We start from the raw sequence: 70,602 nt of genomic DNA, 5'->3' as shown, positions 1-70,602 counted from the left end.
AGAGATCCGGGTAGGGTTACGATTGCACCTAGGGTTAAGGTTATGTTGACGGCTAGGGTTAGAGATCCGGTTAGGGTCACGATTGGACTTAGGGTTAGGGTTATGTTGAGGGTTAGGCTTAGAGATCCGGTTAGGGTTACGATTGGACCTAGGGTTAGGGTTATGTTGAGGGCTAGGGTTAGAGATCCGGTTAGGGTTACGATTGGTCCTAGGGTTAGGGTTATGTTGAGGGCTAGGGTTAGAGAGACGGTTAGGTTTACGATTGGACCTAGGGTTAGGGTTATGTTGAGAGCAGGGTTAGAGATCCGGTTACGGTCACAATTGGACCTAGGGTTAGGATTATGTTGAGGGCTAGGGTTAGAGATCCGGTTAGGGTTACCATTGGACCTAGGGTTAGGGTTATGTTGAGGGCTAGGGTTAGAGATCCGGTTAGGGTTACGATTGGACCTAGGGTTAGGGTTATGTTGAGGGCTAGGGTTAGAGATCCGGTTAGGGTTACGATTGGACCTAGGGTTAGGGTTATGTTGAGGGCTAGGGTTAGAGAGACGGTTAGGGTTCCGATTGGACCTAGGGTTAGGGTTATGTTGAGGGCTAGGGTTAGAGAGACGGTTAGGGTCACGATTGGACCTAGGGTTAGGGTTATGTTGAGGGCTAGGGTTAGAGATCCGGTTAGGGTCACGATTGGACCTAGGTTAGGGTTATGTTGAGGGTTGGGTTAGAGATCCCGTTAGGGTTACAATTGGACCTAGGGTTAGGGTTATGTTGAGGGCTAAGGTTAGAGATCCGGTTACGGTTACGATTGCACCTAGGGTTATGGTTATGTTGAGGGCTAGGGTTAGAGATCCGGTTAGGGTTAAGATTGGACCTAGGGTTAGGGTTATGTTGAGGGCTAGGGTTAGAGATTCGGGTAGGGTTACGATTGGACCTAGGGTTAGGGTTATGTTGAGGGCTTGGGTTAGAGATCCGGGTAGGGTTACGATTGGACCTAGGGTTAGGGTTATGTTGAGGGCTAGGGTTAGAGATCCCGTTAGGGTTACGAATGGACCTAGGGTTAGGGTTATGTTGAGGGCTAGGGTTAGAGATCCGGTTAGGGTTACGATGGGACCTAGTGTTAGGGTTATGTTGAGGGCGAGGGTTAGAGATCCGGTTAGGGTCACGATTAGACCTAGGGTTAGGGTTATGTTGAGGGCTAGGGTTAGAGAGACGGTTAGGGATACGATTGGACCTAGGGTTAGGGTTTTGTTGAGGGCTAGGGTTAGAGATCCGGTTAGGGTTACGATTGGACCTAGGTTTAGGGGTATGTTGAGGGCTAGGGTTAGAGATCCGGTTAGAGTTACGATTGGTCCTAGGGTTAGGGTTATGTTGTGGGCTAGGGTTAGAGATCCGGGTAGGGTTACGATTGGACCTAGGGTTAGGGTTATGTTGAGGGGTAGGCTTAGAGATCCGGTTACAGTTACGATTGGACCTAGGGTTAGGGTTATGTTGAGGGCTACGGTTAGAGATCCAGTTAGGGTCACGATTGGACCTAGGGTTAGGGTTATGTTGTGGGCTAGGGTTAGAGATACGGTTAGGGTCACGATGGACCTAGGGTTAGGGTTATGTTGAGTTCTAGGGTTAGAGATCCGGTTAGGGTCACGATTGCACCTTGGGTTAGGGTTATGTTGAGGGCTAGGGTTAGAGATCCGGTTAGGGTTACGATTGCACCTAGGGTTAGGGTTATGTTGAGAACTAGGTTTAGAGATTCGGTTAGGGTTACGATTGGACCTAGGGTTAGGGTTATGTTGAGGGCTAGGGTTAGAGATCCGGTTAGGGTTACGATTGGACCTAGGGTTAGGGTTATGTTGAGGGCTAGGGTTAGAGAGACGGTTACGGTTCCGATTGGACCTAAGGTTAAGGTTATGTTGAGGGCTAGGGTTAGAGAGACGGTTAGGGTCACGATTGGACCTTGGGTTAGGGTTATGTTGAGGGCTAAGGTTAGAGATCCGGTTACGGTTACGATTGGACCTAGGGTTAGGGTTTTGTTGAGGGCTAGGGTTAGAGATCCCTTTAGGGTTACGATTGGACCTAGGTTTAGGGGTATGTTGAGGGCTAGGGTTAGAGATCCGGTTAGGGTTACGATTGGACCTAGGGTTAGGGTTATGTTGAGGGCTAGTGTTGAGAGACGGTTAGGGTTCAGATTGGACCTAGGGTTAGGGTTATTTTGAGGGCTAGGGTTAGAGAGACGGTTAGGGTCACGATTGGACCTGCGGTTAGGGTTATGTTGAGGGCTAGGGTTAGAGATCCGGTTAGGGTCACGATTGGACCTAGGCTTAGGGTTATGTTGAGGGCTAGGGTTAGAGAGACGTTTAGGGTTACGATTGACCTAGGGTTAGGGTTATGTTGAGGGCTAGGTTTAGAGATCCGGTTAGGGTTACGATTGGACCTAGGGTTACGGTTATGTTGAGGGCTAGGGTTAGAGATACGGTTAGGGTTACGATTGGACCTAGGGTTAGGGTTATGTTGAGGGCTAGGGTTAGAGAGACGGTTAGGGTTCCGATTGGACCTAGGTTTAGGGTTATGTTGAGGGCTAGGGTTAGAGATCCGGGTAGGGTTACGATTGAACCTAGGGTTAGGGTTATGTTGAGGGCTAGGGTTAGAGATCCGGTTACGGTTACAATTGCACCTAGGGTTAGTGTTATATTGAGGGCTAGGGTGAGAGATCCGGTTACGGTTACGATTGCACCTAGGGTTAGGGTTATGTTGAGGGCTAGGGTTAGAGATCCGGTTAGAGTTACGATTGGTCCTAGGGTTAGGGTTATGTTGTGGGCTAGGGTTAGAGATCCGGGTAGGGTTACGATTGGACCTAGGGTTAGGGTTATGTTGAGGGCTAGGCTTAGAGATCCGGTTACAGTTACGATTGGACCTAGGGTTAGGGTTATGTTGAGGGCTACGGTTAGAGATCCAGTTAGGGTCACGATTGGACCTAGGGTTAGGGTTATGTTGAGGGCTAGGGTTAGAGATACGGTTAGGGTCACGATTGGACCTAGGGTTAGGGTTATGTTGAGTTCTAGGATTAGAGATCCGGTTAGGGTCACGAGTGGACCTAGGGTTAGGGTTATGTTGAGGGCTAGGGTTAGAGATCCGGTTAGGGTTACGATTGGACCTAGGGTTAGGGTTATGTTGAGGGCTAGGGTTAGAGAGAGGGTTAGGGTTCCGATTGGACCTAAGGTTAAGGTTATGTTGAGGGCTAGGGTTAGAGAGACGGTTAGGGTCACGATTGGACCTTGGGTTAGGGTTATGTTGAGGGCTAAGGTTAGAGATCCGGTTACGGTTACGATTGCACCTAGGGTTATGGTTATGTTGAGGGCTAGGGTTAGAGATCCGGTTAGGGTTAAGATTGGACCTAGGGTTAGGGTTATGTTGAGGGCTAGGGTTAGAGATCCGGGTAGGGTTACGATTGCACCTAGGGTTAGGGTTATGTTGAGGGCTAGGGTTAGAGATCCGGTTAGGGTCACGATTGGACCTAGGTTAGGGTTATGTTGAGGGTTGGGTTAGAGATCCCGTTAGGGTTACAATTGGACCTAGGGTTAGGGTTATGTTGAGGGCTAAGGTTAGAGATCCGGTTACGGTTACGATTGCACCTAGGGTTATGGTTATGTTGAGGGCTAGGGTTAGAGATCCGGTTAGGGTTAAGATTGGACCTAGGGTTAGGGTTATGTTGAGGGCTAGGGTTAGAGATTCGGGTAGGGTTACGATTGGACCTAGGGTTAGGGTTATGTTGAGGGCTTGGGTTAGAGATCCGGGTAGGGTTACGATTGGACCTAGGGTTAGGGTTATGTTGAGGGCTAGGGTTAGAGATCCCGTTAGGGTTACGAATGGACCTAGGGTTAGGGTTATGTTGAGGGCTAGGGTTAGAGATCCGGTTAGGGTTACGATGGGACCTAGTGTTAGGGTTATGTTGAGGGCGAGGGTTAGAGATCCGGTTAGGGTCACGATTAGACCTAGGGTTAGGGTTATGTTGAGGGCTAGGGTTAGAGAGACGGTTAGGGATACGATTGGACCTAGGGTTAGGGTTTTGTTGAGGGCTAGGGTTAGAGATGCGGTTAGGGTTACGATTGGACCTAGGTTTAGGGGTATGTTGAGGGCTAGGGTTAGAGATCCGGTTAGAGTTACGATTGGTCCTAGGGTTAGGGTTATGTTGTGGGCTAGGGTTAGAGATCCGGGTAGGGTTACGATTGGACCTAGGGTTAGGGTTATGTTGAGGGGTAGGCTTAGAGATCCGGTTACAGTTACGATTGGACCTAGGGTTAGGGTTATGTTGAGGGCTACGGTTAGAGATCCAGTTAGGGTCACGATTGGACCTAGGGTTAGGGTTATGTTGAGGGCTAGGGTTAGAGATACGGTTAGGGTCACGATGGACCTAGGGTTAGGGTTATATTGAGTTCTAGGGTTAGAGATCCGGTTAGGGTCACGATTGCACCTTGGGTTAGGGTTATGTTGAGGGCTAGGGTTAGAGATACGGTTAGGGTCACGATGGACCTAGGGTTAGGGTTATATTGAGTTCTAGGGTTAGAGATCCGGTTAGGGTCACGATTGCACCTTGGGTTAGGGTTATGTTGAGAACTAGGTTTAGAGATTCGGTTAGGGTTACGATTGGACCTAGGGTTAGGGTTATGTTGAGGGCTAGGGTTAGAGATCCGGTTAGGGTTACGATTGGACCTAGGGTTAGGGTTATGTTGAGGGCTAGGGTTAGAGAGACGGTTACGGTTCCGATTGGACCTAAGGTTAAGGTTATGTTGAGGGCTAGGGTTAGAGAGACGGTTAGGGTCACGATTGGACCTTGGGTTAGGGTTATGTTGAGGGCTAAGGTTAGAGATCCGGTTACGGTTACGATTGGACCTAGGGTTAGGGTTTTGTTGAGGGCTAGGGTTAGAGATCCGTTTAGGGTTACGATTGGACCTAGGTTTAGGGGTATGTTGAGGGCTAGGGTTAGAGATCCGGTTAGGGTTACGATTGGACCTAGGGTTAGGGTTATGTTGAGGGCTAGTGTTGAGAGACGGTTAGGGTTCAGATTGGACCTAGGGTTAGGGTTATTTTGAGGGCTAGGGTTAGAGAGACGGTTAGGGTCACGATTGGACCTGCGGTTAGGGTTATGTTGAGGGCTAGGGTTAGAGATCCGGTTAGGGTCACGATTGGACCTAGGCTTAGGGTTATGTTGAGGGCTAGGGTTAGAGAGACGTTTAGGGTTACGATTGACCTAGGGTTAGGGTTATGTTGAGGGCTAGGTTTAGAGATCCGGTTAGGGTTACGATTGGACCTAGGGTTACGGTTATGTTGAGGGCTAGGGTTAGAGATACGGTTAGGGTTACGATTGGACCTAGGGTTAGGGTTATGTTGAGGGCTAGGGTTAGAGAGACGGTTAGGGTTCCGATTGGACCTAGGTTTAGGGTTATGTTGAGGGCTAGGGTTAGAGATCCGGGTAGGGTTACGATTGAACCTAGGGTTAGGGTTATGTTGAGGGCTAGGGTTAGAGATCCGGTTACGGTTACAATTGCACCTAGGGTTAGTGTTATATTGAGGGCTAGGGTGAGAGATCCGGTTACGGTTACGATTGCACCTAGGGTTAGGGTTATGTTGAGGGCTAGGGTTAGAGATCCGGTTAGAGTTACGATTGGTCCTAGGGTTAGGGTTATGTTGTGGGCTAGGGTTAGAGATCCGGGTAGGGTTACGATTGGACCTAGGGTTAGGGTTATGTTGAGGGCTAGGCTTAGAGATCCGGTTACAGTTACGATTGGACCTAGGGTTAGGGTTATGTTGAGGGCTACGGTTAGAGATCCAGTTAGGGTCACGATTGGACCTAGGGTTAGGGTTATGTTGAGGGCTAGGGTTAGAGATACGGTTAGGGTCACGATTGGACCTAGGGTTAGGGTTATGTTGAGTTCTAGGATTAGAGATCCGGTTAGGGTCACGAGTGGACCTAGGGTTAGGGTTATGTTGAGGGCTAGGGTTAGAGATCCGGTTAGGGTTACGATTGGACCTAGGGTTAGGGTTATGTTGAGGGCTAGGGTTAGAGAGAGGGTTAGGGTTCCGATTGGACCTAAGGTTAAGGTTATGTTGAGGGCTATGGTTAGAGAGACGGTTAGGGTCACGATTGGACCTTGGGTTAGGGTTATGTTGAGGGCTAAGGTTAGAGATCCGGTTACGGTTACGATTGCACCTAGGGTTATGGTTATGTTGAGGGCTAGGGTTAGAGATCCGGTTAGGGTTAAGATTGGACCTAGGGTTAGGGTTATGTTGAGGGCTAGGGTTAGAGATCCGGGTAGGGTTACGATTGGACCTAGGGTTAGGGTTATGTTGAGGGCTAGGGTTAGAGATCCGGGTGTTGTTACGATTGGACCTAGGGTTAGGGTTATGTTGAGGGCTAGGGTTAGAGATCCCGTTAGGGTTACGAATGGACCTAGGGTTAGGGTTATGTAGAGGGCTAGGGTTAGAGATCCGGTTAGGGTTACGATTGGACCTAGGGTTAGTGTTATGTTGAGGGCGAGGGTTAGAGATCCGGTTAGGGTCACGATTGGACCTAGGGTTAGGGTTATGTTGAGGGCTAGGTTTAGAGAGACGGTTAGGGATACGATTGGACCTAGGGTTAGGGTTTTGTTGAGGGTTAGGGTTAGAGATCCGGTTAGGGTTACGATTGGACCTAGGTTTAGGGGTATGTTGAGGGCTAGGGTTAGAAATCCGATTAGGGTTACGATTGGACCTAGGGTTAGGGTTATGTTGAGGGCTAGTGTTGAGAGACGGTTAGGGTCACGATTGGACCTACGGTTAGGGTTATGTTGAGGGCTAGGGTTAGAGATCCGGTTAGGGTCACGATTGGACCTAGGGTTAGGGTTATGTTGAGGGCTAGGGTTAGAGAGACGTTTAGGGTTACGATTGGACCTAGGGTTAGGGTTATGTTGAGGGCTAGGTTTAGAGATCCGGTTAGGGTTACGATTGGACCTAGGGTTAGGGTTATGTTGAAGGCTAGGGTTAGAGATCCGGTTAGGGTTACGATTGGACCTAGCGTTAGGGTTATGTTGAGGGCAGGGTTAGAGATCCGGTTAGGGTTAGGATTGGACCTAGGGTTAGGGTTATGTTGAGGGCTAGGGTTAGAGATCCGGTTAGGGTTACGATTGGACCTAGGGTTAGGGTTATGTTGAGGGCTAGGGTTAGAGATACGGTTAGGGTCACGATTGGACCTAGGGTTAGGGTGATGTTGAGGGCTAGGGTTAGAGATCCGGTTAGGGTCACGATTGCACCTTGGGTTAGGGTTATGTTGAGGGCTAGGGTTAGAGATCCGGTTAGGGTTACGATTGCACCTAGGGTTAGGGTTATGTTGAGAACTAGGTTTAGAGATCCGGTTAGGGTTAAGATTGGACCTAGGGTTAGGGTTATGTTGAGGGCTAGGGTTAGAGATCCGGGTAGGGTTACGATTGGACCTAGGGTTAGGGTTATGTTGAGGGCAGGGAAGGAGATCCGGTTAGGGTCACGATTGGACCTAGGGTTAGTGTTATGTTGAGGGCTAGGGTTAGAGATCCGGTTAGGGTTACGATTGGACCTAGGGTTAGGGTTATGTTGAGGGTTAGGGTTAGAGAGACGGTTAGCGTTCCGATTGGACCTAGGGTTAGGGTTATGTTGAGGGCTAGGGTTAGAGATCCGGTTAGGGTTACGATTGGACCTAGGGTTAGGGTTATGTTGAGGGCTAGGGTTAGAGATCCGTTTAGCGTTCCGATTGGACCTAGGGTTAGTGTTATGTTGAGGGCTAGGGTTAGAGATCCGGTTACGATTACGATTGCACCTAGGGTTAGGGTTATGTTGAGGGCTAGGGTTAGAGATCCTGTTAGAGTTACGATTGGACCTAGGGTTAGGGTTATGTTGAGGGCTAGGGTTAGAGAGACGGTTAGGGTTCCGATTGGACCTAGGGTTCGGGTTATGTTGAGGGCTAGGGTTAGAGATCCGGGTAGGGTTACGATTGAACCTAGGGTTAGGGTTATGTTGAGGGCTAGGGTTAGAGATCCGGTTACGGTTACAATTGGACCTAGGGTTAGTGTTATATTGAGGGCTAGGGTGAGAGATCCGGTTACAGTTACGATTGGTCCTAGGGTTAGGGTTATGTTGTGGGCTAGGGTTAGAGATCCGGGTAGGGTTACGATTGGACCTAGGGTTAGGGTTATGTTGAGGGCTAGGCTTAGAGATCCGGTTACAGTTACGATTGGACCTAGGGTTAGGGTTATGTTGAGGGCTACGGTTAGAGATCCAGTTAGGGTCACGATTGGACCTAGGGTTAGGGTTATGTTGAGGGCTAGGGTTAGAGATACGGTTAGGGTCACGATTGGACCTAGGGTTAGGGTTATGTTGACGGCTAGGGTTAGAGATACGGTTAGGGTCACGATTGGACCTAGGGTTAGGGTGATGTTGAGGGCTAGGGTTAGAGATCCGGTTAGGGTCACGATTGCACCTTGGGTTAGGGTTATGTTGAGGGCTAGGGTTAGAGATCCGGTTAGGGTTACGATTGCACCTAGGGTTAGGGTTATGTTGAGAACTAGGTTTAGAGATTCGGTTAGGGTTATGATTGGACCTAGAGTTAGGGTTATGTTGAGGGCTAGGGTTAGAGATCCGGTTAGGGTTACGATTGGACCTAGGGTTAGGGTTATGTTGAGGGCTAGGGTTAGAGAGACGGTTAGGGTTACGATTGGACCTAGGGTTAGGGTTATGTTGAGGGCTAAGGTTAGAGATCCGGTTACGGTTACGATTGCACCTAGGGTTATGGTTATGTTGAGGGCTAGGGTTAGAGATCCGGTTAGGGTTAAGATTGGACCTAGGGTTAGGGTTATGTTGAGGGCTAGGGTTAGAGATCCGGGTAGGGTTACGATTGGACCTAGGGTTAGGGTTATGTTGAGGGCTAGGGTTAGAGAGACGGTTAGGGATACGATTGGACCTAGGGTTAGGGTTTTGTTGAGGGCTAGGGTTAGAGATGCGGTTAGGGTTACGATTGGACCTAGGTTTAGGGGTATGTTGAGGGCTAGGGTTAGAGATCCGGTTAGAGTTACGATTGGTCCTAGGGTTAGGGTTATGTTGTGGGCTAGGGTTAGAGATCCGGGTAGGGTTACGATTGGACCTAGGGTTAGGGTTATGTTGAGGGGTAGGCTTAGAGATCCGGTTACAGTTACGATTGGACCTAGGGTTAGGGTTATGTTGAGGGCTACGGTTAGAGATCCAGTTAGGGTCACGATTGGACCTAGGGTTAGGGTTATGTTGAGGGCTAGGGTTAGAGATACGGTTAGGGTCACGATGGACCTAGGGTTAGGGTTATATTGAGTTCTAGGGTTAGAGATCCGGTTAGGGTCACGATTGCACCTTGGGTTAGGGTTATGTTGAGGGCTAGGGTTAGAGATACGGTTAGGGTCACGATGGACCTAGGGTTAGGGTTATATTGAGTTCTAGGGTTAGAGATCCGGTTAGGGTCACGATTGCACCTTGGGTTAGGGTTATGTTGAGAACTAGGTTTAGAGATTCGGTTAGGGTTACGATTGGACCTAGGGTTAGGGTTATGTTGAGGGCTAGGGTTAGAGATCCGGTTAGGGTTACGATTGGACCTAGGGTTAGGGTTATGTTGAGGGCTAGGGTTAGAGAGACGGTTACGGTTCCGATTGGACCTAAGGTTAAGGTTATGTTGAGGGCTAGGGTTAGAGAGACGGTTAGGGTCACGATTGGACCTTGGGTTAGGGTTATGTTGAGGGCTAAGGTTAGAGATCCGGTTACGGTTACGATTGGACCTAGGGTTAGGGTTTTGTTGAGGGCTAGGGTTAGAGATCCGTTTAGGGTTACGATTGGACCTAGGTTTAGGGGTATGTTGAGGGCTAGGGTTAGAGATCCGGTTAGGGTTACGATTGGACCTAGGGTTAGGGTTATGTTGAGGGCTAGTGTTGAGAGACGGTTAGGGTTCAGATTGGACCTAGGGTTAGGGTTATTTTGAGGGCTAGGGTTAGAGAGACGGTTAGGGTCACGATTGGACCTGCGGTTAGGGTTATGTTGAGGGCTAGGGTTAGAGATCCGGTTAGGGTCACGATTGGACCTAGGCTTAGGGTTATGTTGAGGGCTAGGGTTAGAGAGACGTTTAGGGTTACGATTGACCTAGGGTTAGGGTTATGTTGAGGGCTAGGTTTAGAGATCCGGTTAGGGTTACGATTGGACCTAGGGTTACGGTTATGTTGAGGGCTAGGGTTAGAGATACGGTTAGGGTTACGATTGGACCTAGGGTTAGGGTTATGTTGAGGGCTAGGGTTAGAGAGACGGTTAGGGTTCCGATTGGACCTAGGTTTAGGGTTATGTTGAGGGCTAGGGTTAGAGATCCGGGTAGGGTTACGATTGAACCTAGGGTTAGGGTTATGTTGAGGGCTAGGGTTAGAGATCCGGTTACGGTTACAATTGCACCTAGGGTTAGTGTTATATTGAGGGCTAGGGTGAGAGATCCGGTTACGGTTACGATTGCACCTAGGGTTAGGGTTATGTTGAGGGCTAGGGTTAGAGATCCGGTTAGAGTTACGATTGGTCCTAGGGTTAGGGTTATGTTGTGGGCTAGGGTTAGAGATCCGGGTAGGGTTACGATTGGACCTAGGGTTAGGGTTATGTTGAGGGCTAGGCTTAGAGATCCGGTTACAGTTACGATTGGACCTAGGGTTAGGGTTATGTTGAGGGCTACGGTTAGAGATCCAGTTAGGGTCACGATTGGACCTAGGGTTAGGGTTATGTTGAGGGCTAGGGTTAGAGATACGGTTAGGGTCACGATTGGACCTAGGGTTAGGGTTATGTTGAGTTCTAGGATTAGAGATCCGGTTAGGGTCACGAGTGGACCTAGGGTTAGGGTTATGTTGAGGGCTAGGGTTAGAGATCCGGTTAGGGTTACGATTGGACCTAGGGTTAGGGTTATGTTGAGGGCTAGGGTTAGAGAGAGGGTTAGGGTTCCGATTGGACCTAAGGTTAAGGTTATGTTGAGGGCTATGGTTAGAGAGACGGTTAGGGTCACGATTGGACCTTGGGTTAGGGTTATGTTGAGGGCTAAGGTTAGAGATCCGGTTACGGTTACGATTGCACCTAGGGTTATGGTTATGTTGAGGGCTAGGGTTAGAGATCCGGTTAGGGTTAAGATTGGACCTAGGGTTAGGGTTATGTTGAGGGCTAGGGTTAGAGATCCGGGTAGGGTTACGATTGGACCTAGGGTTAGGGTTATGTTGAGGGCTAGGGTTAGAGATCCGGGTGTTGTTACGATTGGACCTAGGGTTAGGGTTATGTTGAGGGCTAGGGTTAGAGATCCCGTTAGGGTTACGAATGGACCTAGGGTTAGGGTTATGTAGAGGGCTAGGGTTAGAGATCCGGTTAGGGTTACGATTGGACCTAGGGTTAGTGTTATGTTGAGGGCGAGGGTTAGAGATCCGGTTAGGGTCACGATTGGACCTAGGGTTAGGGTTATGTTGAGGGCTAGGTTTAGAGAGACGGTTAGGGATACGATTGGACCTAGGGTTAGGGTTTTGTTGAGGGTTAGGGTTAGAGATCCGGTTAGGGTTACGATTGGACCTAGGTTTAGGGGTATGTTGAGGGCTAGGGTTAGAAATCCGATTAGGGTTACGATTGGACCTAGGGTTAGGGTTATGTTGAGGGCTAGTGTTGAGAGACGGTTAGGGTCACGATTGGACCTACGGTTAGGGTTATGTTGAGGGCTAGGGTTAGAGATCCGGTTAGGGTCACGATTGGACCTAGGGTTAGGGTTATGTTGAGGGCTAGGGTTAGAGAGACGTTTAGGGTTACGATTGGACCTAGGGTTAGGGTTATGTTGAGGGCTAGGTTTAGAGATCCGGTTAGGGTTACGATTGGACCTAGGGTTAGGGTTATGTTGAAGGCTAGGGTTAGAGATCCGGTTAGGGTTACGATTGGACCTAGCGTTAGGGTTATGTTGAGGGCAGGGTTAGAGATCCGGTTAGGGTTAGGATTGGACCTAGGGTTAGGGTTATGTTGAGGGCTAGGGTTAGAGATCCGGTTAGGGTTACGATTGGACCTAGGGTTAGGGTTATGTTGAGGGCTAGGGTTAGAGATACGGTTAGGGTCACGATTGGACCTAGGGTTAGGGTGATGTTGAGGGCTAGGGTTAGAGATCCGGTTAGGGTCACGATTGCACCTTGGGTTAGGGTTATGTTGAGGGCTAGGGTTAGAGATCCGGTTAGGGTTACGATTGCACCTAGGGTTAGGGTTATGTTGAGAACTAGGTTTAGAGATCCGGTTAGGGTTAAGATTGGACCTAGGGTTAGGGTTATGTTGAGGGCTAGGGTTAGAGATCCGGGTAGGGTTACGATTGGACCTAGGGTTAGGGTTATGTTGAGGGCAGGGAAGGAGATCCGGTTAGGGTCACGATTGGACCTAGGGTTAGTGTTATGTTGAGGGCTAGGGTTAGAGATCCGGTTAGGGTTACGATTGGACCTAGGGTTAGGGTTATGTTGAGGGTTAGGGTTAGAGAGACGGTTAGCGTTCCGATTGGACCTAGGGTTAGGGTTATGTTGAGGGCTAGGGTTAGAGATCCGGTTAGGGTTACGATTGGACCTAGGGTTAGGGTTATGTTGAGGGCTAGGGTTAGAGATCCGTTTAGCGTTCCGATTGGACCTAGGGTTAGTGTTATGTTGAGGGCTAGGGTTAGAGATCCGGTTACGATTACGATTGCACCTAGGGTTAGGGTTATGTTGAGGGCTAGGGTTAGAGATCCTGTTAGAGTTACGATTGGACCTAGGGTTAGGGTTATGTTGAGGGCTAGGGTTAGAGAGACGGTTAGGGTTCCGATTGGACCTAGGGTTCGGGTTATGTTGAGGGCTAGGGTTAGAGATCCGGGTAGGGTTACGATTGAACCTAGGGTTAGGGTTATGTTGAGGGCTAGGGTTAGAGATCCGGTTACGGTTACAATTGGACCTAGGGTTAGTGTTATATTGAGGGCTAGGGTGAGAGATCCGGTTACAGTTACGATTGGTCCTAGGGTTAGGGTTATGTTGTGGGCTAGGGTTAGAGATCCGGGTAGGGTTACGATTGGACCTAGGGTTAGGGTTATGTTGAGGGCTAGGCTTAGAGATCCGGTTACAGTTACGATTGGACCTAGGGTTAGGGTTATGTTGAGGGCTACGGTTAGAGATCCAGTTAGGGTCACGATTGGACCTAGGGTTAGGGTTATGTTGAGGGCTAGGGTTAGAGATACGGTTAGGGTCACGATTGGACCTAGGGTTAGGGTTATGTTGACGGCTAGGGTTAGAGATACGGTTAGGGTCACGATTGGACCTAGGGTTAGGGTGATGTTGAGGGCTAGGGTTAGAGATCCGGTTAGGGTCACGATTGCACCTTGGGTTAGGGTTATGTTGAGGGCTAGGGTTAGAGATCCGGTTAGGGTTACGATTGCACCTAGGGTTAGGGTTATGTTGAGAACTAGGTTTAGAGATTCGGTTAGGGTTATGATTGGACCTAGAGTTAGGGTTATGTTGAGGGCTAGGGTTAGAGATCCGGTTAGGGTTACGATTGGACCTAGGGTTAGGGTTATGTTGAGGGCTAGGGTTAGAGAGACGGTTAGGGTTACGATTGGACCTAGGGTTAGGGTTATGTTGAGGGCTAAGGTTAGAGATCCGGTTACGGTTACGATTGCACCTAGGGTTATGGTTATGTTGAGGGCTAGGGTTAGAGATCCGGTTAGGGTTAAGATTGGACCTAGGGTTAGGGTTATGTTGAGGGCTAGGGTTAGAGATCCGGGTAGGGTTACGATTGGACCTAGGGTTAGGGTTATGTTGAGGGCTAGGGTTAGAGATCCGGGTAGGGTTACGATTGGACCTAGGGTTAGGGTTATGTTGAGGGCTAGGGTTAGAGATCCCGTTAGGGTTACGAATGGACCTAGGGTTAGGGTTATGTAGAGGGCTAGGGTTAGAGATCCGGTTAGGGTTACGATTGGACCTAGGGTTAAGGTTATGTTGAGGGCGAGGGTTAGAGATCCGGTTAGGGTCACGATAGGACCTAGGGTTAGGGTTATGTTGAGGGCTAGGTTTAGAGAGACGGTTAGGGATACGATTGGACCTAGGGTTAGGGTTTTGTTGAGGGCTAGGGTTAGAGATCCGGTTAGGGTTACGATTGGACCTAGGTTTAGGGGTATGTTGAGGGCTAGGGTTAGAGATCCGATTAGGGTTACGATTGGACCTAGGGTTAGGGTTATGTTGAGGGCTAGTGTTGAGAGACGGTTAGAGTTCAGATTGGACCTAGGGTTAGGGTTATGTTGAGGGCTAGGGTTAGAGAGACGGTTAGGGTCACGATTGGACCTACGGTTAGGGTTATGTTGAGGGCTAGGGTTAGAGAGACGGTTAGGGTCACGATTGGACCTACGGTTAGGGTTATGTTGAGGGCAGGGAAGGAGATCCGGTTAGGGTCACGATTGGACCTAGGGTTAGTGTTATGTTGAGGGCTAGGGTCAGAGATCCGGTTAGGGTTACGATTGGACCTAGGGTTAGGGTTATGTTGAGGGCTAGGGTTAGAGAGACGGTTAGCGTTCCGATTGGACCTAGGGTTAGGGTTATGTTGAGGGCTAGGGTTAGAGATCCGGTTAGGGTTACGATTGGACCTAGGGTTAGGGTTATGTTGAGGGTAGGGTTAGAGATCCGGGTAGGGTTACGATTGGACCTAGGGTTAGGGTTATGTTGAGGGCTAGGGTTAGAGATCCGGTTACAGTTACGCCTGTACCTAGGGTTACGGTTATGTTGAGGGCTAGGGTTAGAGATCCAGTTAGGGTCACGATTGGACCTAGGGTTAGGGTTATGTTGAGGGCTAGGGTTAGAGATACGGTTAGGGTCACGATTGGACCAAGGGGTAGGGTTATGTTGAGGGCTAGGGTTAGAGATACGGTTAGGGTCACGATTGGACCTAGGGTTAGGGTTATGTTGAGGGCTAGGGTTAGAGATCCGGTTAGGGTTACGATTGGACCTAGGGTTAGGGTTATGTTGAGGGCTAGGGTTAGAGATCCGGTTAGGGTTACGATTGGACCTAGGGTTAGGGTTATGTTGAGGGCTAAGGTTAGAGATCCGGTTACGGTTACGATTGCACCTAGGGTTATGGTTATGTTGAGGGCTAGGGTTAGAGATCCGGTTAGGGTTAAGATTGGACCTAGGGTTAGGGTTATGTTGAGGGCTAGGGTTAGAGATCCGGGTAGGGTTACGATTGGACCTAGGGTTAGGGTTATGTTGAGGGCTAGGGTTAGAGATCCGGGTAGGGTTACGATTGGACCTAGGGTTAGGGTTATGTTTAGGGCTAGGGTTAGAGATCCCTTAGGGTTACGAATGGACCTAGGGTTAGGGTTATGTAGAGGGCTAGGGTTAGAGATCCGGTTAGGGTTACGATTGGACCTAGGGTTAAGGTTATGTTGAGGGCGAGGGTTAGAGATCCGGTTAGGGTCACGATTGGACCTAGTGTTAGGGTTATGTTGAGGGCTAGGTTTAGAGAGACGGTTAGGGATACGATTGGACCTAGGGTTAGGGTTTTGTTGAGGGCTAGGGTTAGAGATCCGGTTAGGGTTACGATTGGACCTAGGTTTAGGGGTATGTTGAGGGCTAGGGTTAGAGATCCCATTAGGGTTACGATTGGACCTAGGGTTAGGGTTATGTTGAGGGCTAGTGTTGAGAGACGGTTAGAGTTCAGATTGGACCTAGGGTTAGGGTTATGTTGAGGGCTAGGGTTAGAGAGACGGTTAGGGTCACGATTGGACCTACGGTTAGGGTTATGTTGAGGGCTAGGGTTAGAGATCCGGTTAGGGTCACGATTGGACCTAGGGTTAGGGTTATGTTGAGGGCTAGGGTTAGAGATCCGGTTAGGGTTAGGATTGGACCTAGGGTTAGGGTTATGTTGAGGGCTAGGGTTAGATATCCGGTTAGGGTTAGGATTGGACCTAGGGTTAGGGTTATGTTGAGGGCAGGGAAGGAGATCCGGTTAGGGTCACGATTGGACCTACGGTTAGTGTTATGTTGAGGGCTAGGGTTAGAGATCCGGTTAGGGTTACGATTGGACCTAGGGTTAGGGTTATGTTGAGGGCTAGGGTTAGAGAGACGGTTAGCGTTCCGATTGGTCCTAGGGTTAGGGTTATGTTGAGGGCTAGGGTTAGAGATCCGGTTAGGGTTACGATTGGACCTAGGGTTAGGGTTATGTTGAGGGCTAGGGTTAGAGATCCTGTTAGAGTTACGATTGGACCTAGGGTTAGGGTTATGTTGAGGGTAGGGTTAGAGATCCGGGTAGGGTTACGATTGGACCTAGGGTTAGGGTTATGTTGAGGGCTAGGGTTAGAGATCCGGTTAGGGTTACGATTGGACCTAGGGTTAGTGTTATGTTGAGGGCTAGGGTTAGAGATCCGGTTAGGGTTACGATTGGACCTAGGGTTAGGGTTATGTTGAGGGTTAGGGTTAGAGAGACGGTTAGCGTTCCGATTGGACCTAGGGTTAGGGTTATGTTGAGGGCTAGGGTTAGAGATCCGGTTAGGGTTACGATTGGACCTAGGGTTAGGGTTATGTTGAGGGCTAGGGTTAGAGATCCGTTTAGCGTTCCGATTGGACCTAGGGTTAGTGTTATGTTGAGGGCTAGGGTTAGAGATCCGGTTACGATTACGATTGCACCTAGGGTTAGGGTTATGTTGAGGGCTAGGGTTAGAGATCCTGTTAGAGTTACGATTGGACCTAGGGTTAGGGTTATGTTGAGGGCTAGGGTTAGAGAGACGGTTAGGGTTCCGATTGGACCTAGGGTTCGGGTTATGTTGAGGGCTAGGGTTAGAGATCCGGGTAGGGTTACGATTGAACCTAGGGTTAGGGTTATGTTGAGGGCTAGGGTTAGAGATCCGGTTACGGTTACAATTGGACCTAGGGTTAGTGTTATATTGAGGGCTAGGGTGAGAGATCCGGTTACAGTTACGATTGGTCCTAGGGTTAGGGTTATGTTGTGGGCTAGGGTTAGAGATCCGGGTAGGGTTACGATTGGACCTAGGGTTAGGGTTATGTTGAGGGCTAGGCTTAGAGATCCGGTTACAGTTACGATTGGACCTAGGGTTAGGGTTATGTTGAGGGCTACGGTTAGAGATCCAGTTAGGGTCACGATTGGACCTAGGGTTAGGGTTATGTTGAGGGCTAGGGTTAGAGATACGGTTAGGGTCACGATTGGACCTAGGGTTAGGGTTATGTTGACGGCTAGGGTTAGAGATACGGTTAGGGTCACGATTGGACCTAGGGTTAGGGTGATGTTGAGGGCTAGGGTTAGAGATCCGGTTAGGGTCACGATTGCACCTTGGGTTAGGGTTATGTTGAGGGCTAGGGTTAGAGATCCGGTTAGGGTTACGATTGCACCTAGGGTTAGGGTTATGTTGAGAACTAGGTTTAGAGATTCGGTTAGGGTTATGATTGGACCTAGAGTTAGGGTTATGTTGAGGGCTAGGGTTAGAGATCCGGTTAGGGTTACGATTGGACCTAGGGTTAGGGTTATGTTGAGGGCTAGGGTTAGAGAGACGGTTAGGGTTACGATTGGACCTAGGGTTAGGGTTATGTTGAGGGCTAAGGTTAGAGATCCGGTTACGGTTACGATTGCACCTAGGGTTATGGTTATGTTGAGGGCTAGGGTTAGAGATCCGGTTAGGGTTAAGATTGGACCTAGGGTTAGGGTTATGTTGAGGGCTAGGGTTAGAGATCCGGGTAGGGTTACGATTGGACCTAGGGTTAGGGTTATGTTGAGGGCTAGGGTTAGAGATCCGGGTAGGGTTACGATTGGACCTAGGGTTAGGGTTATGTTGAGGGCTAGGGTTAGAGATCCCGTTAGGGTTACGAATGGACCTAGGGTTAGGGTTATGTAGAGGGCTAGGGTTAGAGATCCGGTTAGGGTTACGATTGGACCTAGGGTTAAGGTTATGTTGAGGGCGAGGGTTAGAGATCCGGTTAGGGTCACGATAGGACCTAGGGTTAGGGTTATGTTGAGGGCTAGGTTTAGAGAGACGGTTAGGGATACGATTGGACCTAGGGTTAGGGTTTTGTTGAGGGCTAGGGTTAGAGATCCGGTTAGGGTTACGATTGGACCTAGGTTTAGGGGTATGTTGAGGGCTAGGGTTAGAGATCCGATTAGGGTTACGATTGGACCTAGGGTTAGGGTTATGTTGAGGGCTAGTGTTGAGAGACGGTTAGAGTTCAGATTGGACCTAGGGTTAGGGTTATGTTGAGGGCTAGGGTTAGAGAGACGGTTAGGGTCACGATTGGACCTACGGTTAGGGTTATGTTGAGGGCTAGGGTTAGAGAGACGGTTAGGGTCACGATTGGACCTACGGTTAGGGTTATGTTGAGGGCAGGGAAGGAGATCCGGTTAGGGTCACGATTGGACCTAGGGTTAGTGTTATGTTGAGGGCTAGGGTCAGAGATCCGGTTAGGGTTACGATTGGACCTAGGGTTAGGGTTATGTTGAGGGCTAGGGTTAGAGAGACGGTTAGCGTTCCGATTGGACCTAGGGTTAGGGTTATGTTGAGGGCTAGGGTTAGAGATCCGGTTAGGGTTACGATTGGACCTAGGGTTAGGGTTATGTTGAGGGTAGGGTTAGAGATCCGGGTAGGGTTACGATTGGACCTAGGGTTAGGGTTATGTTGAGGGCTAGGGTTAGAGATCCGGTTACAGTTACGCCTGTACCTAGGGTTACGGTTATGTTGAGGGCTAGGGTTAGAGATCCAGTTAGGGTCACGATTGGACCTAGGGTTAGGGTTATGTTGAGGGCTAGGGTTAGAGATACGGTTAGGGTCACGATTGGACCAAGGGGTAGGGTTATGTTGAGGGCTAGGGTTAGAGATACGGTTAGGGTCACGATTGGACCTAGGGTTAGGGTTATGTTGAGGGCTAGGGTTAGAGATCCGGTTAGGGTTACGATTGGACCTAGGGTTAGGGTTATGTTGAGGGCTAGGGTTAGAGATCCGGTTAGGGTTACGATTGGACCTAGGGTTAGGGTTATGTTGAGGGCTAAGGTTAGAGATCCGGTTACGGTTACGATTGCACCTAGGGTTATGGTTATGTTGAGGGCTAGGGTTAGAGATCCGGTTAGGGTTAAGATTGGACCTAGGGTTAGGGTTATGTTGAGGGCTAGGGTTAGAGATCCGGGTAGGGTTACGATTGGACCTAGGGTTAGGGTTATGTTGAGGGCTAGGGTTAGAGATCCGGGTAGGGTTACGATTGGACCTAGGGTTAGGGTTATGTTTAGGGCTAGGGTTAGAGATCCCTTAGGGTTACGAATGGACCTAGGGTTAGGGTTATGTAGAGGGCTAGGGTTAGAGATCCGGTTAGGGTTACGATTGGACCTAGGGTTAAGGTTATGTTGAGGGCGAGGGTTAGAGATCCGGTTAGGGTCACGATTGGACCTAGTGTTAGGGTTATGTTGAGGGCTAGGTTTAGAGAGACGGTTAGGGATACGATTGGACCTAGGGTTAGGGTTTTGTTGAGGGCTAGGGTTAGAGATCCGGTTAGGGTTACGATTGGACCTAGGTTTAGGGGTATGTTGAGGGCTAGGGTTAGAGATCCCATTAGGGTTACGATTGGACCTAGGGTTAGGGTTATGTTGAGGGCTAGTGTTGAGAGACGGTTAGAGTTCAGATTGGACCTAGGGTTAGGGTTATGTTGAGGGCTAGGGTTAGAGAGACGGTTAGGGTCACGATTGGACCTACGGTTAGGGTTATGTTGAGGGCTAGGGTTAGAGATCCGGTTAGGGTCACGATTGGACCTAGGGTTAGGGTTATGTTGAGGGCTAGGGTTAGAGATCCGGTTAGGGTTAGGATTGGACCTAGGGTTAGGGTTATGTTGAGGGCTAGGGTTAGATATCCGGTTAGGGTTAGGATTGGACCTAGGGTTAGGGTTATGTTGAGGGCAGGGAAGGAGATCCGGTTAGGGTCACGATTGGACCTACGGTTAGTGTTATGTTGAGGGCTAGGGTTAGAGATCCGGTTAGGGTTACGATTGGACCTAGGGTTAGGGTTATGTTGAGGGCTAGGGTTAGAGAGACGGTTAGCGTTCCGATTGGTCCTAGGGTTAGGGTTATGTTGAGGGCTAGGGTTAGAGATCCGGTTAGGGTTACGATTGGACCTAGGGTTAGGGTTATGTTGAGGGCTAGGGTTAGAGATCCTGTTAGAGTTACGATTGGACCTAGGGTTAGGGTTATGTTGAGGGTAGGGTTAGAGATCCGGGTAGGGTTACGATTGGACCTAGGGTTAGGGTTATGTTGAGGGCTAGGGTTAGAGATCCGGTTACAGTTACGCCTGGACCTAGGGTTAGGGTTATGTTGAGGGCTAGGGTTAGAGATCCAGTTAGGGTCACGATTGGACCTAGGGTTAGGGTTATGTTGAGGGCTAGGGTTAGAGATACGGTTAGGGTCACGATTGGACCTAGGGTTAGGGTTATGTTGAGGGCTAGGGTTAGAGATACGGTTAGGGTCACGATTGGACATAGGGTTAGTGTTATGTTGAGGGCTAGGGTTAGAGATCCGGTTAGGGTTACGATTGGACCTAGGGTTAGGGTTATGTTGAGGGCTAGGGTTAGAGAGACGGTTAGCGTTCCGATTGGACCTAGGGTTAGGGTTATGTTGAGGGCTAGGGTTAGAGATCCGGTTAGGGTTACGATTGGACCTAGGGTTAGGGTTATGTTGAGGGCTAGGGTTAGAGATCCTGTTAGAGTTACGATTGGACCTAGGGTTAGGGTTATGTTGAGGGTAGGGTTAGAGATCCGGGTAGGGTTACGATTGGACCTAGGGTTAGGGTTATGTTGAGGGCTAGGGTTAGAGATCCGGTTACAGTTACGCCTGGACCTAGGGTTAGGGTTATGTTGAGGGCTAGGGTTAGAGATCCAGTTAGGGTCACGATTGGACCTAGGGTTAGGGTTATGTTGAGGGCTAGGGTTAGAGATACGGTTAGGGTCACGATTGGACCTAGGGTTAGGGTTATGTTGAGGGCTAGGGTTAGAGATACGGTTAGCGTCACGATTGGACCTAGGGTTAGGGTTATGTTGAGGGCTAGGGTTAGAGATCCGGTTAGGGTCACGATTGTACCTTGGGTTAGGGTTATGTTGAGGGCTAGGGTTAGAGATCCGGTTAAGGTCACGTTTGGACCTGGGGTTAGGGTTATGTTGACGGCTAGGGTTAGAGTTCCGGTTAGGGTTACGATTGGACCTAGGGTTAGGGTGTTGTTGAGGGCTAGGGTTAGAGATCCGGTTAGGGTTACGATTGCACCTAGGGATAGGGTTATGTTGAGAACTAGGTTTAGAGATTCGGTTAGGGTTACGATTGGACCTAGGGTTAGCGTTATGTTTAGCGCTAGGGATAGATATCCGGTTAGGGTCACGATTGGACCTAGGGTTAGGGTTATGTTGAGGGCTAGGGTTAGAGATACGGTTAGGGTCACGATTGGACCTAGGGTTAGGGTTATGTTGAGGGCTAGGGTTAGAGATCCGGTTAGGGTCACGATTGTACCTTGGGTTAGGGTTATGTTGAGGGCTAAGGTTAGAGATCCGGTTAGGGTTACCATTGGACCTAGGGTTAGGGTTATGTTGAGGGCTAGGGTTAGAGATCCGGTTAGGGTTACGATTGGACCTAGGGTTAGGGTTATGTTGAGGGCTAGGGTTAGAGATCCGGTTAGGGTTACGATTGGACCTAGGGTGAGGGTTATGTTGAGGGCGAGGGTTAGAGATCCGGTTAGGGTCACGATTGTACCTAGGGTTAGGGTTATGTTGAGGGCTAGGTTAGAGAGACGGTTAGGGATACGATTGGACCTAGGGTTAGGGTTATGTTGAGGGCTAGGGTTAGAGATACGGTTAGGGTTAGGATTGGACCTAGGGTTAGGGTTTTGTTGAGGGCTAGGGTTATAGATCCGGTTAGGGTTATGATTGGACCTAGGTTTAGGTGTATGTTGAGGGCTAGGGTTAGAGATCCGGTTAGGGTTACGATTGGACCTAGGGTTAGGGTTATGTTGAGGGCTAGTGTTGAGAGACGGTTAGAGTTCAGATTGGACCTAGGGTTAGGGTTATGTTGAGGGCTAGGGTTAGAGAGACATTTAGGGACACGATTGGCCCTACGGTTAGGGTTATGTTGAGGGCTAGGGTTAGAGATCCGGTTAGGGTTACGATTGGACCTAGCGTTAGGGTTATGTTGAGGGCTATGGTTAGAGAGACAGTTAGGGTTACGATTGGACCTAGGGTTAGGGTTATGTTGAGGGCTAGGGTTAGAGAGACGGTTAGGGTTACGATTGGACCTAGGGTTAGGGTTATGTTGATGGGAGGGTTAGAGATCCGGTTAGGGTCACGATTGGACCTAGGGTTAGGGTTATGTTGAGGGCTAGGGTTAGAGATCCGGTTAGGGTTACGATTGGACCTAGGGTTAGGGTTATGTTGAGGGCTAGGGTTAGAGATCCGGTTAAGGTCACGTTTGGACCTGGGGTTAGGGTTATGTTGACGGCTAGGGTTAGAGTTCCGGTTAGGGTTACGATTGGACCTAGGGTTAGGGTGTTGTTGAGGGCTAGGGTTAGAGATCCGGTTAGGGTTACGATTGCACCTAGGGATAGGGTTATGTTGAGAACTAGGTTTAGAGATTCGGTTAGGGTTACGATTGGACCTAGGGTTAGCGTTATGTTTAGCGCTAGGGATAGATATCCGGTTAGGGTCACGATTGGACCTAGGGTTAGGGTTATGTTGAGGGCTAGGGTTAGAGATACGGTTAGGGTCACGATTGGACCTAGGGTTAGGGTTATGTTGAGGGCTAGGGTTAGAGATCCGGTTAGGGTCACGATTGTACCTTGGGTTAGGGTTATGTTGAGGGCTAGGGTTAGAGATCCGGTTAGGGTTACCATTGGACCTAGGGTTAGGGTTATGTTGAGGGCGAGGTTTAGAGGTCCGGTTAGGGTCACGATTGGACCTAGGGTTAGGGTTATGTTGAGGGCTAGGTTAGAGAGACGGTTAGGGATACGATTGGACCTAGGGTTAGGGTTATGTTGAGGGCTAGGGTTAGAGATCCGGTTAGGGTTACGATTGGACCTAGGGTTAGGGTTTTGTTGAGGGCTAGGGTTAGAGATCCGGTAAGGGTTATGATTGGACCTAGGTTTAGGTGTATGTTGAGGGCTAGGGTTAGAGATCCGGTTAGGGTTACGATTGGACCTAGGGTTAGGGTTATGTTGAGGGCTAGTGTTGAGAGACGGTTAGGGTTCAGTTTGGACCTAGGGTTAGGGTTATGTTGAGGGCTAGGGTTAGAGAGACAGTTAGGGTCACGATTGGACCTACGGTTAGGGTTATGTTGAGGGCTAGGGTTAGAGATCCGGTTAGGGTTACGATTGGACCTAGCGTTAGGGTTATGTTGAGGGCTATGGTTAGAGAGACAGTTAGGGTTACGATTGGACCTAGGGTTAGGGTTATGTTGAGGGCTGGGGTTAGAGAGACGGTTAGGGTTACGATTGGACCTAGGGTTAGGGTTATGTTGAGGGCTAGGGTTAGAGAGACGGTTAGGGTTACGATTGGACCTAGGGTTAGGGTTATGTTGACGGGAGGGTTAGAGATCCGGTTAGGGTCACGATTGGACCTAGGGTTAGGGTTATGTTGAGGGCTAGGTTTAGAGATCCGGTTAGGGTTACGATTGGACCTAGGGTTAGGGTTATGTTGAGGGCTAGGGTTAGAGATCCGGTTAAGGTCACGTTTGGACCTGGGGTTAGGGTTATGTTGACGGCTAGGGTTAAAGTTCCGGTTAGGGTTACGATGTGACCTAGGGTTAGGGTGTTGTTGAGGGCTAGGGTTAGAGATCCGGTTAGGGTTACGATTGCACCTAGGGATAGGGTTATGTTGAGAACTAGGTTTAGAGATTCGGTTAGGGTTACGATTGGACCTAGGTTTAGGGGTATGTTGAGGGCTAGGGTTAGAGATCCGATTAGGGTTACGATTGGACCTAGGGTTAGGGTTATGTTGAGGGCTAGTGTTGAGAGACGGTTAGAGTTCAGATTGGACCTAGGGTTAGGGTTATGTTGAGGGCTAGGGTTAGAGAGACGGTTAGGGTCACGATTGGACCTACGGTTAGGGTTATGTTGAGGGCTAGGGTTAGAGAGACGGTTAGGGTCACGATTGGACCTACGGTTAGGGTTATGTTGAGGGCAGGGAAGGAGATCCGGTTAGGGTCACGATTGGACCTAGGGTTAGTGTTATGTTGAGGGCTAGGGTCAGAGATCCGGTTAGGGTTACGATTGGACCTAGGGTTAGGGTTATGTTGAGGGCTAGGGTTAGAGAGACGGTTAGCGTTCCGATTGGACCTAGGGTTAGGGTTATGTTGAGGGCTAGGGTTAGAGATCCGGTTAGGGTTACGATTGGACCTAGGGTTAGGGTTATGTTGAGGGTAGGGTTAGAGATCCGGGTAGGGTTACGATTGGACCTAGGGTTAGGGTTATGTTGAGGGCTAGGGTTAGAGATCCGGTTACAGTTACGCCTGTACCTAGGGTTACGGTTATGTTGAGGGCTAGGGTTAGAGATCCAGTTAGGGTCACGATTGGACCTAGGGTTAGGGTTATGTTGAGGGCTAGGGTTAGAGATACGGTTAGGGTCACGATTGGACCAAGGGGTAGGGTTATGTTGAGGGCTAGGGTTAGAGATACGGTTAGGGTCACGATTGGACCTAGGGTTAGGGTTATGTTGAGGGCTAGGGTTAGAGATCCGGTTAGGGTTACGATTGGACCTAGGGTTAGGGTTATGTTGAGGGCTAGGGTTAGAGATCCGGTTAGGGTTACGATTGGACCTAGGGTTAGGGTTATGTTGAGGGCTAAGGTTAGAGATCCGGTTACGGTTACGATTGCACCTAGGGTTATGGTTATGTTGAGGGCTAGGGTTAGAGATCCGGTTAGGGTTAAGATTGGACCTAGGGTTAGGGTTATGTTGAGGGCTAGGGTTAGAGATCCGGGTAGGGTTACGATTGGACCTAGGGTTAGGGTTATGTTGAGGGCTAGGGTTAGAGATCCGGGTAGGGTTACGATTGGACCTAGGGTTAGGGTTATGTTTAGGGCTAGGGTTAGAGATCCCTTAGGGTTACGAATGGACCTAGGGTTAGGGTTATGTAGAGGGCTAGGGTTAGAGATCCGGTTAGGGTTACGATTGGACCTAGGGTTAAGGTTATGTTGAGGGCGAGGGTTAGAGATCCGGTTAGGGTCACGATTGGACCTAGTGTTAGGGTTATGTTGAGGGCTAGGTTTAGAGAGACGGTTAGGGATACGATTGGACCTAGGGTTAGGGTTTTGTTGAGGGCTAGGGTTAGAGATCCGGTTAGGGTTACGATTGGACCTAGGTTTAGGGGTATGTTGAGGGCTAGGGTTAGAGATCCCATTAGGGTTACGATTGGACCTAGGGTTAGGGTTATGTTGAGGGCTAGTGTTGAGAGACGGTTAGAGTTCAGATTGGACCTAGGGTTAGGGTTATGTTGAGGGCTAGGGTTAGAGAGACGGTTAGGGTCACGATTGGACCTACGGTTAGGGTTATGTTGAGGGCTAGGGTTAGAGATCCGGTTAGGGTCACGATTGGACCTAGGGTTAGGGTTATGTTGAGGGCTAGGGTTAGAGATCCGGTTAGGGTTAGGATTGGACCTAGGGTTAGGGTTATGTTGAGGGCTAGGGTTAGATATCCGGTTAGGGTTAGGATTGGACCTAGGGTTAGGGTTATGTTGAGGGCAGGGAAGGAGATCCGGTTAGGGTCACGATTGGACCTACGGTTAGTGTTATGTTGAGGGCTAGGGTTAGAGATCCGGTTAGGGTTACGATTGGACCTAGGGTTAGGGTTATGTTGAGGGCTAGGGTTAGAGAGACGGTTAGCGTTCCGATTGGTCCTAGGGTTAGGGTTATGTTGAGGGCTAGGGTTAGAGATCCGGTTAGGGTTACGATTGGACCTAGGGTTAGGGTTATGTTGAGGGCTAGGGTTAGAGATCCTGTTAGAGTTACGATTGGACCTAGGGTTAGGGTTATGTTGAGGGTAGGGTTAGAGATCCGGGTAGGGTTACGATTGGACCTAGGGTTAGGGTTATGTTGAGGGCTAGGGTTAGAGATCCGGTTACAGTTACGCCTGGACCTAGGGTTAGGGTTATGTTGAGGGCTAGGGTTAGAGATCCAGTTAGGGTCACGATTGGACCTAGGGTTAGGGTTATGTTGAGGGCTAGGGTTAGAGATACGGTTAGGGTCACGATTGGACCTAGGGTTAGGGTTATGTTGAGGGCTAGGGTTAGAGATACGGTTAGGGTCACGATTGGACCTAGGGTTAGTGTTATGTTGAGGGCTAGGGTTAGAGATCCGGTTAGGGTTACGATTGGACCTAGGGTTAGGGTTATGTTGAGGGCTAGGGTTAGAGAGACGGTTAGCGTTCCGATTGGACCTAGGGTTAGGGTTATGTTGAGGGCTAGGGTTAGAGATCCGGTTAGGGTTACGATTGGACCTAGGGTTAGGGTTATGTTGAGGGCTAGGGTTAGAGATCCTGTTAGAGTTACGATTGGACCTAGGGTTAGGGTTATGTTGAGGGTAGGGTTAGAGATCCGGGTAGGGTTACGATTGGACCTAGGGTTAGGGTTATGTTGAGGGCTAGGGTTAGAGATCCGGTTACAGTTACGCCTGGACCTAGGGTTAGGGTTATGTTGAGGGCTAGGGTTAGAGATCCAGTTAGGGTCACGATTGGACCTAGGGTTAGGGTTATGTTGAGGGCTAGGGTTAGAGATACGGTTAGGGTCACGATTGGACCTAGGGTTAGGGTTATGTTGAGGGCTAGGGTTAGAGATACGGTTAGCGTCACGATTGGACCTAGGGTTAGGGTTATGTTGAGGGCTAGGGTTAGAGATCCGGTTAGGGTCACGATTGTACCTTGGGTTAGGGTTATGTTGAGGGCTAGGGTTAGAGATCCGGTTAAGGTCACGTTTGGACCTGGGGTTAGGGTTATGTTGACGGCTAGGGTTAGAGTTCCGGTTAGGGTTACGATTGGACCTAGGGTTAGGGTGTTGTTGAGGGCTAGGGTTAGAGATCCGGTTAGGGTTACGATTGCACCTAGGGATAGGGTTATGTTGAGAACTAGGTTTAGAGATTCGGTTAGGGTTACGATTGGACCTAGGGTTAGCGTTATGTTTAGCGCTAGGGATAGATATCCGGTTAGGGTCACGATTGGACCTAGGGTTAGGGTTATGTTGAGGGCTAGGGTTAGAGATACGGTTAGGGTCACGATTGGACCTAGGGTTAGGGTTATGTTGAGGGCTAGGGTTAGAGATCCGGTTAGGGTCACGATTGTACCTTGGGTTAGGGTTATGTTGAGGGCTAAGGTTAGAGATCCGGTTAGGGTTACCATTGGACCTAGGGTTAGGGTTATGTTGAGGGCTAGGGTTAGAGATCCGGTTAGGGTTACGATTGGACCTAGGGTTAGGGTTATGTTGAGGGCTAGGGTTAGAGATCCGGTTAGGGTTACGATTGGACCTAGGGTGAGGGTTATGTTGAGGGCGAGGGTTAGAGATCCGGTTAGGGTCACGATTGTACCTAGGGTTAGGGTTATGTTGAGGGCTAGGTTAGAGAGACGGTTAGGGATACGATTGGACCTAGGGTTAGGGTTATGTTGAGGGCTAGGGTTAGAGATACGGTTAGGGTTAGGATTGGACCTAGGGTTAGGGTTTTGTTGAGGGCTAGGGTTATAGATCCGGTTAGGGTTATGATTGGACCTAGGTTTAGGTGTATGTTGAGGGCTAGGGTTAGAGATCCGGTTAGGGTTACGATTGGACCTAGGGTTAGGGTTATGTTGAGGGCTAGTGTTGAGAGACGGTTAGAGTTCAGATTGGACCTAGGGTTAGGGTTATGTTGAGGGCTAGGGTTAGAGAGACATTTAGGGACACGATTGGCCCTACGGTTAGGGTTATGTTGAGGGCTAGGGTTAGAGATCCGGTTAGGGTTACGATTGGACCTAGCGTTAGGGTTATGTTGAGGGCTATGGTTAGAGAGACAGTTAGGGTTACGATTGGACCTAGGGTTAGGGTTATGTTGAGGGCTAGGGTTAGAGAGACGGTTAGGGTTACGATTGGACCTAGGGTTAGGGTTATGTTGATGGGAGGGTTAGAGATCCGGTTAGGGTCACGATTGGACCTAGGGTTAGGGTTATGTTGAGGGCTAGGGTTAGAGATCCGGTTAGGGTTACGATTGGACCTAGGGTTAGGGTTATGTTGAGGGCTAGGGTTAGAGATCCGGTTAAGGTCACGTTTGGACCTGGGGTTAGGGTTATGTTGACGGCTAGGGTTAGAGTTCCGGTTAGGGTTACGATTGGACCTAGGGTTAGGGTGTTGTTGAGGGCTAGGGTTAGAGATCCGGTTAGGGTTACGATTGCACCTAGGGATAGGGTTATGTTGAGAACTAGGTTTAGAGATTCGGTTAGGGTTACGATTGGACCTAGGGTTAGCGTTATGTTTAGCGCTAGGGATAGATATCCGGTTAGGGTCACGATTGGACCTAGGGTTAGGGTTATGTTGAGGGCTAGGGTTAGAGATACGGTTAGGGTCACGATTGGACCTAGGGTTAGGGTTATGTTGAGGGCTAGGGTTAGAGATCCGGTTAGGGTCACGATTGTACCTTGGGTTAGGGTTATGTTGAGGGCTAGGGTTAGAGATCCGGTTAGGGTTACCATTGGACCTAGGGTTAGGGTTATGTTGAGGGCGAGGTTTAGAGATCCGGTTAGGGTCACGATTGGACCTAGGGTTAGGGTTATGTTGAGGGCTAGGTTAGAGAGACGGTTAGGGATACGATTGGACCTAGGGTTAGGGTTATGTTGAGGGCTAGGGTTAGAGATCCGGTTAGGGTTACGATTGGACCTAGGGTTAGGGTTTTGTTGAGGGCTAGGGTTAGAGATCCGGTAAGGGTTATGATTGGACCTAGGTTTAGGTGTATGTTGAGGGCTAGGGTTAGAGATCCGGTTAGGGTTACGATTGGACCTAGGGTTAGGGTTATGTTGAGGGCTAGTGTTGAGAGACGGTTAGGGTTCAGTTTGGACCTAGGGTTAGGGTTATGTTGAGGGCTAGGGTTAGAGAGACAGTTAGGGTCACGATTGGACCTACGGTTAGGGTTATGTTGAGGGCTAGGGTTAGAGATCCGGTTAGGGTTACGATTGGACCTAGCGTTAGGGTTATGTTGAGGGCTATGGTTAGAGAGACAGTTAGGGTTACGATTGGACCTAGGGTTAGGGTTATGTTGAGGGCTGGGGTTAGAGAGACGGTTAGGGTTACGATTGGACCTAGGGTTAGGGTTATGTTGAGGGCTAGGGTTAGAGAGACGGTTAGGGTTACGATTGGACCTAGGGTTAGGGTTATGTTGACGGGAGGGTTAGAGATCCGGTTAGGGTCACGATTGGACCTAGGGTTAGGGTTATGTTGAGGGCTAGGTTTAGAGATCCGGTTAGGGTTACGATTGGACCTAGGGTTAGGGTTATGTTGAGGGCTAGGGTTAGAGATCCGGTTAAGGTCACGTTTGGACCTGGGGTTAGGGTTATGTTGACGGCTAGGGTTAAAGTTCCGGTTAGGGTTACGATGTGACCTAGGGTTAGGGTGTTGTTGAGGGCTAGGGTTAGAGATCCGGTTAGGGTTACGATTGCACCTAGGGATAGGGTTATGTTGAGAACTAGGTTTAGAGATTCGGTTAGGGTTACGATTGGACCTAGGGTTAGCGTTATGTTTAGCGCTAGGGATAGATATCCGGTTAAGGTCACGATTGGACCTAGGGTTAGGGTTATGTTGAGGGCTAGGGTTAGAGATACGGTTAGGGTCATGATTGGACCTAGGGTTAGGGTTATGTTGAGGGCTAGGGTTAGAGATCCGGTTAGGGTCACGATTGTACCTTGGGTTAGGGTTATGTTGAGGGCTAGGGTTAGAGATCCGGTTAGGGTTACCATTGGACCTACGGTTAGGGTTATATTGAGGGCTAGGGTTAGAGATCCGGTTAGGGTTACGATTGGACCTAGGGTTAGGTTTATGTTGAGGGCTAGGGTTAGAGATCCGGTTAGGGTTACGATTGGACCTAGGGTTAGGGTTATGTTGAGGGCGAGGGTTAGAGATCCGGTTAGGGTCACGATTGGACCTAGGGTTAGGGTTATGTTGAGGGCTAGGTTAGAGAGACGATTAGGGATACGATTGGACCTAGGGTTAGGGTTATGTTGAGGGCTAGGGTTAGAGATCCGTTTAGGGTAACGATTGGACCTAGGGTTAGGGTTTTGTTGAGGGCTAGGGTTAGAGATCCGGTTAGGGTTATGATTGGACGTAGGTTTAGGTGTATGTTGAGGGCTAGGGTCAGAGATCCGGTTAGGGTTACGATTGGACCTAGGGTTAGGGTTATGTTGAGGGCTAGTGTTGAGAGACGGTTAGGGTTCAGATTGGACCTAGGTTTAGGTGTATGTTGAGGGCTAGGGTTAGAGATCCGGTTAGGGTTACGATTGGACCTAGGGTTAGGGTTATGTTGAGGGCTAGTGTTGAGAGACGGTTAGGGTTCAGTTTGGACCTAGGGTTAGGGTTATGTTGAGGGCTAGGGTTAGAGAGACAGTTAGGGTCACGATTGGACCTACGGTTAGGGTTATGTTGAGGGCTAGGGTTAGAGATCCGGTTAGGGTTACGATTGGACCTAGCGTTAGGGTTATGTTGAGGGCTATGGTTAGAGAGACAGTTAGGGTTACGATTGGACCTAGGGTTAGGGTTATGTTGAGGGCTAGGGTTAGAGAGACGGTTAGGGTTACGATTGGACCTAGGGTTAGGGTTATGTTGAGGGCTAGGGTTAGAGAGACGGTTAGGGTTACGATTGGACCTAGGGTTAGGGTTATGTTGACGGGAGGGTTAGAGATCCGGTTAGGGTCACGATTGGACCTAGGGTTAGGGTTATGTTGAGGGCTAGGGTTAGAGATCCGGTTAGGGTTACGATTGGACCTAGAGTTAGGGTTATGTTGAGGGCTAGGGTTAGAGATCCGGTTAAGGTCACGTTTGGACCTGGGGTTAGGGTTATGTTGACGGCTAGGGTTAAAGTTCCGGTTAGGGTTACGATTGGACCTAGGGTTAGGGTGTTGTTGAGGGCTAGGGTTAGAGATCCGGTTAGGGTTACGATTGCACCTAGGGATAGGGTTATGTTGAGAACTAGGTTTAGAGATTCGGTTAGGGTTACGATTGGACCTAGGGTTAGCGTTATGTTTAGCGCTAGGGATAGATATCCGGTTAGGGTCACGATTGGACCTAGGGTTAGGGTTATGTTGAGGGCTAGGGTTAGAGATACGGTTAGGGTCACGATTGGACCTAGGGTTAGGGTTATGTTGAGGGCTAGGGTTAGAGATCCGGTTAGGGTCACGATTGTACCTTGGGTTAGGGTTATGTTGAGGGCTAGGGTTAGAGATCCGGTTAGGGTTACCATTGGACCTAGGGTTAGGGTTATATTGAGGGCTAGGGTTAGAGATCCGGTTAGGGTTACGATTGGACCTAGGGTTAGGGTTATGTTGAGGGCTAGGGTTAGAGATCCGGTTAGGGTCACGATTGGACCTAGGGTTAGGGTTATGTTGAGGGCTAGGTTAGAGAGACGGTTAGGGATACGATTGGACCTAGGGTTAGGGTTATGTTGAGGGCTAGGGTTAGAGATCCGTTTAGGGTTACGATTGGACCTAGGGTTAGGGTTTTGTTGAGGGCTAGGGTTAGAGATCCGGTTAGGGTTATGATTGGACGTAGGTTTAGGTGTATGTTGAGGGCTAGGGTTAGAGATCCGGTTAGGGTTACGATTGGACCTAGGGTTAGGGTTATGTTGAGGGCTAGTGTTGAGAGACGGTTAGGGTTCAGATTGGACCTAGGGTTAGGGTTATGTTGAGGGCTAGGGTTAGAGAGACAGTTAGGGTCACGATTGGACCTACGGTTAGGGTTATGTTGAGGGCTAGGGTTAGAGATCCGGTTAGGGTTACGATTGGACCTAGCGTTAGGGTTATGTTGAGGGCTATGGTTAGAGAGACAGTTAGGGTTACGATTGGACCTAGGGTTAGGGTTATGTTGAGGGCTAGGGTTAGAGAGACGGTTAGGGTTACGATTGGACCTAGGGTTAGGGTTATGTTGAGGGCTAGGGTTAGAGAGACGGTTAGGGTTACGATTGGACCTAGGGTTAGGGTTATGTTGACGGGAGGGTTAGAGATCCGGTTAGGGTCACGATTGGACCTAGGGTTAGGGTTATGTTGAGAGCTAGGGTTAGAGATCCGGTTAGGGTTACGATTGGACCTAGGGTTAGGGTTATGTTGAGGGCTAGGGTTAGAGAGACGGTTAGGGTTCCGATTGGACCTAGGGTTAGGGTTATGTTGAGGGCTAGGGTTAGAGATCCGGGTAGGGTTACGATTGAACCTAGGGTTAGGGTTATGTTGAGGGCTAGCGTTAGAGATCCGGTTACGGTTACAATTGGACCTAGGGTTAGTGTTATATTGAGGGCTAGGGTTAGAGATCCGGTTACGGTTACGATTGCACCTAGGGTTAGGGTTATGTTGAGGGCTAGGGTTAGAGATCCGGTTAGAGTTACGATTGGTCCTAGGGTTAGGGTTATGTTGAGGGCTAGGGTTAGAGATCCGGGTAGGGTTACGATTGGACCTAGGGTTAGGGTTATGTTGAGGGCTAGGCTTAGAGATCCGGTTACAGTTACGATTGGACCTAGGGTTAGGGTTATGTTGAAGGCTACGGTTAGAGATCCAGTTAGGGTCACGATTGGACCTAGGGTTAGGGTTATGTTGAGGGCTAGGGTTAGAGATCCGGGTAGGGTTACGATTGGACCTAGGGTTAGGGTTATGTTGAGGGCTAGGCTTAGAGATCCGGTTACAGTTACGATTGGACCTAGGATTAGGGTTATGTTGAGGGCTAGGGTTAGAGATCCAGTTAGGGTCACGATTGGACCTAGGGTTAGGGTTATGTTGAGGGCTAGGGTTAGAGATACGGTTAGGGTCACGATTGGACCTAGGGTTAGGGTTATGTTGAGGGCTAGGGTTAGAGATACGGTTAGGGTCACGATTGGACCTAGGGTTAGGGTTATGTTGAGGGCTAGGGTTAGAGATCCGGTTAGGGTCACGATTGTACCTTCGGTTAGGGTTATGTTGAGGGCTAGGGTTAGAGATCCGGTTAGGGTCACGATTGGACCTAGGGTTAGGGTTATGTTGAGGGCTAGGGTTAGAGATCCGGTTAAGGTCACGTTTGGACCTAGGGTTAGGGTTATGTTGACGGCTAGGGTTAGAGTTCCGGTTAGGGTTACGATTGGACCTAGGGTTAGGGTGTTGTTGAGGGCTAGGGTTAGAGATCCGGTTAGGGTTACGATTGCACCTAGGGTTAGGGTTATGTTGAGAACTAGGTTTAGAGATTCGGTTAGGGTTACGATTGGACCTAGGGTTAGCGTTATGTTTAGCGCTAGGGATAGAGATCCGGTTAGGGTCACGATTGGACCTAGGGTTAGGGTTATGTTGAGGGCTAGGGTTAGAGATCCGGTTAGGGTCACGATTGGACCTAGGTTAGGGTTATGTTGAGGGTTGGGTTAGAGATCCCGTTAGGGTTACAATTGGACCTAGGGTTAGGGTTATGTTGAGGGCTAAGGTTAGAGATTCGGTTACGGTTACGATTGCACCTAGGGTTATGGTTATGTTGAGGGCTAAGGTTAGAGATCCGGTTAGGGTTAAGATTGGACCTAGGGTTAGGGTTATGTTGAGGGCTAGGGTTAGAGATTCGGGTAGGGTTACGATTGGACCTAGGGTTAGGGTTATGTTGAGGGCTTGGGTTAGAGATCCGGGTAGGGTTACGATTGGACCTAGGGTTAGGGTTATGTTGAGGGCTAGGGTTAGAGATCCCGTTAGGGTTACGAATGGACCTAGGGTTAGGGTTATGTTGAGGGCTAGGGTTAGAGATCCGGTTAGGGTTACGATGGGACCTAGGGTTAGGGTTATGTTGAGGGCGAGGGTTAGAGATCCGGTTAGGGTCACGATTGGACCTAGGGTTAGGGTTATGTTGAGGGCTAGGGTTAGAGAGACGGTTAGGGATACGATTGGACCTAGGGTTAGGGTTATGTTGAGGGCTAGGGTTAGAGATCCGGTTAGGGTTACGATTGGACCTAGGGTTAGGGTTTTGTTGAGGGCTAGGGTTAGAGATCCGGTTAGGGTTACGATTGGACCTAGGTTTAGGGGTATGTTGAGGGCTAGGGTTAGAGATCCGGTTAGGGTTACGATTGGACCTAGGGTTAGGGTTATGTTGAGGGCTAGTGTTGAGAGACGGTTAGGGTTCAGATTGGACCTAGGGTTAGGGTTTGTTGAGGGCTAGGGTTAGAGAGACGGTTAGGGTCACGATTGGACCTGCGGTTAGGGTTATGTTGAGGGCTAGGGTTAGAGATCCGGTTAGGGTCACGATTGGACCTAGGCTTAGGGTTATGTTGAGGGCTAGGGTTAGAGAGACGTTTAGGGTTACGATTGACCTAGGGTTAGGGTTATGTTGAGGGCTAGGTTTAGAGATCCGGTTAGGGTTACGATTGGACCTAGGGTTACGGTTATGTTGAGGGCTAGGGTTAGAGATACGGTTAGGGTTACGATTGGACCTAGGGTTAGGGTTATGTTGAGGGCTAGGGTTAGAGAGACGGTTAGGGTTCCGATTGGACGTAGGGTTAGGGTTATGTTGAGGGCTAGGTTTAGAGATCCGGGTAGGGTTACGATTGTACCTAGGGTTAGGGTTATGTTGAGGGCTAGGGTTAGAGATCCGGTTACGGTTACAATTGCACCTAGGGTTAGTGTTATATTGAGGGCTAGGGTGAGAGATCCGGTTACGGTTACGATTGCACCTAGGGTTAGGGTTATGTTGAGGGCTAGGGTTAGAGATCCGGTTAGAGTTACGATTGGGCCTAGGGTTAGGGTTATGTTGTGGGCTAGGGTTAGAGATCCGGGTAGGGTTACGATTGGACCTAGGGTTAGGGTTATGTTGAGGGCTAGGCTTAGAGATCCGGTTACAGTTACGATTGGACCTAGGGTTAGGGTTATGTTGAGGGCTACGGTTAGAGATCCAGTTAGGGTCACGATTGGACCTAGGGTTAGGGTTATGTTGAGGGCTAGGGTTAGAGATACGGTTAGGGTCACGATTGGACCTAGGGTTAGGGTTATGTTGAGTTCTAGGATTAGAGATCCGGTTAGGGTCACGATTGGACCTAGGGTTAGGGTTATGTTGAGGGCTAGGGTTAGAGATCCGGTTAGGGTTACGATTGGACCTAGGGTTAGGGTTATGTTGAGGGCTAGGGTTAGAGAGACGGTTAGGGTTCCGATTGGACCTAAGGTTAAGGTTATGTTGAGGGCTAGGGTTAGAGAGACGGTTAGGGTCACGATTGGACCTTGGGTTAGGGTTATGTTGAGGGCTAAAGTTAGAGATCCGGTTACGGTTACGATTGCACCTAGGGTTATGGTTATGTTGAGGGCTAGGGTTAGAGATCCGGTTAGGGTTAAGATTGGACCTAGGGTTAGGGTTATGTTGAGGGCTAGGGTTAGAGATCCGGGTAGGGTTACGATTGGACCTAGGGTTAGGGTTATGTTGAGGGCTAGGGTTAGAGATCCGGGTAGGGTTACGATTGGACCTAGGGTTAGGGTTATGTTGAGGGCTAGGGTTAGAGATCCCGTTAGGGTTACGAATGGACCTAGGGTTAGGGTTATGTAGAGGGCCTGGGTTAGAGATCCGGTTAGGGTTACGATTGGACCTAGGGTTAGTGTTATGTTGAGGGCGAGGGTTAGAGATCCGGTTAGGGTCACGATTGGACCTAGGGTTAGGGTTATGTTGAGGGCTAGGTTTAGAGAGACGGTTAGGGATACGATTGGACCTAGGGTTAGGGTTTTGTTGAGGGCTAGGGTTAGAGATCCGGTTAGGGTTACGATTGGACCTAGGTTTAAGGGTATGTTGAGGGCTAGGGTTAGAGATCCGATTAGGGTTACGATTGGACCTAGGGTTAGGGTTATGTTGAGGGCTAGTGTTGAGAGACGGTTAGAGTTCAGATTGGACCTAGGGTTAGGGTTATGTTGAGGGCTAGGGTTAGAGAGACGGATAGGGTCACGATTGGACCTACGGTTAGGGTTATGTTGAGGGCTAGGGTTAGAGATCCGGTTAGGGTCACGATTGGACCTAGGGTTAGGGTTATGTTGAGGGCTAGGGTTAGAGAGACGTTTAGGGTTACGATTGGACCTAGGGTTAGGGTTATGTTGAGGGCTAGGTTTAGAGATCCGGTTAGGGTTACGATTGGACCTAGGGTTAGGGTTATGTTGAAGGCTAGGGTTAGAGATCCGGTTAGGGTTACGATTGGACCTAGCGTTAGGGTTATGTTGAGGGCAGGGTTAGAGATCCGGTTAGGGTTAGGATTGGACCTAGGGTTAGGGTTATGTTGAGGGCTAGGGTTAGAGATCCGGTTAGGGTTACGATTGGACCTAGGGTTAGGGTTATTTTGAGGGCAGGGAAGGAGATCCGGTTAGGGTCACGATTGGACCTAGGGTTAGGGTTATGTTGAGGGCTAGGGTTAGAGATCCGGTTAGGGTTACGATTGGACCTAGGGTTAGGGTTATGTTGAGGTCTAGGGTTAGAGAGATGGTTAGCGTTCCGATTGGACCTAGGGTTAGGGTTATGTTGAGGGTTAGGGTTAGAGATCCGGTTAGGGTTACGATTGGACCTAGGGTTAGGGTTATGTTGAGGGCTAGGGTTAGAGATCCGTTTAGCGTTCCGATTGGACCTAGGGTTAGTGTTATGTTGAGGGCTAGGGTTAGAGATCCGGTTACGATTACGATTGCACCTAGGGTTAGGGTTATGTTGAGGGCTAGGGTTAGAGATCCTGTTAGAGTTACGATTGGATCTAGGGTTAGGGTTATGTTGAGGGCTAGGGTTAGAGAGAGGGTTAGGGTTCCGATTGGACCTAGGGTTCGGGTTATGTTGAGGGCTAGGGTTAGAGATCCGGGTAGGGTTACGATTGAACCTAGGGTTAGGGTTATGTTGAGGGCTAGGGTTAGAGATCCGGTTACGGTTACAATTGGACCTAGGGTTAGTGTTATATTGAGGGCTAGGGTGAGAGATCCGGTTACGGTTACAATTGCACCTAGGGTTAGGGTTATGTTGAGGGCTAGGGTTAGAGATCCGGTTAGAGTTACGATTGGTCCTAGGGTTAGGGTTATGTTGTGGGCTAGGGTTAGAGATCCGGGTAGGGTTACGATTGGACCTAGGGTTAGGGTTATGTTGAGGGCTAGGCTTAGAGATCCGGTTACAGTTACGATTGGACCTAGGGTTAGGGTTATGTTGAGGGCTACGGTTAGAGATCCAGTTAGGGTCACGATTGGACCTAGGGTTAGGGTTATGTTGACGGCTAGGGTTAGAGATACGGTTAGGGTCACGATTGGACCTAGGGTTAGGGTTATGTTGAGGGCTAGGGTTAGAGATCCGGTTAGGGTCACGATTGGACCTAGGGTTAGGGTGATGTTGAGGGCTAGGGTTAGAGATCCGGTTAGGGTCACGATTGCACCTTGGGTTAGGGTTATGTTGAGGGCTAGGGTTAGAGATCCGGTTAGGGTTACGATTGCACCTAGGGTTAGGGTTATGTTGAGAACTAGGTTTAGAGATTCGGTTAGGGTTATGATTGGACCTAGGGTTAGGGTTATGTTGAGGGCTAGGGTTAGAGATCCGGTTAGGGTTACGATTGGACCTAGGGTTAGGGTTATGTTGAGGGCTAGAGTTAGAGAGACGGTTAGGGTTACGATTGGACCTAGGGTTAGGGTTATGTTGAGGGCTAAGGTTAGAGATCCGGTTACGGTTACGATTGCACCTAGGGTTATGGTTATGTTGAGGGCTAGGGTTAGAGAACCGGTTAGGGTTAAGATTGGACCTAGGGTTAGGGTTATGTTGAGGGCTAGGGTTAGAGATCCGGGTAGGGTTACGATTGGACCTAGGGTTAGGGTTATGTTGAGGGCTAGGGTTAGAGATCCGGGTAGGGTTACGATTGGACCTAGGGTTAGGGTTATGTTGAGGGCTAGGGTTAGAGATCCCGTTAGGGTTACGAATGGACCTAGGGTTAGGGTTATGTAGAGGGCTAGGGTTAGAGATCCGGTTAGGGTTACGATTGGACCTAGGGTTAAGGTTATGTTGAGGGCGAGGGTTAGAGATCCGGTTAGGGTCACGATTGGACCTAGGGTTAGGGTTATGTTGATGGCTAGGTTTAGAGAGACGGTTAGGGATACGATTGGACCTAGGGTTAGGGTTTTGTTGAGGGCTAGGGTTAGAGATCCGGTTAGGGTTACGATTGGACCTAGGTTTAGGGGTATGTTGAGGGCTAGGGTTAGAGATCCGATTAGGGTTACGATTGGACCTAGGGTTAGGGTTATGTTGAGGGCTAGTGTTGAGAGACGGTTAGAGTTCAGATTGGACCTAGGGTTAGGGTTATGTTGAGGGCTAGGGTTAGAGAGACGGTTAGGGTCACGATTGGACCTACGGTTAGGGTTATGTTGAGGGCTAGGGTTAGAGATCCGGTTAGGGTCACGATTGGACCTAGGGTTAGGGTTATGTTGAGGGCTAGGGTTAGAGAGACGTTTAGGGTTACGATTGGACCTAGGGTTAGGGTTATGTTGAGGGCTAGGTTTAGAGATCCGGTTAGGGTTATGATTGGACCTAGGGTTAGGGTTATGTTGAGGGCTAGGGTTAGAGATCCGGTTAGGGTTACGATTGGACCTAGCGTTAGGGTTATGTTGAGGGCAGGGTTAGAGATCCGGTTAGGCTTAGGATTGGACTTAGGGTTAGGGTTATGTTGAGGGCTAGGGTTAGAGATCCGGTTAGGGTTACGATTGGACCTAGGGTTAGGGTTATGTTGAGGGCAGGGAAGGAGATCCGGTTAGGGTCACGATTGGACCTAGGGTTAGTGTTATGTTGAGGGCTAGGGTTAGAGATCCGGTTAGGGTTACGATTGGACCTAGGGTTAGGGTTATGTTGAGGGCTAGGGTTAGAGAGACGGTTAGCGTTCCGATTGGACCTAGGGTTAGGGTTATGTTGAGGGCTAGGGTTAGAGATCCGGTTAGGGTTACGATTGGACCTAGGGTTAGGGTTATGTTGAGGGCTAGGGTTAGAGATCCGGTTAGGGTTACGATTGGACCTAGGGTTAGGGTTATGTTGAGGGCTAGGGTTAGAGATCCTGTTAGAGTTACGATTGGACCTAGGGTTAGGGTTATGTTGAGGGTAGGGTTAGAGATCCGGGTAGGGTTACGATTGGACCTAGGGTTAGGGTTATGTTGAGGGCTAGGGTTAGAGATCCGGTTACAGTTACGCCTGGACCTAAGGTTAGGGTTATGTTGAGGGCTAGGGTTAGAGATCCAGTTAGGGTCACGATTGGACCTAGGGTTAGGGTTATGTTGAGAGCTAGGGTTAGAGATACGGTTAGGGTCACGATTGGACCTAGGGTTAGGGTTATGTTGAGGGCTAGGGTTAGAGATAGGGTTAGGGTCACGATTGGACCTACGGTTAGGGTTATGTTGAGGGCTAGGGTTAGAGATCCGGTTAGGGTCACGATTGTACCTTGGGTTAGGGTTATGTTGAGGGCTAGGGTTAGAGATCCGGTTAGGGTCACGATTGGACCTAGGGTTAGGGTTATGTTGAGGGCTAGGGTTAGAGATCCGGTTAAGGTCACGTTTGGACCTAGGGTTAGGGTTATGTTGACGGCTACGGTTAGAGTTCCGGTTAGGGTTACGATTGGACCTAGGGTTAGGGTGTTGTTGAGGGCTAGGGTTAGAGATCCGGTTAGGGTTACGATTGCACCTAGGGTTAGGGTTATGTTGAGAACTAGGTTTAGAGATTCGGTTAGGGTTACGATTGGACCTAGGCTTAGCGTTATGTTTAGCGCTAGGGATAGAGATCCGGTTAAGGTCACGATTGGACCTAGGGTTAGGGTTATGTTGAGGGCTAGGGTTAGAGATACGGTTAGGGTCACGATTGGACCTAGGGTTAGGGTTATGTTGAGGGCTAGGGTTAGAGATCCGGTTAGGGTCACGATTGTACCTTGGGTTAGGGTTATGTTGAGGGCTAGGGTTAGAGATCCGGTTAGGGTTACCATTGGACCTAGGGTTAGGGTTATGTTGAGGGCTAGGGTTAGAGATCCGGTTAGGGTTACGATTGGACCTAGGGTTAGGGTTATGTTGAGGGCTAGGGTTAGAGATCCGGTTAGGGTTACGATTGGACCTAGGGTTAGGGTTATGTTGAGGGCTAAGGTTAGAGATCCGGTTACGGTTACGATTGCACCTAGGGTTATGGTTATGTTGAGGGCTAGGGTTAGAGATCCGGTTAGGGTTAAGATTGGACCTAGGGTTAGGGTTATGTTGAGGGCTAGGGTTAGAGATCCGGGTAGGGTTACGATTGGACCTAGGGTTAGGGTTATGTTGAGGGCTAGGGTTAGAGATCCGGGTAGGGTTACGATTGGACCTAGGGTTAGGGTTATGTTGAGGGCTAGGGTTCGAGATCCCGTTAGGGTTACGAATGGACCTAGGGTTAGGGTTATGTAGAGGGCTAGGGTTAGAGATCCGGTTAGGGTTACGATTGGACCTAGGGTTAGGGTTATGTTGAGGGCGAGGGTTAGAGATCCGGTTAGGGTCACGATTGGACCTAGGGTTAGGGTTATGTTGAGGGCTAGGTTTAGAGAGACGGTTAGGGATACGATTGGACCTAGGGTTAGGGTTTTGTTGAGGGCTAGGGTTAGAGATCCGGTTAGGGTTACGATTGGACCTAGGTTTAGGGGTATGTTGAGGGCTAGGGTTAGAGATCCGATTAGGGTTACGATTGGACCTAGGGATAGGGTTATGTTGAGGGCTAGTGTTGAGAGACGGTTAGAGTTCAGATTGGACCTAGGGTTAGGGTTATGTTGAGGGCTAGGGTTAGAGAGACGGTTAGGGTCACGATTGGACCTATGGTTAGGGTTATGTTGAGGGCTAGGGTTAGAGATCCGGTTAGGGTCACGATTGGACCTAGGGTTAGGGTTATGTTGAGGGCTAGGGTTAGAGATCCGGTTAGGGTTACGATTGGACCTAGCGTTAGGGTTATGTTGAGGGCAGGGTTAGAGATCCGGTTAGGGTTAGGATTGGACCTAGGGTTAGGGTTATGTTGAGGGCTAGGGTTAGATCCGGTTAGGGTTACGATTGGACCTAGGGTTAAGGTTATGTTGAGGGTAGGGAAGGAGATCCGGTTAGGATCACGATTGGACCTAGGGTTAGTGTTATGTTGAGGGCTAGGGTTAGAGATCCGGTTAGGGTTACGATTGGACCTAGGGTTAGGGTCATGTTGAGGGCTAGGGTTAGAGAGACGGTTAGCGTTCCGATTGGACCTAGGGTTAGGGTTATGTTGAGGGCTAGGGTTAGAGATCCGGTTAGGGTTACGATTGGACCTAGGGTTAGGGTTATGTTGAGGGTAGGGTTAGAGATCCGGGTAGGGTTACGATTGGACCTAGGGTTAGGGTTATGTTGAGGGCTAGGGTTAGAGATCTGGTTACAGTTACGCCTGGACTTAGGGTTAGGGTTATGTTGAGGGCTAGGGTTAGAGATCCAGTTAGGGTCACGATTGGACCTAGGGTTAGGGTTATGTTGAGGGCTAGGGTTAGAGATACGGTTAGGGTCACGATTGGACCTAGGGTTAGGGTTATGTTGAGGGCTAGGGTTAGAGATACGGTTAGGGTCACGATTGGACCTAGGGTTAGGGTTATGTTGAGGGCTAGTGTTAGAGATCCGGTTAGGGTCACGATTGTACCTTGGGTTAGGGTTATGTTGAGGGGTAGGGTTAGAGATCCCGTTAGGGTCACGATTGGACCTAGGGTTAGGGTTATGTTGAGGGCTAGGGTTAGAGATCCGGTTAAGGTCACGTTTGGACCTGGGGTTAGGGTTATGTTGACGGCTAGGGTTAGAGTTCCGGTTAGGGTTACGATTGGACCTAGGGTTAGGGTGTTGTTGAGGGTTAGGGTTAGAGATCCGGTTAGGGTTACGATTGCACCTAGGGATAGGGTTATGTTGAGAACTAGGTTTAGAGATTCGGTTAGGGTTACGATTGGACCTAGGGTTAGCGTTATGTTTAGCGCTAGGGATAGATATCCGGTTAGGGTCACGATTGGACCTAGGGTTAGGGTTATGTTGAGGGCTAGGGTTAGAGATACGGTTAGGGTCACGATTGGACCTAGGGTTAGGGTTATGTTGAGGGCTAGGGTTAGAGATCCGGTTAGGGTGACGATTGTACCTTGGGTTAGGGTTATGTTGAGGGCTAAGGTTAGAGATCCGGTTAGGGTTACCATTGGACCTAGGGTTAGGGTTATGTTGAGGGCTAGGGTTAGAGATCCGGTTAGGGTTACGATTGGACCTAGGGTTAGGGTTATGTTGAGGGCTAGGGTTAGAGATCCGGTTAGGGTTACGATTGGACCTAGGGTTAGGGTTATGTTGAGGGCTAGGGTTAGAGATCCGGTTAAGGTCACGTTTGGACCTGGGGTTAGGGTTATGTTGACGGCTAGGGTTAGAGTTCCGGTTAGGGTTACGATTGGACCTAGGGTTAGGGTGTTGTTGAGGGCTAGGGTAGAGAGACAGTTAGGGTCACGATTGGACCTACGGTTAGGGTTATGTTGAGGGCTAGGGTTAGAGATCCGGTTAGGGTTACGATTGGACCTAGCGTTAGGGTTATGTTGAGGGCTATGGTTAGAGAGACAGTTAGGATTACGATTGGACCTAGGGTTAGGGTTATGTTGAGGGCTAGGGTTAGAGAGACGGTTAGGGTTACGATTGGACCTAGGGTTAGGGTGTTGTTGAGGGCTAGGGTTAGAGATCCGGTTAGGGTTATGATTGGACCTAGGTTTAGGTGTATGTTGAGGGCTAGGGTTAGAGATCCGGTTAGGGTTACGATTGGACCTAGGGTTAGGGTTATGTTGAGGGCTAGTGTTGAGAGACGGTTAGGGTTCAGATTGGACCTAGGGTTAGGGTTATGTTGAGGGCTAGGGTTAGAGAGACAGTTAGGGTCACGATTGGACCTACGGTTAGGGTTATGTTGAGGGCTAGGGTTAGAGATCCGGTTAGGGTTACGATTGGACCTAGCGTTAGGGTTATGTTGAGGGCTATGGTTAGAGAGACAGTTAGGGTTACGATTGGACCTAGGGTTAAGGTTATGTTGAGGGCTAGGGTTAGAGAGACGGTTAGGGTTACGATTGGACCTAGGGTTAGGGTTATGTTGAGGGCTAGGGTTAGAGAGACGGTTAGGGTTACGATTGGACCTAGGGTTAGGGTTATGTTGACGGGAGGGTTAGAGATCCGGTTAGGGTCACGATTGGACCTAGGGTTAGGGTTATCTTGAGGGCTAGGGTTAGAGATCCGGTTAGGGTTACGATTGGACCTAGGGTTAGGGTTATGTTGAGGGCTAGGGTTAGAGATCCGGTTAAGGTCACGTTTGGACCTGGGGTTTGGGTTATGTTGACGGCTAGGGTTAGAGTTCCGGTTAGGGTTACGATTGGACCTAGGGTTAGGGTGTTGTTGAGGGCTAGGGTTAGAGATCCGGTTAGGGTTACGATTGCACCTAGGGATAGGGTTATGTTGAGAACTAGGTTTAGAGATTCGGTTAGGGTTACGATTGGACCTAGGGTTAGCGTTATGTTTAGCGCTAGGGATAGATATCCGGTTAGGGTCACGATTGGACCTAGGGTTAGGGTTATGTTGAGGGCTAGGGTTAGAGATACGGTTAGGGTCACGATTGGACCTAGGGTTAGGGTTATGTTGAGGGTAGGGTTAGAGATCCGGGTAGGGTTACGATTGGACCTAGGGTTAGGGTTATGTTGAGGGCTAGGGTTAGAGATCCGGTTACAGTTACGCCTGGACCTAGGGTTAGGGTTATGTTGAGGGCTAGGGTTAGAGATCCAGTTAGGGTCACGATTGGACCTAGGGTTAGGGTTATGTTGAGGGCTAGGGTTAGAGATACGGTTAGGGTCACGATTGGACCTAGGGTTAGGGTTATGTTGAGGGCTAGGGTTAGAGATACGGTTAGGGTCACGATTGGACCTAGGGTTAGGGTTATGTTGAGGGCTAGGGTTAGAGATCCGGTTAGGGTCACGATTGTACCTTCGGTTAGGGTTATGTTGAGGGCTAGGGTTAGAGATCCGGTTAGGGTCACGATTGGACCTAGGGTTAGGGTTATGTTGAGGGCTAGGGTTAGAGATCCGGTTAAGGTCACGTTTGGACCTAGGGTTAGGGTTATGTTGACGGCTAGGGTTAGAGTTCCGGTTAGGGTTACGATTGGACCTAGGGTTAGGGTGTTGTTGAAGGCTAGGGTTAGAGATCCGGTTAGGGTTACGATTGCACCTAGGGTTAGGGTTATGTTGAGAACTAGGTTTAGAGATTCGGTTAGGGTTACGATTGGACCTAGGGTTAGCGTTATGTTTAGCGCTAGGGATAGAGATCCGGTTAGGGTCACGATTGGACCTAGGGTTAGGGTTATGTTGAGGGCTAGGGTTAGAGATACGGTTAGGGTCACGATTGGACCTAGGGTTAGGGTTATGTTGAGGGCTAGGGTTAGAGATCCGGTTAGGGTCACGATTGTACCTTGGGTTAGGGTTATGTTGAGGGCTAGGGTTAGAGATCGGGTTAGGGTTACCATTGGACCTAGGGTTAGGGTTATGTTGAGGGCTAGGGTTAGAGATCCGGTTAGGGTTACGATTGGACCTAGGGTTAGGGTTTTGTTGAGGGCTAGGGTTAGAGAGACAGTTAGGGTTACGATTGGACCTAGGGTTAGGGTTATGTTGAGGGCTAGGGTTAGAGAGACGGTTAGGGTTACGATTGGACCTAGGGTTAGGGTTATGTTGAGGGCTAGGGTTAGAGAGACGGTTAGGGTTACGATTGGACCTAGGGTTAGGGTTATGTTGACGGGAGGGTTAGAGATCCGGTTAGGGTCACGATTGGACCTAGGGTTAGGGTTATGTTGAGGGCTAGGGTTAGAGATCCGGTTAGGGTTACGATTGGACCTAGGGTTAGGGTTATGTTGAGGGCTAGGGTTAGAGATCCGGTTAAGGTCACGTTTGGACCTGGGGTTTGGGTTATGTTGACGGCTAGGGTTAGAGTTCCGGTTAGGGTTACGATTGGACCTAGGGTTAGGGTGTTGTTGAGGGCTAGGGTTAGAGATCCGGTTAGGGTTACGATTGCACCTAGGGATAGGGTTATGTTGAGAACTAGGTTTAGAGATTCGGTTAGGGTTACGATTGGACCTAGGGTTAGCGTTATGTTTAGCGCTAGGGATAGATATCCGGTTAGGGTCACGATTGGACCTAGGGTTAGGGTTATGTTGAGGGCTAGGGTTAGAGATACGGTTAGGGTCACGATTGGACCTAGGGTTAGGGTTATGTTGAGGGTAGGGTTAGAGATCCGGGTAGGGTTACGATTGGACCTAGGGTTAGGGTTATGTTGAGGGCTAGGGTTAGAGATCCGGTTACAGTTACGCCTGGACCTAGGGTTAGGGTTATGTTGAGGGCTAGGGTTAGAGATCCAGTTAGGGTCACGATTGGACCTATGGTTAGGGTTATGTTGAGGGCTAGGGTTAGAGATACGGTTAGGGTCACGATTGGACCTAGGGTTAGGGTTATGTTGAGGGCTAGGGTTAGAGATACGGTTAGGGTCACGATTGGACCTAGGGTTAGGGTTATGTTGAGGGCTAGGGTTAGAGATCCGGTTAGGGTCACGATTGTACCTTCGGTTAGGGTTATGTTGAGGGCTAGGGTTAGAGATCCGGTTAGGGTCACGATTGGACCTAGGGTTAGGGTTATGTTGAGGGCTAGGGTTAGAGATCCGGTTAAGGTCACGTTTGGACCTAGGGTTAGGGTTATGTTGACGGCTAGGGTTAGAGTTCCGGTTAGGGTTACGATTGGACCTAGGGTTAGGGTGTTGTTGAAGGCTAGGGTTAGAGATCCGGTTAGGGTTACGATTGCACCTAGGGTTAGGGTTATGTTGAGAACTAGGTTTAGAGATTCGGTTAGGGTTACGATTGGACCTAGGGTTAGCGTTATGTTTAGCGCTAGGGATAGAGATCCGGTTAGGGTCACGATTGGACCTAGGGTTAGGGTTATGTTGAGGGCTAGGGTTAGAGATACGGTTAGGCTCACGATTGGACCTAGGGTTAGGGTTATGTTGAGGGCTAGGGTTAGAGATCCGGTTAGGGTCACGATTGTACCTTGGGTTAGGGTTATGTTGAGGGCTAGGGTTAGAGATCCGGTTAGGGTTACCATTGGACCTAGGGTTAGGGTTATGTTGAGGGCTAGGGTTAGAGATCCGGTTAGGGTTACGATTGGACCTAGGGTTAGGGTTTTGTTGAGGGCTAGGGTTAGAGATCCGGTTAGGGTTACGATTGGACCTAGGTTTAGGGGTATGTTGAGGGCTAGGGTTAGAGATCCGGTTAGGGTTACGATTGGACCTAGGGTTAGGGTTATGTTGAGGGCTAGTGTTGAGAGACGGTTAGGGTTCAGATTGGACCTAGGGTTAGGGTTATGTTGAGGGCTAGTGTTGAGAGACGGTTAGGGTTCAGATTGGACCTAGGGTTAGGGTTATGTTGAGGGCTAGGGTTAGAGAGACAGTTAGGGTCACGATTGGACCTACGGTTAGGGTTATGTTGAGGGCTATGGTTAGAGAGACAGTTAGGGTTACGATTGGACCTAGGGTTAGGGTTATGTTGAGGGCTAGGGTTAGAGATCCGGTTAGGGTTACGATTGGACCTAGGGTTAGGGTTATGTTGAGGGCTAGGGTTAGAGATCCGGGTAGGGTTACGATTGGACCTAGGGTTAGGGTTATGTTGAGGGCTAGGCTTAGAGATCCGGTTACAGTTACGATTGGACCTAGGGTTAGGGGTATTTTGAAGGCTACGGTTAGAGATCCAGTTAGGGTCACGATTGGACCTAGGGTTAGGGTTATGTTGAGGGCTAGGGTTAGAGATCCGGGTAGGGTTACGATTGGACCTAGGGTTAGGGTTATGTTGAGGGCTAGGCTTAGAGATCCGGTTACAGTTACGATTGGACCTAGGGTTAGGGTTATGTTGAGGGCTAGGTTTAGAGATCCGGTTAGGGTCACGATTGGACCTAGGGTTAGGGTTATGTTGAGGGCTAGGGTTAGAGAGACGGTTAGGGTCACGATTGGACCTACGGTTAGGGTTATGTTGAGGGCTAGGGTTAGAGATCCGGTTAGGGTCACGATTGGACCTAGGGTTAGGGTTATGTTGAGGGCAGGGTTAGAGATCCGGTTAGGGTTAGGATTGGACCTAGGGTTAGGGTTATGTTGAGGACTAGGGTTAGAGATCCGGTTAGGGTTACGATTGGACCTAGGGTTAGGGTTATGTTGAGGGCAGGGAAGGAGATCCGGTTAGGGTCACGATTGGACCTAGGGTTAGTGTTATGTTGAGGGCTAGGGTTAGAGATCCGGTTAGGGTTACGATTGGACCTAGGGTTAGGGTTATGTTGAGGGCTAGGGTTAGAGAGACGGTTAGCGTACCGATTGGACCTAGGGTTAGGGTTATGTTGAGGGCTAGGGTTAGAGATCCGGTTAGGGTTACGATTGGACCTAGGGTTAGGGTTATGTTGAGGGCTAGGGTTAGAGATCCGTTTAGCGTTCCGATTGGACCTAGGGTTAGTGTTATGTTGAGGGCTAGGGTTAGAGATCCGGTTACGATTACGATTGCACCTAGGGTTAGGGTTATGTTGAGGGCTAGGGTTAGAGATCCTGTTAGAGTTACGATTGGACCTAGGGTTAGGGTTATGTTGAGGGTAGGGTTAGAGATCCGGGTAGGGTTACGATTGGACCTAGGGTTAGGGTTATGTTGAGGGCTAGGGTTAGAGATCCGGTTACAGTTACGCCTGGACCTAGGGTTAGGGTTATGTTGAGGGCTAGGGTTAGACATCCAGTTAGGGTCACGAATGGACCTAGGGTTAGGGTTATGTTGAGGGCTAGGGTTAGAGATACGGTTAGGGTCACGATTGGACCTAGGGTTAGGGTTATGTTGAGGGCTAGGGTTAGAGATACGGTTAGGGTCACGATTGGACCTAGGGTTAGGGTTATGTTGAGGGCTAGGGTTAGAGATCCGGTTAGGGTCACGATTGTACCTTCGGTTAGGGTTATGTTGAGGGCTAGGGTTAGAGATCCGGTTAGGGTCACGATTGGACCTAGGGTTAGGGTTATGTTGAGGGCTAGGGTTAGAGATCCGGTTAAGGTCACGTTTGGACCTAGGGTTAGGGTTATGTTGACGGCTAGGGTTAGAGTTCCGGTTAGGGTTACGATTGGACCTAGGGTTAGGGTGTTGTTGAGGGCTAGGGTTAGAGATCCGGTTAGGGTTACGATTGCACCTAGGGTTAGGGTTATGTTGAGAACTAGGTTTAGAGATTCGGTTAGGGTTACGATTGGACCTAGGGTTAGCGTTATGTTTAGCGCTAGGGATAGAGATCCGGTTAGGGTCACGATTGGACCTAGGGTTAAGGTTATGTTGAGGGCTAGGGTTAGAGATCCGGTTAGGGTCAGGATTGTACCTTGGGTTAGGGTTATGTTGAGGGCTAGGGTTAGAGAGACAGTTAGGGTTACGATTGGACCTAGGGTTAGGGTTATGTTGAGGGCTAGGGTTAGAGAGACGGTTAGGGTTACGATTGGACCTAGGGTTAGGGTTATGATGACGGGAGGGTTAGAGATCCGGTTAGGGTCACGATTGGACCTAGGGTTAGGGTTATGTTGAGGGCTAGGGTTAGAGATCCGGTTAGGGTTACGATTGGACCTAGGGTTAGGGTTATGTTGAGGGCTAGGGTTAGAGATCCGGGTAGGGTTACGATTGGACCTAGGGTTAGGGTGTTGTTGAGGGCTAGGCTTAGAGAACCGGTTACAGTTACGATTGGACCTAGGGTTAGGGGTATTTTGAAGGCTACGGTTAGAGATCCAGTTAGGGTCACGATTGGACCTAGGGTTAGGGTTATGTTGAGGGCTAGGGTTAGAGATCCGGGTAGGGTTACGATTGGACCTAGGGTTAGGGTTATGTTGAGGGCTAGGCTTAGAGATCCGGTTACAGTTACGATTGGACCTAGGGTTAGGGTTATGTTGAGGGCTAGGTTTAGAGATCCGGTTAGGGTCACGATTGGACCTAGGGTTAGGGTTATGTTGAGGGCTAGGGTTAGAGAGACGGTTAGGGTCACGATTGGACCTACGGTTAGGGTTATGTTGAGGGCTAGGGTTAGAGATCCGGTTAGGGTCACGATTGGACCTAGGGTTAGGGTTATGTTGAGGGCAGGGTTAGAGATCCGGTTAGGGTTAGGATTGGACCTAGGGTTAGGGTTATGTTGAGGGCTAGGGTTAGAGATCCGGTTAGGGTTACGATTGGACCTAGGGTTAGGGTTATGTTGAGGGCAGGGAAGGAGATCCGGTTAGGGTCACGATTGGACCTAGGGTTAGTGTTATGTTGGGGGCTAGGGTTAGAGATCCGGTTAGGGTTACGATTGGACCTAGGGTTAGGGTTATGTTGAGGGCTAGGGTTAGAGAGACGGTTAGCGTACCGATTGGACCTAGGGTTAGGGTTATGTTGAGGGCTAGGGTTAGAGATCCGGTTAGGGTTACGATTGGACCTAGGGTTAGGGTTATGTTGAGGGCTAGGGTTAGAGATCCGTTTAGCGTTCCGATTGGACCTAGGGTTAGTGTTATGTTGAGGGCTAGGGTTAGAGATCCGGTTACGATTACGATTGCACCTAGGGTTAGGGTTATGTTGAGGGCTAGGGTTAGAGATCCTGTTAGAGTTACGATTGGACCTAGGGTTAGGGTTATGTTGAGGGTAGGGTTAGAGATCCGGGTAGGGTTACGATTGGACCTAGGGTTAGGGTTATGTTGAGGGCTAGGGTTAGAGATCCGGTTACAGTTACGCCTGGACCTAGGGTTAGGGTTATGTTGAGGGCTAGGGTTAGACATCCAGTTAGGGTCACGATTGGACCTAGGGTTAGGGTTATGTTGAGGGCTAGGGTTAGAGATACGGTTAGGGTCACGATTGGACCTAGGGTTAGGGTTATGTTGAGGGCTAGGGTTAGAGATACGGTTAGGGTCACGATTGGACCTAGGGTTAGGGTTATGTTGAGGGCTAGGGTTAGAGATCCGGTTAGGGTCACGATTGTACCTTCGGTTAGGGTTATGTTGAGGGCTAGGGTTAGAGATCCGGTTAGGGTCACGATTGGACCTAGGGTTAGGGTTATGTTGAGGGCTAGGGTTAGAGATCCGGTTAAGGTCACGTTTCGACCTAGGGTTAGGGTTATGTTGACGGCTAGGGTTAGAGTTCCGGTTAGGGTTACGATTGGACCTAGGGTTAGGGTGTTGTTGAGGGCTAGGGTTAGAGATCCGGTTAGGGTTCAGATTGGACCTAGGGTTAGGGTTATGTTGAGGGCTAGGGTTAGAGATCCGGTTAGGGTTACGATTGGACCTAGGTTTAGGGGTATGTTGAGGGCTAGGGTTAGAGATCCGGTTAGGGTTACGATTGGACCTAGGGTTAGGGTTATGTTGAGGGCTAGTGTTGAGAGACGGTTAGGGTTCAGATTGGACCTAGGGTTAGGGTTATGTTGAGGGCTAGGGTTAGAGAGACAGTTAGGGTCACGATTGGACGTACGGTTAGGGTTATGTTGAGGGCTAGGGTTAGAGATCCGGTTAGGGTTACGATTGGACCTAGCGTTAGGGTTATGTTGAGGGCTAGGGTTAGAGAGACAGTTAGGGTTACGATTGGACCTAGGGTTAGCGTTATGTTGAGGGCTAGGGTTAGAGAGACGGTTAGGGTTACGATTGGACCTAGGGTTAGGGTTATGATGACGGGAGGGTTAGAGATCCGGTTAGGGTCACGATTGGACCTAGGGTTAGGGTTATGTTGAGGGCTAGGGTTAGAGATCCGGTTAGGGTTAAGATTGGACCTAGGGTTAGGGTTATGTTGAGGGCTAGGGTTAGAGATCCGGTTAGGGTTAAGATTGGACCTAGGGTTAGGGTTTTGTTGAGGGCTAGGGTTAGAGATCCGGTTAGGGTTACGATTGGACCTAGGTTTAGGGGTATGTTGAGGGCTAGGGTTAGAGATCCGGTTAGGGTTACGATTGGACCTAGGGTTAGGGTTATGTTGAGGGCTAGTGTTGAGAGACGGTTAGGGTTCAGATTGGACGTAGGGTTAGGGTTATGTTGAGGGCTAGGGTTAGAGAGACAGTTAGGGTCACGATTGGACCTACGGTTAGGGTTATGTTGAGGGCTAGGGTTAGAGATCCGGTTAGGGTTACGATTGGACCTAGCGTTAGGGTTATGTTGAGGGCTAGGGTTAGAGAGACAGTTAGGGTTACGATTGGACCTAGGGTTAGGGTTATGTTGAGGGCTAGGGTTAGAGAGACGGTTAGGGTTACGATTGGACCTAGGGTTAGGGTTATGTTGAGGGCTAGGTTTAGAGAGACGGTTAGGGTTACGATTGGACCTAGGGTTAGGGTTATGTTGACGGGAGGGGTAGAGATCCGGTTAGGGTTACGATTGGACCTAGGGTTAGGGTTATGTTGAGGGCTAGGGTTAGAGATCCGGTTAGGGTTACGATTGGACCTAGGGTTAGGGTTATGTTGAGGGCTAGGGTTAGAGATCCCGGTAGGGTTACGATTGAACGTAGGGTTAGGGTTATGTTGAGGGCTAGGGTTAGAGATCCGGGTAGGGTTACGATTGAACCTAGGGTTAGGGTTATGTTGAGGGCTAGGGTTAGAGATCCGGTTACGGTTACAATTGGACCTAGGGTTAGGGTTATGTTGAGGGCTACGGTTAGAGATCCAGTTAGGGTCACGATTGGACCTAGGGTTAGGGTTATGTTGAGGGCTAGGGTTAGAGATCCGGTTAGGGTCACGATTGGACCTAGGGTTAGGGTTATGTTGAGGGGAGGGTTAGAGATCCGGTTAGGGTCACGATTGGACCTAGGGTTAGGGTTATGTTGAGGGCTAGGGTTAGAGATCCGGTAAGGGTCACGATTGGACCTAGGGTTAGGGTTATGTTGAGGGCTAGGGTTAGAGATCCGGTTAGGGTTACGATTGGACCTAGGGTTAGGGTTATGTTGAGGGCTAGGGTTAGAGAGACGGTTAGGGTTCCGATTGGACCTAGGGTTAGGGTTATGTTGAGGGCTAGGGTTAGAGATCCGGGTAGGGTTACGATTGAACCTAGGGTTAGGGTTATGTTGAGGGCTAGGGTTAGAGATCCGGTTAGGGTTACGATTGGATCTAGGGTTAGGGTTATCTTGAGGGCTAGGGTTAGAGAGACGGTTAGGGTTCCGATTGGACCTAGGGTTAGGGTTATGTTGAGGGCTAGGGTTAGAGATCCGGGTAGGGTTACGATTGAACCTAGGGTTAGGGTTATGTTGAGGGCTAGGGTTAGAGATCCGGTTACGGTTACAATTGGACCTAGGGTTAGTGTTATATTGAGGGCTAGGGTTAGAGATCCGGTTACGGTTACGATTTCACCTAGGGTTAGGGTTATTTTGAGGGCTAGGGTTAGAGATCCGGTTAGAGTTACGATTGGTCCTAGGGTTAGGGTTATGTTGAGGGCTAGGGTTAGAGATCCCGGTAGGGTTACGATTGGACCTAGGGTTAGGGTTATGTTGAGGGCTAGGCTTAGAGATCCGGTTACAGTTACGATTGGACCTAGGGTTAGGGTTATGTTGAGGGCTACGGTTAGAGATCCAGTTAGGGTCACGATTGCACCTAGGGTTAGGGTTATGTTGAGGGCTAGGTTTAGAGATCCGGTTAGGGTTACGATTGGACCTAGGGTTAGGGTTATGTTGAGGGCTAGGGTTAGAGATCCGGTTTGGTTCCGATTGGACCTAGGGTTAGGATTATGTTGAGGGCTAGGGTTAGAGATCCGGTTAGGGTTACGATTGGACCTAGGTTTAGGGTTATGTTGAGGGCTAGGGTTAGAGAGACAGTTAGGGTTACGATTGGACCTAGGGTTAGGGTTATGTTGAGGGCTAGGGTTAGAGAGACGGTTAGGGATACGATTGGACCTAGGGTTAGGGTTATGTTGAGGGCTAGGGTTAGAGAGACGGTTAGGGTTACGATTGGACCTAGGGTTAGGGTTATGATGACGGGAGGGTTAGAGATCCGGTTAGGGTCACGATTGGACCTAGGGTTAGGGTTATGTTGAGGGCTAGGGTTAGAGATCCGGTTAGGGTTACGATTGGACCTAGGGTTAGGGTTATGTTGAGGGCTAGGGTTAGAGATCCGGTTAGGGTTAAGATTGGACCTAGGGTTAGGGTTTTGTTGAGGGCTAGGGTTAGAGATCCGGTTAGGGTTACGATTGGACCTAGCTTTAGGGGTATGTTGAGGGCTAGGGTTAGAGATCCGGTTAGGGTTACGATTGGACCTAGGGTTAGGGTTATGTTGAGGGCTAGTGTTGAGAGACGGTTAGGGTTCAGATTGGACGTAGGGTTAGGGTTATGTTGAGGGCTAGGGTTAGAGAGACAGTTAGGGTCACGATTGGACCTACGGTTAGGGTTATGTTGAGGGCTAGGGTTAGAGATCCGGTTAGGGTTACGATTGGACCTAGCGTTAGGGTTATGTTGAGGGCTAGGGTTAGAGAGACAGTTAGGGTTACGATTGGACCTAGGGTTAGGGTTATGTTGAGGGCTAGGGTTAGAGAGACGGTTAGGGTTACGATTGGACCTAGGGTTAGGGTTATGTTGAGGGCTAGGGTTAGAGAGACGGTTAGGGTTACGATTGGACCTAGGGTTAGGGTTATGTTGACGGGAGGGGTAGAGATCCGGTTAGGGTCACGATTGGACCTAGGGTTAGGGTTATGTTGAGGGGAGGGTTAGAGATCCGGTTAGGGTCACGATTGGACCTAGGGTTAGGGTTATGTTGAGGGCTAGGGTTAGAGATCCGGTAAGGGTCACGATTGGACCTAGGGTTAGGGTTATGTTGAGGGCTAGGGTTAGAGATCCGGTTAGGGTTACGATTGGACCTAGGGTTAGGGTTATGTTGAGGGCTAGGGTTAGAGAGACGGTTAGGGTTCCGATTGGACCTAGGGTTAGGGTTATGTTGAGGGCTAGGGTTAGAGATCCGGGTAGGGTTACGATTGAACCTAGGGTTAGGGTTATGTTGAGGGCTAGGGTTAGAGATCCGGTTAGGGTTACGATTGGATCTAGGGTTAGGGTTATCTTGAGGGCTAGGGTTAGAGAGACGGTTAGGGTTCCGATTGGACCTAGGGTTAGGGTTATGTTGAGGGCTAGGGTTAGAGATCCGGGTAGGGTTACGATTGAACCTAGGGTTAGGGTTATGTTGAGGGCTAGGGTTAGAGATCCGGTTACGGTTACAATTGGACCTAGGGTTAGTGTTATATTGAGGGCTAGGGTTAGAGATCCGGTTACGGTTACGATTTCACCTAGGGTTAGGGTTATGTTGAGGGCTAGGGTTAGAGATCCGGTTAGAGTTACGATTGGTCCTAGGGTTAGGGTTATGTTGAGGGCTAGGGTTAGAGATCCCGGTAGGGTTACGATTGGACCTAGGGTTAGGGTTATGTTGAGGGCTAGGCTTAGAGATCCGGTTACAGTTACGATTGGACCTAGGGTTAGGGTTATGTTGAGGGCTACGGTTAGAGATCCAGTTAGGGTCACGATTGCACCTAGGGTTAGGGTTATGTTGAGGGCTAGGTTTAGAGATCCGGTTAGGGTTACGATTGGACCTAGGGTTAGGGTTATGTTGAGGGCTAGGGTTAGAGATCCGGTTTGGTTCCGATTGGACCTAGGGTTAGGATTATGTTGAGGGCTAGGGTTAGAGATCCGGTTAGGGTTACGATTGGACCTAGGTTTAGGGTTATGTTGAGGGCTAGGGTTAGAGAGACAGTTAGGGTTACGATTGGACCTAGGGTTAGGGTTATGTTGAGGGCTAGGGTTAGAGAGACGGTTAGGGATACGATTGGACCTAGGGTTAGGGTTATGTTGAGGGCTAGGGTTAGAGAGACGGTTAGGGTTACGATTGGACCTAGGGTTAGGGTTATGATGACGGGAGGGTTAGAGATCCGGTTAGGGTCACGATTGGACCTAGGGTTAGGGTTATGTTGAGGGCTAGGGTTAGAGATCCGGTTAGGGTTACGATTGGACCTAGGGTTAGGGTTATGTTGAGGGCTAGGGTTAGAGATCCGGTTAGGGTTAAGATTGGACCTAGGGTTAGGGTTTTGTTGAGGGCTAGGGTTAGAGATCCGGTTAGGGTTACGATTGGACCTAGCTTTAGGGGTATGTTGAGGGCTAGGGTTAGAGATCCGGTTAGGGTTACGATTGGACCTAGGGTTAGGGTTATGTTGAGGGCTAGTGTTGAGAGACGGTTAGGGTTCAGATTGGACGTAGGGTTAGGGTTATGTTGAGGGCTAGGGTTAGAGAGACAGTTAGGGTCACGATTGGACCTACGGTTAGGGTTATGTTGAGGGCTAGGGTTAGAGATCCGGTTAGGGTTACGATTGGACCTAGCGTTAGGGTTATGTTGAGGGCTAGGGTTAGAGAGACAGTTAGGGTTACGATTGGACCTAGGGTTAGGGTTATGTTGAGGGCTAGGGTTAGAGAGACGGTTAGGGTTACGATGGACCTAGGGTTAGGGTTATGTTGAGGGCTAGGGTTAGAGAGACGGTTAGGGTTACGATTGGACCTAGGGTTAGGGTTATGTTGACGGGAGGGGTAGAGATCCGGTTAGGGTCACGATTGGACCTAGGGTTAGGGTTATGTTGAGGGCTAGGGTTAGAGATCCGGTTAGGGTTACGATTGGACCTAGGGTTAGGGTTATGTTGAGGGCTAGGGTTAGAGATCCGGGTAGGGTTACGATTGAACCTAGGGTTAGGGTTATGTTGAGGGCTAGGGTTAGAGATCCGGGTAGGGTTACGATTGAAACTAGGGTTAGGGTTATGTTGAGGGCTAGGGTTAGAGATCCGGTTACGGTTACAATTGGACCTAGGGTTAGGGTTATGTTGAGGGCTATGGTTAGAGATCCAGTTAGGGTCACGATTGGACCTAGGGTTAGGGTTATGTTGAGGGCTAGGGTTAGAGATCCGGTTAGGGTCACGATTGGACCTAGGGTTAGGGTTATGTTGAGGGGAGGGTTAGAGATCCGGTTAGGGTCACGATTGGACCTAGGGTTAGGGTTATGTTGAGGGCTAGGGTTAGAGATCCGGTAAGGGTCACGATTGGACCTAGGGTTAGGGTTATGTTGAGGGCTAGGGTTAGAGAGACGGTTAGGGTTCCGATTGCACCTAGGGTTAGGGTTATGTTGAGGGCTAGGGTTAGAGATCCGGGTAGGGTTACGATTGAACCTAGGGTTAGGGTTATGTTGAGGGCTAGGGTTAGAGATCCGGTTAGGGTTACGATTGGATCTAGGGTTAGGGTTATCTTGAGGGCTAGGGTTAGAGAGACGGTTAGGGTTCCGATTGGACCTAGGGTTAGGGTTATGTTGAGGGCTAGGGTTAGAGATCCGGGTAGGGTTACGATTGAACCTAGGGTTAGGGTTATGTTGAGGGCTAGGGTTAGAGATCCGGTTACGGTTACAATTGGACCTAGGGTTAGTGTTATATTGAGGGCTAGGGTTAGAGATCCGGATACGGTTACGATTTCACCTAGGGTTAGGGTTATGTTGAGGGCTAGGGTTAGAGATCCGGTTAGAGTTACGATTGGTCCTAGGGTTAGGGTTATGTTGAGGGCTAGGGTTAGAGATCCCGGTAGGGTTACGATTGGACCTAGGGTTAGGGTTATGTTGAGGGCTAGGCTTAGAGATCCGGTTACAGTTACGATTGGACCTAGGGTTAGGGTTTTGTTGAGGGCTAGGTTTAGAGATCCGGTTAGGGTTCCGATTGGACCTAGGGTTAGGGTTATGTTGAGGGCTAGGGTTAGAGAGACGGTTAGGGTTCCGATTGCACCTAGGGTTAGGGTTATGTTGAGGGCTAGGGTTAGAGATCCGGGTAGGGTTACGATTGCACCTAGGGTTAGGGTTATGTTGAGGGCTAGGGTTAGAGATCCGGTTACGGTCACGATTGCACCTTGGGTTAGGGTTATGTTGAGGGCTAGGGTTAGAGATCCGGTTAGGGTCACGATTGGACCTAGGGTTAGGGTTATGTTGAGGGCTAGGGTTAGAGATCCGGTTAGGGTCACGATTGCACCTTGGGTTAGGGTTATGTTGAGGGCTAAGGTTAGAGATCCGGTTAGGGTTACGATTGCACCTAGGGTTATGGTTATGTTGAGGGCTAGGGTTAGAGATCCGGATAGGGTTTCGATTTGACCTAGGGTTAGGGTTATGTTGAGGGCAGGGTTAGAGATCCGGTTAGGGTCACGATTGGAGCTAGGGTTAGGGTTATATTGACGGCTAGGGTTAGAGATCCGGTTAGGGTTACGATTGGACATAGGGTTATGGTGATGTTGATGGCTAGGGTTAGAGATCCGGTTAGGGTTACGATTGGACCTAGGGTTAGGGTTATGTTGAGGGCTAGGGTTAGAGATCCGGTTAGGGTTACGATTGGACCTAGGGTTAGGGTTATGTTGAGTGCTAGGGTTAGAGATCCGGTTAGGGTTACGATTGGAACTAGGGTTAGGGTTATGTTGAGGGCTAGGGTTAGAGATCCGGTTAGGGTTACGATGGGACCTAGGGTTAGGGTTATGTTGAGGGCTAGGGTTCGAGAGACGGTTAGGGTTACGATTGGACCTAGGGTTAGGGTTATGTTGAGGGCAGGGTTAGAGATCCGGTTAGGGTCACGATTGGACCAAGGGTTAGGGTTATGTTGAGGGCTAGGGTTAGAGATCCGGTTAGGGTTACCATTGGACCTAGGGTTAGGGTTATGTTGAGGGCTAGGGTTAGAGAGAGGGTTAGGGTTCCGATTAGACCTAGGGTTAGGGTTATGTTGAGGGCTAGGGTTAGAGAGACAGTTAGGGTCACGATTGGACCTAGGTTTGGGTTATGTTGAGGGCTAGGGTTAGAGATCTCGTTAGGGTTACGATTGGACCTAGGGTTAGGGTTATGTTGGGGGCTAGGGTTATAGATCCGGTTACGGTTACGATTGGACTTAGGGTTAGGCTTATGTTGAGGGCTAGGTTTAGAGATCCGGTTAGGGTTAAGATTGGACCTAGGGTTAGGGTTATGTTGAGGGCTAGGGTTAGAGATCCGGGTAGGGTTACGATTGGACCAGGGTTAGGGTTATGTTGAGGGCTAGGGTTAGAGATCCGGTTACGATTACGATTGGACCTTGGGTTAGTGTTATGTTGAGGGCTAGGGTTAGAGATCCGGTTAGGGTTACGATTGGACCTAGGGTTAGGGTTATGTTGAGGGCTAGGGTTAGAGATCTGGGTAGGGTTACGATTGGATCTAGGGTTAGGGTTATGTTGAGGGCTAGGGTTAGAGATCCGGTTACAGTTACGATTGGACCTAGGGTTAGGGTTATGTTGAGGGCTAGGGTTAGAGATCCGATTACAATTACGATTGGAACTAGGGTTAGGGTTATGTTGAGGGCTAGGGTTAGAGATCCAGTTAGGGTCACGATTGGACCTAGGGTTAGGGTTATGTTGAGGGCTAGGGTTAGAGATACGGTTAGGGTCACGATTGGACCTAGGGTTAGGGTTATGTTGAGGGCTAGGGTTAGAGATCCGGTTAGGGTTACGATTGGACCTAGGGTTAGGGTTATGTTGAGGGCTAGGGTTAGAGATCCGGGTAGGGTTACCATTGGACCTAGGGTTAGGGTTATGTTGAGGGCTAGGGATAGAGATCCGGTTAGGGTTACGATTGGACCTAGGGTTAGGGTTATGTTGAGGGCTAGGGTTAGAGATCCGGTTAGGGGTACGATTGGACCTAGGGTTAGGGTTATGTTGAGGGCTAGGGTTAGAGAGACGGTTAGGGTTCCGATTGGACCTAGGGTTAGGGTTATATTGAGGGCTAGGGTTAGAGAGACGGTTAGGGTTCCGATTGCACCTAGGGTTAGGGTTATGTTGAGGGCTAGGGTTAGAGATCCGGGTAGGGTTACGATTGCACCTAGGGTTAGGGTTATGTTGAGGGCTAGGGTTAGAGATCCGGTTACGGTCACGATTGCACCTTGGGTTAGGGTTATGTTGAGGGCTAGGGTTAGAGATCCGGTTAGGGTCACGATTGGACCTAGGGTTAGGGTTATGTTGAGGGCTAGGGTTAGAGATCCGGTTAGGGTCACGATTGCACCTTGGGTTAGGGTTATGTTGAGGGCTAGGGTTAGGGATCCGGTTAGGGTTACGATTGCACCTAGGGTTATGGTTATGTTGAGGGCTAGGGTTAGAGATCCGGATAGGGTTACGATTTGACCTAGGGTTAGGGTTATGTTGAGGGCAGGGTTAGAGATCCGGTTAGGGTCACGATTGGAGCTAGGGTTAGGGTTATATTGACGGCTAGGTTTAGAGATCCGGTTAGGGTTACGATTGGACATAGGGTTATGGTGATGTTGATGGCTAGGATTAGAGATCCGGTTAGGGTTACGATTGGACCTAGGGTTAGGGTTATGTTGAGGGCTAGGGTTAGAGATCCGGTTAGGGTTACGATTGGACCTAGGGTTAGGGTTATGTTGAGTGCTAGGATTAGAGATCCGGTTAGGGTTACGATTGGAACTAGGGTTAGGGTTATGTTGAGGGCTAGGGTTAGAGATCCGGTTAGGGTTACGATGGGACCTAGGGTTAGGGTTATGTTGAGGGCTAGGGTTCGAGAGACGGTTAGGGTTACGATTGGACCTAGGGTTAGGGTTATGTTGAGGGCAGGGTTAGAGATCCGGTTAGGGTCACGATTGGACCTAGGGTTAGGGTTATGTTGAGGGCTAGGGTTAGAGATCCGGTTAGGGTTACATTGGACCTAGGGTTAGGGTTATGTTGAGGGCTAGGGTTAGAGAGAGGGTTAGGGTTCCGATTAGACCTAGGGATAGGGTTATGTTGAGGGCTAGGGTTAGAGAGACAGTTAGGGTCACGATTGAACCTAGGTTTGGGTTATGTTGAGGGCTAGGGTTAGAGATCTCGTTAGGGTTACGATTGGACCTAGGGTTAGGGTTATGTTGAGGGCTAGGGTTATAGATCCGGTTACGGTTACGATTGGACTTAGGGTTAGGCTTATGTTGAGGGCTAGGGTTAGAGATCCGGTTAGGGTTAAGATTGGACCTAGGGTTAGGGTTATGTTGAGGGCTAGGGTTAGAGATCCGGGTAGGGTTACGATTGGACCTAGGGTTAGGGTTATGTTGAGGGCTAGGGTTAGAGATCCGGTTACGATTACGATTGGACCTAGGGTTAGTGTTATGTTGAGGGCTAGGTTTAGAGTTCTGGTTAGGGTTACGATTGGACCTAGGGTTAGGGTTATGTTGAGGGCTAGGGTTAGAGATCCGGTTAGGGTTACGATTGGACCTAGGGTTAGGGTTAAGTTGAGGGCTAGGGTTAGAGATCCGGTTAGGGTTATGATTGCACCTAGGGTTAGGGTTATGTTGAGGGCTAGGGTTAGAGATCCGGGTAGGGTTACGATGGCACCTAGGGTTAGGGTTATGTTGACGGCTATGGTTAGAGATCCCGTTAGGGTCACGATTGGACCTAGGGTTAGGGTTATCTTGAGGGCTAGGGTTAGAGATCCGGTTAGGGTCACGATTGGACCTAGGGTTAGGGTTATGTTGAGGGCTAGGGTTAGAGATCCGGTTAGGGTCACGATTGCACCTTGGGTTAGGGTTATGTTGAGGGCTAGGGTTAGAGATCCGGTTAGGGTTACGATTGCACCTAGGGTTATGGTTATGTTGAGGGCTAGGGTTCGAGATCCGGGTAGGGTTACGATTGCACCTAGGGTTAGGGTTATGTTGAGGGTTAGGGTTAGAGATCCGGTTAGGGTTAAGATTGGACCTAGTGTTAGGGTTATGTTGAGGGTAAGGGTTCGAGATCCGGGTAGGGTTACGATTGGACCTAGGGTTAGGGTTATGTTGAGGGCTAGGGTTAGTGATCCGGTTACGGTTACGATTGGACCTAGGGTTAGGGTTATGTTGAGGGCTAGGTTTAGAGATCCGGTTAGGGTTACGATTGGACCTAGGGTTAGGGTTATGTTGAGGGCTAGGGTTAGAGATCCGGTTAGGGTTCCGATTGGACCTAGGGTTAGGATTATGTTGAGGGCTAGGGTTAGAGATCCGGTTAGGGTTACGATTGGACCTAGGGTTAGGGTTATGTTGAGGGCTAGGGTTAGAGAGACGGTTAGGGTTCCGATTGCACCTAGGGTTAGGGTTATGTTGAGGGCTAGGGTTAGAGATCCGGGTAGGGTTACGATTGCACCTAGGGTTAGGGTTATGTTGAGGGCTAGGGTTAGAGATCCGGTTACGGTCACGATTGCACCTTGGGTTAGGGTTATGTTGAGGGCTAGGGTTAGAGATCCGGTTAGGGTCACGATTGGACCTAGGGTTAGGGTTATGTTGAGGGCTAGGGTTAGAGATCCTGTTAGGGTCACGATTGCACCTTGGGTTAGGGTTATGTTGAGGGCTAGCGTTAGAGATCCGGTTAGGGTTACGATTGCACCTAGGGTTATGGTTATGTTGAGAGCTAGGGTTAGAGATCCGGATAGGGTTACGATTTGACCTAGGGTTAGGGTTATGTTGAGGGCAGGGTTAGAGATCCGGTTAGGGTCACGATTGGAGCTAGGGTTAGGGTTATATTGACGGCTAGGGTTAGAGATCCGGTTAGGGTTACGATTGGACATAGGGTTATGGTGATGTTGATGGCTAGGGTTAGAGATCCGGTTAGGGTTACGATTGGACCTAGGGTTAGGGTTATGTTGAGGGCTAGGGTTAGAGATCCGGTTAGGGTTACGTTGGAACTAGGGTTAGGGTTATGTTGAGGGCTAGGGTTAGAGATCCGGTTAGGGTTACGATTGGACCTAGGGTTAGGGTTATGTTGAGGGCAGGGTTAGAGATCCGGTTAGGGTCACGATTGGACCTAGGGTTAGGGTTATGTTGAGGGCTAGGGTTAGAGATCCGGTTAGGGTTACCATTGGACCTAGGGTTAGGGTTATGTTGAGGGCTAGGGTTGGAGAGAGGGTTAGGGTTCTGATTAGACCTAGGGTTAGGGTTATGTTGAGGGCTAGGGTTAGAGATCTCGTTAGGGTTACGATTGGACCTAGGGTTAGGGTTATGTTGAGGGCTAGGGTTATAGATCCGGTTACGGTTACGATTGGACTTAGGGTTAGGCTTATGTTGAGGGCTAGGGTTAGAGATCCGGTTAGGGTTAAGATTGGACCTAGGGTTAGGGTTATGTTGAGGGCTAGGGTTAGAGATCCGGGTAGGGTTACGATTGGACCTAGGGTTAGGGTTATGTTGAGGGCTAGGGTTAGAGATCCGGTTACGATTACGATTGGACCTAGGGTTAGTGTTATGTTGAGGGCTAGGTTTAGAGTTCTGGTTAGGGTTACGATTGGACCTAGGGTTAGGGTTATGTTGAGGGCTAGGGTTAGAGATCCGGTTAGGGTTACGATTGGACCTAGGGTTAGGGTTATGTTGAGGGCTAGGGTTAGAGATCCGGTTAGGGTTATGATTGCACCTAGGGTTAGGGTTATGTTGAGGGCTAGGGTTAGAGATCCGGGTAGGGTTACGATGGCACCTAGGGTTAGGGTTATGTTGACGGCTAGGGTTAGAGATCCGGTTAGGGTCACGATTGGACCTTGGGTTAGGGTTATCTTGAGGGCTAGGGTTAGAGATCCGGTTAGGGTCACGATTGGACCTAGGGTTAGGGTTATGTTGAGGGCTAGGGTTAGAGATCCGGTTAGGGTCACGATTGCACCTTGGGTTAGGGTTATGTTGAGGGCTAGGGTTAGAGATCCGGTTAGGGTTACGATTGCACCTAGGGTTATGGTTATGTTGAGGGCTAGGGTTCGAGATCCGGGTAGGGTTTCGATTTGACCTAGGGTTAGGGTTATGTTGAGGGCAGGGTTAGAGATCCGGTTAGGGTCACGATTGGAGCTAGGGTTAGGGTTATATTGACGGCTAGGGTTAGAGATCCGGTTAGGGTTACGATTGGACATAGGGTTATGGTGATGTTGATGGCTAGGGTTAGAGATCCGGTTAGGGTTACGATTGGACCTAGGGTTAGGGTTATGTTGAGGGCTAGGGTTAGAGATCCGGTTAGGGTTACGATTGGACCTAGGGTTAGGGTTATGTTGAGTGCTAGGGTTAGAGATCCGGTTAGGGTTACGATTGGAACTAGGGTTAGGGTTATGTTGAGGGCTAGGGTTAGAGATCCGGTTAGGGTTACGATGGGACCTAGGGTTAGGGTTATGTTGAGGGCTAGGGTTCGAGAGACGGTTAGGGTTACGATTGGACCTAGGGTTAGGGTTATGTTGAGGGCAGGGTTAGAGATCCGGTTAGGGTCACGATTGGACCAAGGGTTAGGGTTATGTTGAGGGCTAGGGTTAGAGATCCGGTTAGGGTTACCATTGGACCTAGGGTTAGGGTTATGTTGAGGGCTAGGGTTAGAGAGAGGGTTAGGGTTCCGATTAGACCTAGGGTTAGGGTTATGTTGAGGGCTAGGGTTAGAGAGACAGTTAGGGTCACGATTGGACCTAGGTTTGGGTTATGTTGAGGGCTAGGGTTAGAGATCTCGTTAGGGTTACGATTGGACCTAGGGTTAGGGTTATGTTGGGGGCTAGGGTTATAGATCCGGTTACGGTTACGATTGGACTTAGGGTTAGGCTTATGTTGAGGGCTAGGTTTAGAGATCCGGTTAGGGTTAAGATTGGACCTAGGGTTAGGGTTATGTTGAGGGCTAGGGTTAGAGATCCGGGTAGGGTTACGATTGGACCTAGGGTTAGGGTTATGTTGAGGGCTAGGGTTAGAGATCCGGTTACGATTACGATTGGACCTTGGGTTAGTGTTATGTTGAGGGCTAGGGTTAGAGATCCGGTTAGGGTTACGATTGGACCTAGGGTTAGGGTTATGTTGAGGGCTAGGGTTAGAGATCTGGGTAGGGTTACGATTGGATCTAGGGTTAGGGTTATGTTGAGGGCTAGGGTTAGAGATCCGGTTACAGTTACGATTGGACCTAGGGTTAGGGTTATGTTGAGGGCTAGGGTTAGAGATCCGATTACAATTACGATTGGAACTAGGGTTAGGGTTATGTTGAGGGCTAGGGTTAGAGATCCAGTTAGGGTCACGATTGGACCTAGGGTTAGGGTTATGTTGAGGGCTAGGGTTAGAGATACGGTTAGGGTCACGATTGGACCTAGGGTTAGGGTTATGTTGAGGGCTAGGGTTAGAGATCCGGTTAGGGTTACGATTGGACCTAGGGTTAGGGTTATGTTGAGGGCTAGGGTTAGAGATCCGGGTAGGGTTACCATTGGACCTAGGGTTAGGGTTATGTTGAGGGCTAGGGTTAGAGATCCGGTTAGGGTTACGATTGGACCTAGGGTTAGGGTTATGTTGAGGGCTAGGGTTAGAGATCCGGTTAGGGGTACGATTGGACCTAGGGTTAGGGTTATGTTGAGGGCTAGGGTTAGAGAGACGGTTAGGGTTCCGATTGGACCTAGGGTTAGGGTTATATTGAGGGCTAGGGTTAGAGAGACGGTTAGGGTTCCGATTGCACCTAGGGTTAGGGTTATGTTGAGGGCTAGGGTTAGAGATCCGGGTAGGGTTACGATTGCACCTAGGGTTAGGGTTATGTTGAGGGCTAGGGTTAGAGATCCGGTTACGGTCACGATTGCACCTTGGGTTAGGGTTATGTTGAGGGCTAGGGTTAGAGATCCGGTTAGGGTCACGATTGGACCTAGGGTTAGGGTTATGTTGAGGGCTAGGGTTAGAGATCCGGTTAGGGTCACGATTGCACCTTGGGTTAGGGTTATGTTGAGGGCTAGGGTTAGGGATCCGGTTAGGGTTACGATTGCACCTAGGGTTATGGTTATGTTGAGGGCTAGGGTTAGAGATCCGGATAGGGTTACGATTTGACCTAGGGTTAGGGTTATGTTGAGGGCAGGGTTAGAGATCCGGTTAGGGTCACGATTGGAGCTAGGGTTAGGGTTATATTGACGGCTAGGTTTAGAGATCCGGTTAGGGTTACGATTGGACATAGGGTTATGGTGATGTTGATGGCTAGGATTAGAGATCCGGTTAGGGTTACGATTGGACCTAGGGTTAGGGTTATGTTGAGGGCTAGGGTTAGAGATCCGGTTAGGGTTACGATTGGACCTAGGGTTAGGGTTATGTTGAGTGCTAGGATTAGAGATCCGGTTAGGGTTACGATTGGAACTAGGGTTAGGGTTATGTTGAGGGCTAGGGTTAGAGATCCGGTTAGGGTTACGATGGGACCTAGGGTTAGGGTTATGTTGAGGGCTAGGGTTCGAGAGACGGTTAGGGTTACGATTGGACCTAGGGTTAGGGTTATGTTGAGGGCAGGGTTAGAGATCCGGTTAGGGTCACGATTGGACCTAGGGTTAGGGTTATGTTGAGGGCTAGGGTTAGAGATCCGGTTAGGGTTACATTGGACCTAGGGTTAGGGTTATGTTGAGGGCTAGGGTTAGAGAGAGGGTTAGGGTTCCGATTAGACCTAGGGATAGGGTTATGTTGAGGGCTAGGGTTAGAGAGACAGTTAGGGTCACGATTGAACCTAGGTTTGGGTTATGTTGAGGGCTAGGGTTAGAGATCTCGTTAGGGTTACGATTGGACCTAGGGTTAGGGTTATGTTGAGGGCTAGGGTTATAGATCCGGTTACGGTTACGATTGGACTTAGGGTTAGGCTTATGTTGAGGGCTAGGGTTAGAGATCCGGTTAGGGTTAAGATTGGACCTAGGGTTAGGGTTATGTTGAGGGCTAGGGTTAGAGATCCGGGTAGGGTTACGATTGGACCTAGGGTTAGGGTTATGTTGAGGGCTAGGGTTAGAGATCCGGTTACGATTACGATTGGACCTAGGGTTAGTGTTATGTTGAGGGCTAGGTTTAGAGTTCTGGTTAGGGTTACGATTGGACCTAGGGTTAGGGTTATGTTGAGGGCTAGGGTTAGAGATCCGGTTAGGGTTACGATTGGACCTAGGGTTAGGGTTAAGTTGAGGGCTAGGGTTAGAGATCCGGTTAGGGTTATGATTGCACCTAGGGTTAGGGTTATGTTGAGGGCTAGGGTTAGAGATCCGGGTAGGGTTACGATGGCACCTAGGGTTAGGGTTATGTTGACGGCTATGGTTAGAGATCCCGTTAGGGTCACGATTGGACCTAGGGTTAGGGTTATCTTGAGGGCTAGGGTTAGAGATCCGGTTAGGGTCACGATTGGACCTAGGGTTAGGGTTATGTTGAGGGCTAGGGTTAGAGATCCGGTTAGGGTCACGATTGCACCTTGGGTTAGGGTTATGTTGAGGGCTAGGGTTAGAGATCCGGTTAGGGTTACGATTGCACCTAGGGTTATGGTTATGTTGAGGGCTAGGGTTCGAGATCCGGGTAGGGTTACGATTGCACCTAGGGTTAGGGTTATGTTGAGGGTTAGGGTTAGAGATCCGGTTAGGGTTAAGATTGGACCTAGTGTTAGGGTTATGTTGAGGGTAAGGGTTCGAGATCCGGGTAGGGTTACGATTGGACCTAGGGTTAGGGTTATGTTGAGGGCTAGGGTTAGTGATCCGGTTACGGTTACGATTGGACCTAGGGTTAGGGTTATGTTGAGGGCTAGGTTTAGAGATCCGGTTAGGGTTACGATTGGACCTAGGGTTAGGGTTATGTTGAGGGCTAGGGTTAGAGATCCGGTTAGGGTTCCGATTGGACCTAGGGTTAGGATTATGTTGAGGGCTAGGGTTAGAGATCCGGTTAGGGTTACGATTGGACCTAGGGTTAGGGTTATGTTGAGGGCTAGGGTTAGAGAGACGGTTAGGGTTCCGATTGCACCTAGGGTTAGGGTTATGTTGAGGGCTAGGGTTAGAGATCCGGGTAGGGTTACGATTGCACCTAGGGTTAGGGTTATGTTGAGGGCTAGGGTTAGAGATCCGGTTACGGTCACGATTGCACCTTGGGTTAGGGTTATGTTGAGGGCTAGGGTTAGAGATCCGGTTAGGGTCACGATTGGACCTAGGGTTAGGGTTATGTTGAGGGCTAGGGTTAGAGATCCTGTTAGGGTCACGATTGCACCTTGGGTTAGGGTTATGTTGAGGGCTAGCGTTAGAGATCCGGTTAGGGTTACGATTGCACCTAGGGTTATGGTTATGTTGAGAGCTAGGGTTAGAGATCCGGATAGGGTTACGATTTGACCTAGGGTTAGGGTTATGTTGAGGGCAGGGTTAGAGATCCGGTTAGGGTCACGATTGGAGCTAGGGTTAGGGTTATATTGACGGCTAGGGTTAGAGATCCGGTTAGGGTTACGATTGGACATAGGGTTATGGTGATGTTGATGGCTAGGGTTAGAGATCCGGTTAGGGTTACGATTGGACCTAGGGTTAGGGTTATGTTGAGGGCTAGGGTTAGAGATCCGGTTAGGGTTACGTTGGAACTAGGGTTAGGGTTATGTTGAGGGCTAGGGTTAGAGATCCGGTTAGGGTTACGATTGGACCTAGGGTTAGGGTTATGTTGAGGGCAGGGTTAGAGATCCGGTTAGGGTCACGATTGGACCTAGGGTTAGGGTTATGTTGAGGGCTAGGGTTAGAGATCCGGTTAGGGTTACCATTGGACCTAGGGTTAGGGTTATGTTGAGGGCTAGGGTTGGAGAGAGGGTTAGGGTTCTGATTAGACCTAGGGTTAGGGTTATGTTGAGGGCTAGGGTTAGAGAGACAGTTAGGGTTACGATTGGACCTAGGTTTGGGTTATGTTGAGGGCTAGGGTTAGAGATCTCGTTAGGGTTACGATTGGACCTAGGGTTAGGGTTATGTTGAGGGCTAGGGTTATAGATCCGGTTACGGTTACGATTGGACTTAGGGTTAGGCTTATGTTGAGGGCTAGGGTTAGAGATCCGGTTAGGGTTAAGATTGGACCTAGGGTTAGGGTTATGTTGAGGGCTAGGGTTAGAGATCCGGGTAGGGTTACGATTGGACCTAGGGTTAGGGTTATGTTGAGGGCTAGGGTTAGAGATCCGGTTACGATTACGATTGGACCTAGGGTTAGTGTTATGTTGAGGGCTAGGTTTAGAGTTCTGGTTAGGGTTACGATTGGACCTAGGGTTAGGGTTATGTTGAGGGCTAGGGTTAGAGATCCGGTTAGGGTTACGATTGGACCTAGGGTTAGGGTTATGTTGAGGGCTAGGGTTAGAGATCCGGTTAGGGTTATGATTGCACCTAGGGTTAGGGTTATGTTGAGGGCTAGGGTTAGAGATCCGGGTAGGGTTACGATGGCACCTAGGGTTAGGGTTATGTTGACGGCTAGGGTTAGAGATCCGGTTAGGGTCACGATTGGACCTTGGGTTAGGGTTATCTTGAGGGCTAGGGTTAGAGATCCGGTTAGGGTCACGATTGGACCTAGGGTTAGGGTTATGTTGAGGGCTAGGGTTAGAGATCCGGTTAGGGTCACGATTGCACCTTGGGTTAGGGTTATGTTGAGGGCTAGGGTTAGAGAGACGGTTATTGTTCCGATTGGACCTAGGGTTAGGGTTATGTTGTGGGCTAGGGTTAGAGATCCGGTTAGGGTTACGATTGGACCTAGGGTTAGGGTTATGTTGAGGGCTAGGGTTAGAGATCCGGGTAGGGTTTCGATTGGACCTAGGGTTAGGGTTATGTTGAGGGCTAGGGTTAGAGATCCGGTTAGGGTTAAGATTGGACCTAGGGTTAGGGTTATGTTGAGGGCTAGGATTAGAGATCCGGGTAGGGTTACGATTGCACCTAGGGTTATGGTTATGTTGAGGGCTAGGGTTAGAGATCCGGGTAGGGTTACGATTGCACCTAGGGTTAGGGTTATGTTGAGGGCTAGGGTTAGAGATCCGGTTAGGGACACGATTGGACCTAGGGTTAGGGTTATGTTGAGGGCAGGGTTAGAGATCAGGTTAGGGTCACGATTGGACCTAGGGTTAGGGTTATGTTGAGGGCTAGGTTTAGAGATCCGGTTAGGGTTACCATTGGACCTAGGGTTAGGGTTATGTTGAGGGCTAGGGTTAGAGATCCGGTTAGGGTTACGATTGGACCTAGGTTAGGGTTATGTTGAGGGCTAGGGTTAGAGAGAGGGTTAGGGTTCCGATTAGACCTAGGGTTAGGGTTATGTTGAGGGCTAGGGTTAGAGAGACAGTTAGGGTCACTATTGGACCTAGGTTTGGGTTCTGTTGAGGGCTAGGGTTAGAGAGACGGTTATTGTTCCGATTGGACCTAGGGTTAGGGTTATGTTGAGGGCTAGGGTTAGAGATCCGGTTAGGGTTACGATTGGACCTAGGGTTAGGGTTATGTTGAGGGCTAGGGTTAGAGATCCGGGTAGGGTTTCGATTGGACCTAGGGTTAGGGTTATGTTGAGGGCTAGGGTTAGAGATCCGGTTACGGTTACAATTGGACCTAGGGTTAATGTTATGTTGAGGGCTAGGGTTAGAGAGACGGTTAGGGTCACGATTGGACCTAGGGTTAGGGTTATGTTGAGGGCTAGGGTTAGAGAACCGGTTACGGTTACGATTGGACCTAGGGTTAGGGTTATGTTGAGGGCAGGGTTAGAGAGGCGGTTAGGGTTCCGATTGCACCTAGGGTTAGGGTTATGTTGAGGGCTAGGGTTAGAGTTCCGGGTAGGGTTACGATTGCACCTAGGGTTAAGGTTATGTTGACGGCTAGGGTTAGAGATCAGGTAGGGTCACGATTGGACCTAGGGTTAGGGTTATGTTGAGGGCTAGGGTTAGAGATCCAGTTAGGGTTACGATTGGACTTAGGGTTAGGGTTATGTTGAGGGCTAGGGTTAGAGAGGCGGTTAGGGTCACGATTGGACCTAGGGTTAGGGTTATGTTGAGGGCAGGGTTAGAGATCCTGTTAGGGTCACGATTGGACCTAGGGTTAGGGTTATGTTGAGGGCTAGGGTTAGAGATCCGGTTAGGGTCACGATTGCACCTTGCGTTAGGGTTATGTTGAGGGCTAGGGTTAGAGACCCGGGTAGGGTTACGATTGCACCTAGGGTTATGGTTATGTTGAGGGCTAGGGTTAGAGATCTGGGTAGGGTTACGATTGCACCTAGGGTTAGGGTTATGTTGAGGGCTAGGGTTAGAGATCCGGTTAGGGTCACGATTGGATCTAGGGTTACGGTTATGTTGAGGGCTAGGGTTAGAGATCCGGTTAGGGTTACGATTGGACCTAGGGTTAGGGTTATGTTGAGGGCTAGGGTTAGAGATCCGGTTAGGGTTACGATTGGACCTAGGGTTAAGGTTATGTTGAGGGCTAGGGTAAGAGATCCGGTTAGGGTTACGATTGGACCTAGGGTTAGGGTTATGTTGAGGGCTAGGGTTAGAGATCCAGTTAGGGTTACGATTGGACTTAGGGTTAGGGTTATGTTGAGGGCTAGGGTTAGAGAGGCGGTTAGGGTCACGATTGGACCTAGGTTTAGGGTTATGTTGAGGGCAGGGTTAGAGATCCGGTTAGGGTCACGATTGGACCTAGGGTTAGGGTTATGTTGAGGGCTAGGGTTAGAG

This window comes from Miniopterus schreibersii, assembly GCF_964146895.1.
Source record: "Miniopterus schreibersii genome assembly, chromosome: 4".
NCBI lineage: Eukaryota > Metazoa > Chordata > Mammalia > Chiroptera > Miniopteridae > Miniopterus > Miniopterus schreibersii.
This window is presented reverse-complemented; position numbering follows the sequence as displayed.